Below are 72,089 nucleotides of genomic sequence, written 5' to 3'. Positions count from 1 at the left end.
TTTCTCTCTCCCTCTCCCCGTAGCCCCTCTCTCTCTGTCTGGAGCTGAATGACATCAACTCCACACCCTTGTCTCCCTCAGCCCCTGTGGATTTGATCATCTCATTATTGAAATACAGTGTCCTTTGTTCACATCTATGGCAGATATTAACATTTTTATTGGAAACCAAAGTAATTCACTTACTCTGTGAATTCTCCTCTGCTGTAACTGACAGAAGAGACCCTCTCGCCAAGTGCAGTCATTTTAGAGGCTTTATTACTTTCAAGAAGAAAAGGGTCCAGGTTAAAATGAGGTTAACAGATTTGCTGAAGGGCAGGATTCTATATACAAGAAAGTCTTTCCCTCGCTAACATAACCCCATGTTGAACTCTGTGATCTCACTCCACAGAACTGTCTGACAAGGCGTTCAACGCACTCACAGCAGCAAAACTCCAGATCTGAACTCCTGGTGCCTAAGAGCAACCATTCTTGGGACCAAATCAGAAAGTCCCCCACCGTATGTACAGTGTCCAGGGCAATAACAAGTATTGTACTTTTTTCAGCTGGATATTTTTTGAGCCTAGGAGTAATCAGGGAAACCACATTCTGGGTTCATTATTAAGATTAAAGGGGCCAATTGCAGCATATCTACTAGGATTCTGGAAGCAAACAAATCATTGCTTGACCTTCTAGGAGCCTCCACAGACTCCCCTTGGAGGCTTCCCAGCCCTATTGGTCTGAATTAAATTGAGGCAAAGGCACCCTCAATATTATCACTAATTTAAGGGATGTACGTTTGATGAAATGACCCTGGACATATGGGAGATGCCTGGATATTAGGCCTTTCTCAGGGATCTACATCTCACACCAGCTAAGGTAATTTGAAACACCTCAAGAAACCTTTCTTCTTGTCAATACCCTCCTAATCTAGCAAGAAGAGTGACCTGGAATTCAGAAGACCCAGCTTTTAATGTTGCCAAATCACTGCCTGGCTTTGAACTCTTCTGAAACTCAAGAGCTTCAATGGGGATATAGCGGGTAATAGGATGCCCAACGAATCTAGTTGAGTTTCACCATATGAACAAAATGGGGACAGCCCCTTACAGCCATATCATTTTCCAGTCCTCTCCCCAAAGTCCTATTCGGGGTCCATAAATCTCTTAAAGGCCAGATCAGCTCAGAGACCCCTCACCATGATTCCATCAGGCATACCTATGCACCCCAGGGGGCACAAGCAAGGACTTCTGAGCCTCACCATATGGAAAAGGGGAACTGAGCCTGGCCAAGTTCTCAACAGATGCCTAAAAGCCATCTGGTGTTGGTGGCCAGGAGGAATTTATGGAGAGAGAGAGAGAGAGAAGGTAGGTCATGATCAGAATAGTCTCTTCTTTCTCTTGTCTTTCCTCTACTCCTGCAGACAAATTTAAACCACCATCCTGGTCTTTGAAATTACAAAGTTAAGACATCCCAGGTAATTTCTTTTAAATCTGGGCTCTTGAACTTAAATAAGGTGAATGTACATATAGCTTTTCTATAAGATGATGAGGTTATTCTAAAAATAAACATGAGCTAGAAGATGTGAGGGATCCAGGAAAAAGATTAGACTTTTTCCTAAAGGAAATCTCCCAGACATGGAGACAATGGAGGCATCAGTATCAGAGTTCAAGCTTCAGAGAGGCTTTAGTTCTGGAATGAGACCTAATCCTAACGGAAGTGTAGGCTGTGAGGCAAAGCTGCTTCTCTGGCAGCCTAGAGTAACTGTGGCTATTTTATGTGTTTGCTGGTTAATAAACATATCAGAAGAAACTACATCTCTTGTTCTAGTTCCTTTCATCGACAGAAGCGTCAATGGGGCAGTCTAATGGAAATGGTCTCCAGAGCCCTCATTCTCACAAAGTAGATTCTACTCTTTATCTCTCCCACCACATACCTTTTCCTATTAACCCCCTCAAACCCTATTGTGTTCTTTAGAGTTTACCAATCTCCAGCATATCTCCAACTGTCCCAATGAAAAAATAAGTAAATAAAAATAGGAGAAATCATTAACTTTTCCTCAATCTCATGTTCCCAAATACAATCAGTCATCAGATCCTGATGATCTGAATGCCAAAACATATCTTGATTTCACATCCACTTCTCTTCAGGTATGCTTGTATCTATTTTCGATCATTCCTGACTTTGTTTTTTTTTTTAATCTAGACTGCTGTGGTGTGTAAACTGCACTGTTACATTTTGTATCACTGAGATAGAAAAAAAAGATACCAGTTAACCGAACACACGCTGCTGATGGTAAGGTGAACCCAGGCTTCAGAGATAATAATATATGAAAAATGTATGTTTTAAAATTAATATAATACTGTACTTTCCAACCTCTTAATGGCTCTCTCTGTATCTACTCCTGCCCTCCGCCATTTGATTCACATTCCAACTAGAATGTTTTTTCAATAATAGTATCATGGCAATGTCTCCCTGTTTACGACACTTCAAACTGTTTCCCACACATTCACGATAAAGTCCAGCAGCATTGGTGTAACATCCAAGGCTCTGCTGGTTTCTCCAGCTCTTGAAATTCTTCTCTTCCTCTGAGTTCCAGCAATGCAGCACTCCTTCCAAATTCTGAAAACAAAGAAATGCAGTTCTGTCCAAACTTCAGATCTTTGTATATGCTTTTCCCTCTGCTGCAACGATCTTCTCACTCTTTAAACCTCCACTCAAACTTCGGGTCTCAGCTAGCTCACATGTCATTTTCTCCCAAAGCTTCTCCTGATTTTCAGAACACGCCTAGGTGTCTCCCGTGTGTCCCCGGAACACCCTGTGCTTAACACACATTGCACCCCATCAGACGGCCTCTGTGTTAGTTTGTCTCTCCCTCCAGACCACAGAGTCCTTGAGACCAGAGACCGGGTCTTGGACACTAGCACATCCCCCAAGTTTCTCACATGGTCCCTGACATCTAAATGTTTGTATAAAATTGACAGCGCATGAGGAACCCATGAGACGTTGCCAGCCAAACAAGTACACCAGCCATAGGATTTTTCTTAAAAGAATTCACAGTGGGCTAGCTATCTACCACCTGAACCAAACACCAAATCTCCATCACAAGGTTCTCGCCAATGGATTCAATATGTTGTGAATTATAGTCCTCTCCCAGCAAGAGTTAGAGGCTGTGGTGTCTGTAGGGAGACCAGCTTCAAGTTGCAAGGATAGAATAGAATAGATAGATAGAATGAATACGATTAGGAAGCCAGTTTAAAAACAAAACAGTTACAAAGAAAAGCCATGCGGGGCTAGTCTAGAAATACCTAGCTGCGTGTGGCAGGTACAGCTCATTGCTGGCGCTCAGAAGAGTGAGACACCAGGGAAAACTGGAACAGTCATATCATTCCCTGAGGGAACTAAACTTGAGCAAACTCTAGAACAGAGGATAGAATTTAGGCTGATCACTTTTAGGAGGAACTAATCGTGAGCTACAGAAAAGAGGTCCATCTGTCGTGTTTTCAGTTTACTCTGTCTTGGTGGCTAAAAACAAACTTTTTCAGAAGGATTAGAATCATAGTCTTTGAATAATGGATGAACACAATTTGAACACAATTTGAATTCGAAATCCATTCTTACATTTTCTAGTCGTCCCATTCTTCCCTCTCCTCATGCCACCACTGATTACCCTGTTCTTCCTGAATAATGTGGTAATTCACCTTAGGGAAAAAATTATATATATACAAAACCCTGAGGAAGTCTAAGGCTATTACGCTGAAAACGGGGAATTTCTGCAACGGTCCACAGAGTTATATCTGAGCCTGGAATTTCCCTGTTTCAGCCAGTGTTTGCAATCCATCAATTTTTCAACAAAAAGTCACATTGACCTGCAGCTGAAGAGGAGTCACTCTGCACCACTTAGTCGAAATGATAAGCATGTCCTTAGTTACAGGATGTTTGAATGGTTGGCCAAGGTTTTGCTGGGATGACAGCCTATGGGTCTGAGTGGAGCTGCAATTTCCCCCAAAGAGCTTTTAAAGAATGCTTCCGTCTCTTGTCCCGCCCCCTCTGAATTTTCTTCAGTTAAATGATATGTGATTCTTTTCTTATATTACTTTGTCAAACACATCACTCACTCTAAAGTATTTACCGTAAAGTCAGAACTCAAGGTGGCCCACGACTGCTCTTGAACCTGAGACAGTGAGTAGATATCAGCTATGAGATCATGGCCAGAAACAAGTATAGCAGGGAAAAAAGATTCAGAGACTTTTTCTGTCCTGGTGGCTAAAATTGCATCTTTGTGGTTAGATCTCTGTTATATATCATTTCTCCAAACGGCCATGTTCAACAGAAATTCCAATCCTCTGGTCCTTACCTTGAACCTCATAATTACCAATAACTACAAATCCTTTAATATTTCTAATTTCCCACATTCTGTTTTTTGATAGTCCTATTTTATTTTTACCTCATATCCTCTAGAACTTCAGTTCCAACACTCTCATGGCACCATCTAGATAACCAATTTACTAATTATCCTCTTTACACTGTCCCTTTGACATTGCTCCTTCCCTTACCCAACTTAAATTCCATGACCAATCATTATGATCACTTCTTGGCATGCACTGCCTGAGAAATCTTTTACCTTTTTTTCCAAATAGGTCTGTTGGTGATAAATTCCTTTCAACATTTGTCTGTCTGAAAATGTCTTTATTTCACCTTTATTTTCCAAGGATCTTTTTGCTGGATATAGAACTCCAGGTGGAACAATGTTTACTTTTGAAACTCTGAAGATGTTTTCCTAGTGTCCAGTCACTTACATTATTTCTGATGGGAAATATATAGCAATTCCTTATTTTTCTTCTATGCCATATGGGGTTTTTGCCTTATGAGTACTTCAAGGATATTATCTTCATCACTGATTTTCATCAAGTTGATACTGGTATACTAGTATGGTTCTGTTTGTGTTACACTCTTTTTAGTTCACTGAGTATATTGAGTCTGTCAATTTATAATTTTCATCACATTTAGAAAACCTTAAACCTTGGGCACATGGGTGGCTTATTCAGTTAAGCATCTGACTTCAGCTTTAAGTCATGATCTTGGGGTCTGGATCAAGCCCCATGTCAGTCTCCATGCTCAACAGAGTCTGCCTCTCCTTCTACCTCTCATTCTCCCTCTGTCCCTCCCTCTACTCATTCTCTCTCTCTCTCTCAGATAAATAAATAAGATCTTTAAAAAGAAAACTTTATACTTTGTTTAGTCAAATATTTTTATGCTTCCCTCTCTCTCCTCTCCTTCTGGGATTCATTGACTTGTATTTTAGACTGCTTTGTATTATCAATGAGGCCCATGTTCATTTTTTTTCCCAAACACTTTGCTCCCTAAGCTTCACATTGGATAATGTATAATGTATATTGTTATGTCATCAGGTTCACCGATTTTTCTTTCCTGCAGTGTTCATCTCTTTTAATCCTATCTAGAGATTTTGTCCTTTATGACACTATATTTTTCAGCTCTATAATTTTCATTTGGGTTTCTTTTTCTATCTCATTGTGTTCATATTTTCTTTAAAAGCCTGTCTATCGTCTTTGCCTATCTGCCTTTATCTTTATTTCTTCTTCTGTATGATAGTGGTAATGACAATACCACAATGGATAGGTGTGAGATTTGGATGAAATAATACACATAAAGAGCTTCTAGATATTATTCAAGTTTAATTCCCTCAAAGAATCCTGTGATTTCCAGTTTTCCCTGGTGCTTCGCTCTTCTGAGTGCCAGCAATGAGCTGTACCTGCCACACGCAGCTAGGTATTTCTAGACTAGCCCCGCATGGCTTTTCTTTGTAACTGTTTTGTTTTTAAACTGGCTTCCTAATCGTATTCATTCTATCTATCTATTCTATTCTATCCTTGCAACTTGAAGCTGGTCTCCCTACAGACACCACAGCCTCTAACTCTTGCTGGGAGAGGACTATAATTCACAACATATTGAATCCATTGGCGAGAACCTTGTGATGGAGATTTGGTGTTTGGTTCAGGTGGTAGATAGCTAGCCCACTGTGAATTCTTTTAAGAAAAATCCTATGGCTGGTGTACTTGTTTGGCTGGCAACGTCTCATGGGTTCCTCATGCGCTGTCAATTTTATACAAACATTTAGATGTCAGGGACCATGTGAGAAACTTGGGGGATGTGCTAGTGTCCAAGACCCGGTCTCTGGTCTCAAGGACTCTGTGGTCTGGAGGGAGAGACAAACTAACACAGAGGCCGTCTGATGGGGTGCAATGTGTGTTAAGCACAGGGTGTTCCGGGGACACACGGGAGACACCTAGGCGTGTTCTGAAAATCAGGAGAAGCTTTGGGAGGAAATGACATGTGAGCTAGCTGAGACCCGAAGTTTGAGTGGAGGTTTAAAGAGTGAGAAGATCGTTGCAGCAGAGGGAAGAGCATATACAAAGATCTGAAGTTTGGACAGAACTGCGTTTCTTTGTTTTCAGAATTTGGAAGGAGTGTCGCATGGCTGGAACTCAGAGGAAGAGAAGAATTTCAAGAGCTGGAGAAACCAGCAGAGCCTTGGATGTTACACCAATGCTGCTGGACTTTATCGTGAATGTGTGGGAAACAGTTTGAAGTACTGTCAACAAGGAAGACAAAAATGTAGCCAAAAAATCGAGCATCTTTGTCTCATCTTTCTGGTACCTAGAACAGTGTCTAGAACAAAGTTTGCTCATAATGAAAGTGTTGAATGAATAAACAAAAGAATGAATGTATTTATATGTCAATAACAAACATGGAAACTTCCATTATCATTGCCAAGACAAAGGCGATTTTAAGCGTATGGCATATCAGCTCTATTGTTGTACAATTTTTATTCCATTCTCCTTCAATCTTCCCAGAGGTTTCAGTTCATTTACCACCATTTGGCTCACACTGATCTGTTCAAAACATTCTCTTATCCACATTTTTTAAAACATGTACTCCTTCTGTCTTGGAACAAAACCAAAAATTAAACGACCAGTTGGTAATATTAGAGATGGTTTCATCATTATCCATAGACATAGATGTATTTTGTCTTAATTGCCAATATAATTGTCTTCACAGACTCCTGTGGAGCCCTCTGCAGACTGCTCAAAGTATAATCTACTTAGAAGTTCTTAACAGAGTGCCTTCATCTGGGGTCTTAAGGAAATAATACATTTCTAAGAACACCAGTACCTTATTTTGAGTGTGTATCACTTCTTATCGCTTGTCACCTTAACATGTATGCTTTGAGTAGAGGGAGTTCGCTGACCACGGGTTCGTCTTTCTCATCCTTGTGTTATTAATCCCCATTATAATTCAGGGTGTATTGCAGATGCCCCGTGCATGTTTGTTAAATGAATATTAAACTATCAAAATTCATTTGCTGAGGGCCCTCTGAGGGAGGAATCTCATTCAGGAGGCAGGACACACCTGTAAAAAAAAATACGAACTTGCAAAGCCTGGAGATAAGGGGTCTATCCCAGAGCGCTTACACCGTCCCAGTTAGCTGTACTGTGCGGGGCCCCAGGATACAGGGACATTTTTAGGAAGAAAGGTAAAATAGCAGAAATGGGTTTTCCACTTATGTATACCTTGAATATGCTAAAGAAAAGAATATATTGCAATGTAGAATTAAGGGGAAAAAAGAATCATCTAAAAATGTGTTTTACTTTTTCCCATTTCTTACCTAAGGCAGTTTCCTAAAATTTGTTAACCACACAACAGAAGAGGTCCGTGAACCAAATGCTAAGGCATTCATTACTATTTAGCTGAACTCTAAAAAGCATTATTATGAGCATATTTACAGTGTTTTTCAAAGAAAGGTGGCTGTTAAACTCCATCTTTCTTTTTTGTTGTTTTATCATAAAAACTTTCAACAGCATCATCTCAAGAAAGAACTAGGGACAAGGATTCAGAAGACTTGAATTCTAGGCACAGTTCTACCTTTAAATAGCTATGTGATTTGGGTTATGTCACTTTACTAAGGGTTTCGGTTTCCTAGCTTTAAAATAAAGGCATGTTCTGAGATAATTACTGAGTTTCTTCCAGGGACTAAATTCCACAACAGCCATTCTAGAGGTCCACAATTTACAACTGTAAAGCAAGTCACAAATAGAATTCTTTAAGAGTCAAACTCCAGGTGAAAGACCTCTCCATTCATTATGTCTTTAAGGATTCTGTTCCTTCTCCGTGTAATCAAAAGTGAGAGCAGCCTGAGGGATATACAAGAACAATGCATCATCACTGCTATGATTAAATGGAGAAAGCTCCAGAGCTGACTGGCTGCTGTATAAATCACAAATTAAAACTTTGTTGTGGACGACATTTGTGTACATCCCAGACTATCACAAAAATGTCACAGGAATAATAAAGGATATGAACACCCAGATTAAGGCCCTACAAGATCCTTCTCTCTCTCTCAGTAAATGGTTAAGTTCCTAATTTGAAGGAGGACTATGGCCGAATCTCCTTTTCGGGCTTCTCATTCTTATTGCCTTATTAATCTTAATATGTTGCTTTGTTCACTGTTTCTCTACTTGGTGCCGAGACTCCATTGCTACAATGACTACACCACAGCAGACGATCCTTTTCGCGCGTGAGGATGCCTCTTCACTGTCAGCGCTGGATTCAGCTGCCTCCACCTTTCGTAACTCCCTAATACATTCCTACCCTGATCAATATTGACCCCAGTAGGTAGGGACAGCTCTGCGCCCCTATTCAGCACGAAGAATTTATAGAAGATGAGACCTTCCACCTTCAACCCCCTTAAAGATTTCAGGGTCAAGATTGTTCAGGGGGAAATGAAGGAGCAGGAGGCTGGCTGAGGAGAAAGCAAAAGCTGGCGCTTTGCACCCCACTTAGTGCAAGAAAAGGACAAATGGATATAAGATTCTATCCATGATAAAGAAAAAGGGGGGAATGAAAGACACACCCCCCCCCCCGTCGTTAACTAATTAACTGCTCTTTTGTTGTGTAAGAGTACCCCTCTTCCCCTTGCAATGAAAAGACCCTTCCCCCAGGGTTGAATTCAATGTAACTGCTCTTTTGCCTTTCTGTAACCGCTTGGCTTTTAGGGCATGACACTTGTCTCCTGTTTGAACAAGATACCTTCTCCTAATAGCCGAGGCATGGTCACGCAGGCAAGGGGGCTGCATGGTCACGTAGGTCACGTAGACAGGGGGCTGCATAGTCACGTAGACAGGATGTCTTTCTGCTGAGTAATAAGGTCAAACTTCCCCTCTTTGTTTCCCCTTCCCGCCTTTCTCTTCGCGCGAGGGGGTCTTCCAAAGCCAATCCCCTAACACCAAGTATGCCTTTTTTCAAATGTTCAAATTGTCAGCCAATCGGCCCCGTCCCATCCGGGACTTGTTTGTACCTGTCTATAAAAATCCTGCACCACCCCAGCCTGGTGTGCTCAGCTAGCAGGAGCTGCTGACCACCCGCAGGCGCCCGCGCTACAATAAAGAACCTCTTGCTGTTTGCATCCTGTGGCAGTGTTGAATTCTTGGGTAAGGGGATCCGCAGGTCTTTCACATTCATAGTCCAAGAATAGTCTTCTCCCATAGGATGTTCCTGGTGATTACTGATCAGCTCACACAGAAAAAGAGACATGTCTATTCTAGGTCACACTGGCTGTATCTGTCAGTTCCTGGCTGCAAGCAAGAGAAGGAAACTCAGCTATATCTAAACAAAGAGGTCAGGAGGATATTGGCAGCTCCTGAGACCAAGCTTGGAGAGCAGGCAGAAACCCAAAGAGGCCTTGAGGTTGTATAGCTTAAGCAACAAAGGACTCTTGTCCTACCACGGAAAAAATCTGGTCCTCAGGCCCCACCTGTGACCCCTCTCACTCCACAAACTTTTCTTCCTACCTTGACTCACTCACAGAAACACTGTAGGAGCAAGGGTCTCCTTACTCCCAGCTAAAGCAGGAATTTGGTGCTTCAGATTAGAGGCCAGAGTGAGAATCTGAAGTCAGGCAACACCCACCCTTCCCAGACCAGGCACAGTAGAAAAGTCCGTGAAAGGGACATGTGTGCCTAATAAGTGTGTGTTGGGGGCAGGGGGAAAAGAGTAAGTGCCCAACAGTAAAAAAGGAAAAAGAACAAAGAAAACAAAAAAAGCAGATCTCCATATATTGTTCAAAATATTAATAAGAGAAAGCAAATTATATATGCATATTTGTTGCTTAGTGGATTAAGTGGAAAATAATAATCACAGATTAAAAGCCATTGTAAATATTTTAATATAACCTAAAATTTTTTTACCTTTTAATTCCATAGGTAAACATGAATAAATTTTTTCAGTAAAAATTCAAATGTTCCTTAAATATATAGAGTAAAAATTTCAAACATTTTACACCCCCCAATCTAGCTTTTTCCTAAAGGTAACTCTCACCTTCCATTTGTTGTTAAATTTTCTGGAACTTCTTCTACTCATTTACAGAGCTATATAAAGGAAAAGATAACATATGCATATATACATTTATACACGTGCACGAAGGTGAAATAATATATTGCATATGTAGGTATGCAATGTGTTATTTTCTACTTAAAATATGTAGTGAAGACCTTTTCAGATAAATCCCCATAGACCTACCTTACTCTTAACTGTTGTTTAGCATTACATTGTCTGTTATTCAGCATATTCAATTACTCCAGTACTGGTTGATATTTAAATTCATTCCAAACTGTTAATTCAAATGGGAGCAAAGCACTAAACCCTTGTTTTAAAGCACTTAGCAGAGTGAGTGAGTGTGTGTGTGTGTGTGTGTGTGTGTATACTTTCCTTCTCTTTAAAATGAAGCATTATATGGGGCACAGGATGAAATAATACTGTATTTATCCAAGTAAAGTCAACATTTGTCTCCTGCAGGAAGGAGGGAAAAACGATTCATATTGAAATCTGCTCATAGCTTGAACCAGTTGGATGATTTTAGCTGTAAGTAACAGAGATCCAACAACAACAAAAAAGTGGATAAAGCAATTAGGGTGCTTGTTGCCTCACAGCAAGAAACTCAGAGGTAGAAGGTTTTAGGAACTGAGGGATATCAACAGGGTTCCATCTTTCTCACCTCCTTCCTTGGCACGTTGACTCTTTTTTCTGCCATGGGAATAACAGATCTGCAGCAGTTCTACGGTTTTCATCCTCGTGCAACATTTAAATCCATTTAAAAAGCACAACCCACTTTTATTCTTTTTTTTAAGAGTAAGGAAACATTTCCCGAAAGCCCCTAAATAAACTGTCATTTGTATTTAATTTGCCAAGACTGTATCGTATGTTCACACTCGCAGGCAACACAGCAAAGGGAATAGAATGACCCCAACTGGCTTAGACTAGAAAACATGGGCCACCCCAGCCCTTTGCAGCGGAAAAAGAGCTTGTGAAACATGGCTACCCCATACCTGAAAGAACGCTGGGTTTCATTAGCAAGAAAAGAGTTGAGGTAGAGAAGATGACTGTCTGTATGCCAACAACGATGCCCCCGCCACAAGCTTCCCTAGAAAAATTCACGACGCACAAGTGAGGGTCTTTGGAAAGCCTAAGTCATTAGTAGGCCAAGTAAGTAACGTCTCCTGTCCTGAGCATCAGGGCTGCAGAGTTCATGGGACAGTGAGGAGGTGGGAACTCAAAGACCCACTTCAAACAAATGCTCCAGACCAGGGAGCAGAAGTTCTGGCTTTGCCCGTCCCACACTTCCTCATTCCCTCCGCATCTCTCCCACTGCAAAACAACTGTGAGATAGAATCCTGGAGGGTGAAAACAGATGTTTTCTCTGAAATAGCAGCTTAGCAGTTAGGCCTAAGGGAAATATGTGTCTGTATATATGCGATGTGTGCGCATACGTCTATGGTCACGTATGTGGGTGTGTTTTTCTAAAATCACTGTATTGTTCAAGATTTTATTTATTTATTTATTTAGAAGGAGAGAGAGCATGTGCATGTGTGAGCAGGGGGAGGGGCAAAGGGAGAGGGAGAGAGAGAATCTCCAGCGAACAGTGTGGGGCAGGGAGCCCAGCCAGAGCTAGATCTCACGACTCTGAGATCTTGGCCCAAGCCAAAAATCAAGAGTCCAGTGCTTAACCAACTGAGCAACCCAGGTCCCCTGAGGCTTTTATATTAAAAGTTAAATGAGTGGTAGGATTAAGGGGGACACTTGAATGAATACTGGGTGTTGCACGTAAGTGATGAGTCACTAAATCCTACACCTGACAATAGTAGTATGTCAACTGTATGTTAGCTAACTAGAATAAAAATAAAAATTTGGACGGGGAAAAAAAAAAAGAAAAATAATAAAACATTCAGAAAATAGAGGCAAACAAGAAGGAAAAATTTTTGATTACCCAAAATTTTTCAGCCAGAAAGAACTACCGTTGATATAGGATTATACCATTTTATAGTTAAAATTCTTTCTCACGTCAATGTTTGTTTATCCCATCAAGGAAAATTAATTCAAAAACACAGATTTTTCTATTGCCACAGATTCACTTCTCAGTATCATTCCTAAAATGCATCGATAAAAACGTTGGAAGTGTCTGCTTTTGCGAAACTTGTGCACAAATTTCATCACAATGTGATGGAAGCAACCAAGCAAAATAAAACGAAACACAAATGATTCCTCCGTAAATAGCAGTTCTGGCAACACTACTCTAGCACTGTGCTAGCAGGTTATTATGAAATGCACGATAATATAAGTTCTGACTCACCAAATTTTATCACCCAATCTATAAGGATCTGAGCCTTTCCCAAAGCAGCTGTATCTCTAACCCAGATGTTCTACTGGCGTTCTTTCTTCCTGGGCCTCTCCAGTATTGACTGGCACCGTCTCTCTACCCGATTTTTGTGCCAGCCCACTACCAACCAGCAACAACGCAACATTAAACAGGAATGATACCCGGCAGCACTGTTGGAAAATGGAAATGAGAGTCTTCATTAATTTAGAAAATCCAGGACTGCGTATGAACATTTTCTGCAATAATTTCTCTCCCTGATTAAGTCAATAACTAAACCAGTACTCACAGCCATATTATCCAGACCATTTGCTTTGATCGTTTCCTCTGGTTAAAAGCAAGCATTTGTTTTTTCACTCTCAGGCTCTCGAAAGTAAAGAGACAAGTTTAGATCAAAACGAGTAATGCTCAGTCCTCACGGAAATCCAGAAGACAATTCCCCATGTTTCAGCAGAGTGGCCCTGAGCCGGCACATACATGCTAATAGGCTTTTGGAAAGACAACAGATAATGCTGCAGAAAGAGGCTTTGGCCAAGATACAACATAGATGTAGTGCCACTGTATATGCTGTGCTGACTGCTGGCATCTGTTCATGGACCTTATCCTTGCCAAAGCTATACCATGAGAGTATTTATAATAAGGACATATAGACATGGTGCCCTGAAGTCAAAATATTTTATCTCCTAATAAACACAATCTCAATTTTGACAATTTAAAAAAGAGAGATTGAGATTTGGGGGTAGAGTTAGGAAAACTCACTTTACCAAAGTTCAAATAGTGAAGTACTTTTTTAAATTCTCTCTACTGGGGTGCCTGGGTGGCTCAGTTAGTTAAGAGTCTGCCTTCGGCTCAGGTCATGATCTCAGGGTCCTGGGATCAAGTCCTGAATCAGGTGCCCTGCTCTGCAGGGAGTCTGCTTCTCCCTCTCCCTTTGCCTCTCTCCCTCACTCGTGTTCTCACTCATGTTCTCCCTCATTCTCTCTCTCTCTCTCAAATAAATAAAATCTTTAAAAATAAAAATTAAAAAATTTCCCTATACCACAATCTACTGCCACAGTATTAAGACTAATAAATGGCAATAAAGTCTAGTGTTGCTGACCATAAAAGAAGCTTCTAAATTACAGTTTGAATAATAATTACACACATGTGTTTATGTATATGGAGCTGCCCCTAGTGTCAGATTTGATATCTAATATTATGGGGTTGCCTATAATTCATGCTTCACAACAAGACAGGTCTTTTTATGTCAGAAACCAAATGCAAGATGGCCTCTTCTTAATGTCCACATGCCCCTTGGCACCTAAATTTAAATTGTGTATTATTCTTGTGTGGTTCAAAATCTGATTATTTTTTGATAGAAATTTAATGTAAATGGCACCTGGGTATATTTAGAGTGGCCTCTAGCTAGAGTCCAACTATCATAGACAATATGCTGGCATTTGCTTGGAGAAGATATAATTTTCAAAAGGCAGGGGTCAGCTGTAGCAGGTCACGAAGAACTGTTCACGAAGTCACTGATTCCTGGAAGATAAAACTAGTGTCTTAACACCCTGGAAGTTTTCCCAGACCTCTTGGCTACAGCAGATAAAGTCCAGTTTATGCCCTTGCTCAGATGTATTTCTTTGCTGATCATGGAAAATGGGAGCAAGGGAGCATAGTGCTTTGTATTTGATTTTGCAGGGGCCAGAACAACTCTCTATCCACTCAGTCGGTCATCCAACAAATATTCAGTGGGCATTTACTATGTACCCAGCATTGTATAAGAAGCTAGAGATAATGATGGTGAGGCAAAACAAATATTCTCATATGTTCATGAAGCATAAAGTTTAATGGATAAGATTAACATTAAGCAAATAATTGTACAAATAAATATGAAATTGTCACTATGATAAATGCTGCCCATGAAAAGGGTGTAATATTATCAGGGCACAGAGGAAGGATATTTGGCACAGCTAAGGAAGTAAGGGAAATCGTCTCTGGAAAAGAAACAATTGAGATAAAGTCTGAAAAGTAAGTGAAAATTATTAAGTGAAGAAGGAGGGAGATCATTCCCTACATGAGGAAAAACTGTGAGGCAACCCCAGACAGAAGGAGCACACATGCTTAGAGGACTGGTGGACCAGGATGGCTAAAGCAGAGAGAAGGAAGACAGGCTCTTGCAAGATGAGCCTCAAGAGGGAGAAAGAGGTAGGAAGGCACAAGACCTTGTTTACCAGATTAAGGGCTCATATTATTAGCCAGTAGACAAAATCAGGGCAAACATAACTTTGGAAGGAGGTAATGGATGCTTATCAAAGGGATTAAAGTAAACACAGTGACTTCTTAGTATCATGTTCAAGAAACAACACTGGAGTCTGAAGAAGACACCAAAGGAATACAACAGTCCATACCCAGAACCCAGAAGCAGCCCAGCTAAGATAAGGGAATCTGTCCCATGTTGTAGGAGAACCTCTTCACATGATACAATGATTTACTAGAGGAAAAGGTCATGCAAAATGACAAGAGGGAATGGAATCTGGGAAAAATTTCATGGGAAAAGACTGACGGTCAATAGAATTTCTGCAAGTACAAATGAAGGGTTGTGGGATTGGTATTCTTGACAAAAGCATCAATGTGAACAAAAACCGAATTCCCAAAGTGGCCGATGCTGGCTATCTTCAGAGGAAACAGTAGAAAATTCAGTTAAGTTGTGATACAGGTCATGTATGGAGATGGTGCAACGCGGTGATGTCTTACATTTAAATAATGCTCTACACCTTTATTAAACTCTCTGATTTACAATCTATAAATCTCCAAAACTAAATACTATGAGAGAGATAGGGAAGCTTTAGCAATTATTCCCATTTCATTTAAATCTAGAGAGGGTAAATAATTTGTCCAAGAACATACAATTAGCAAATGATTGCCCAGGATTAAAACACAGATCACTCAAGTTTCTACTCATTTAGGATTCACAAATTTCAGTCATTTTGAATCCATCTTTATTTTTTGCCACATTTGCATATCGCTTTACTGTTATATACTTAACTGTTTCTTTCAATTAACTTCACTTTTTCCTTAAAAAAAATTTTTTTAAGGAAACCTTATGTCACTCCGCAAAATAGAAAACCAGTATCATTTGGCACAAATGTAATGGTAAACATAAACGCTTTTAAGAACAGAACAATTCTAGATACTATAGTCTTTAAAAGAGCCTGAGAGGGGCACCTGAGCAGCTCAGTCGGTTAAGGGTTTGCCTTTGGCTCAGGCCATGATCTCAGAGTCCTGGGATCAAACCCCAAGTCAGGCTCCCTACTCGGCGGGAGTCTGGTTCTCCCTCTGCCCCTCTACCTTGTTTGTACTCTTTCTCTCTCAAATAAATAGATAAAATCTTTAAAAATAAAATAAAAGAGCCTGAAACATCAACATTTCTTTGTTAAGAAGAGAGATTAGCAAGTATTACAAAGGTGTTAAGAAAACATGCTGGTGAGGATATGGAGAAATGGAAACATTTCAAATGCTCCTGGTGGGTGGGAGTATAAATTGGGACAACCACTTTGGGGAGCAATTAGTCAATGTTTATATACTTTATAAATATATGTACATGTATATGTGTGTGTGTGTATATATGTGTATGTATATGTGCGTGTGTGTGTGTGTATATATCAAACATATATACTGCAAACAGTATATATTTATATTTACTTATTTATACACATTATTTTGAGTACAGAAATTCTACTTCTAGATATATGCCCTAGAGCAGGGATCAGTAAACTCTTCTCTGTAACGGTCCAGAGGGTAAATATTTTAAACGTTGCAGGCCATACATTCTCTGGAAGAACAATTCATCCCTGCTGTGGTAATGCAAAAAACAGTAATTGATAATATATAAACAAATGAGAATGGCTGAACTCCAACAAAACCTTATTTATAGACACTAAAATTTGATTTTCTTGTAGTTTTAAGAACTGAATCATTTTTAAAGCTTTTTTAAAATTATGAAATGTCAAACACATGAAGAAAAATGTAAAAATATTAATATGAATACACATGCCCACACCCAGATTTTTAATACTTACTGGGTTGGTTTTGCCAAAGGATAAATCTCTAGAAGAAGGTGGTGAATCTGTGGTACAAAAAATAAAAAATAAAAAATAAAACACTGAGAGTATTTTGTGTGGAAGTTTTCAATATTCAGTGTTTTTAGAAATGTCATTGACTTTTGGTACACATATGAAATATGTAAATAACTTTTATAATAAAATAGCTGGGAGGTTTAAAGAAAATAGGCAAACAGGGCTCCTTGAAAAGTTAGTGCTATACAATAAATGAGTATAAGTATTACTAAAAGGCAGTGACATTTTGAAATGTTCACATACTCAGTGTTAGTTGTTGAATATTTATGGAAATGACTGCCTTGTCTTTTGTCAAAACAAAACAGAATTTCCTTTTTCTCCTTTTATCTCCTCTACCACAATAGCAGGACTCCAGTTTTCGATGAAATTTCATTCATATTTTAATCATTTGGAAGTATCAACAGCTGAAACTTTTTTAAAATATTAAATGTTGTTTGTTTGTACTTGATACATAATGATGTATGTCCAAGATGACAGTAAAAATATGTCTCACAAATATCAAGGGCTTACAATATGCCAACAGTGTGTTCAGTGTTTTACAAATATAATCTCATGTAATCCTTATTTAACCCTGTTACGTACACTTACTACTGTCTCTGTTTTTCACGTGGGGACGTGGAAAGAGCTCAATGTGACGGTAATGTAGATGGGCCCAAAAGGTGAAGTTAGGATGTGGGGTGGCTTGGAGTTTGAGATGAGTCCTCTTTAGCCCAGCGGGAGTCCCTGTCTTTTGTCACTCTGTGAGTACGCTGTCTCAAAAAATGAAAAACATCTGTAAGTCAAATTCTGTCATACGAAGCAGGGAAACATCAAATTTTCTCTTAACATTTCTCAAACTAAATCGGCCCTTACTAGATTTTTGAAACCCTTTGGGTCATAAACACTCCATTGTAATATGTTTTATTGTAATAAGATCTAAGTATTTGCCACAATTCAATTTTACAGCTCTAACTGCACACTTGGAATGTTCACATGTTAAATTATACTAAGCAGGAGGGCTAAGACAATTTAGTATACTCCTGACTGCCATGCACTTGCTAGAACTTAAGGAGATTCTCTTTAAGAAAACACTGTCTCTGAATGCACATCTCAGGAGACCTAGGATTCCCCCAGTAAGGAGGACGCTGTTTCTGATGGTCGCAGAACGCTTCAGCAACTGACCAGTGTCTGGCCATGTGCTCTTGCTTGCCCAGCCCAGAAAGCGCTAGCAGTCTCTGTGAGAGGTCAGGCTGTCACTATTATGTTACTAACAGGTAAATAGGTGTCAGGCTGAGTCAGCACAATTCCACAGGTTTTTTGTTGTTGTTGTTGTTGTTGTTTTTTAAAGATTTTATTTATTTGACAGATTGAGAGAGAGAGAGAGAGAGATCACAAGTAGGCAGAGAGGCAGGCAGGGTCGGAGAGGGAAGCAAGCTCCCCGCTGAGCAGAGAGACTGATGCGGGGCTCCATCCCAGGACCCTGAGATCATGACCTGAAGGCAGAGGCTTAACCCACTGAGCCACCCAGGCGCCCCAATTCCACAGGTTTTAGACCGACAAGTCCTGAACTTGGCTTGCTATCCTAGCTTCTCACTTGAGATACCTGGTCAATGATCTAGTAAGAACAAATGGTCCACTGTGTAGTCAACTATTTTGTGGTATTACAACCCTAAAATTGCAGCAGCTTACAACAACATTTACTCTTTTACATAAAGGAGGCAGTTCAGCGCAGAAGTGTTGAGGACATAAGGAGCCAGGTAGGATTATGTAGGTGGAGCTGGGTCCACCAGCCCAGCTCTGTGGGTCCACTCCTCTGGGAATCCAGACTGAGGAAGCAGCCAGACATAGGGCGTGGTGCTCTTACAGTGAAGGGCAGACAGTCAAGGGGAAATTGAATCACACAAGCTCATTTAAAGCCTCTGCTCAGACATGACTTAACTAATATCCCATGTACACCACCAACTAAAGCAAGTCACAATACCGCGGTCAAAGTTAAGGGGGAAAGGAAGTATACTTCACCTATAAGGAAGATACTGAGAAAATTGTGGCAATGAGCATTCAAAAATTCTTTAGTGGGAGGAAGGTAACAATTGGGAACAATAGTTCAATTTACCATAGTAGGAAAAACATCAAAGAAGGTGTGGAGATAGATATATATATATGATATCTACATGGCACACATGGAATGTTCACATATATAGATATATATGCCATACAGACACAATATAGACACATACATATATTTACATTCACCTATACAATTTATAAAAATTATAGTATCTAATTTTTACTAGGAGAAAAATCAATTTTTCTAAAATTATATCCATTACCTTTATAATATTTTGGGGAAAATCTCAAAGCCCCTTCATCTTACATTTCCACATGGAGGGACTTCAGCATTTCTCAACCTCCTCACTCACTCCTTCTAGGACTGGCAATAACAGGAGCATTTAGAAGTGTCTGGGAATTCACGATGCAGGTTGTCTGGGCTCTCTCCTGCTTAGTAGGAGAGTACGCTCTGATGTATCCTCTTTCATGAGGAAAGAGGTCTGACCTGCCCAGTTGTGCCAGTGACTAGATGGATGGATTTTATTCAGAAGGAATCTAGCAAGCCTACTGTGACCCCATACCTAGTTATATCTTCTGCCCAACTGTTATTAGTAATTCAAGATCCATCCATCTGACTTCTATGTTCATTTTTCAGTTGGTTCCACCTTAAGCAGGGAAGGAGAGTGTTCTTTATTGATCGCCCTCCAAACTCTAGTAATAATAAGAGCAATAATAATAATATAAATATTTATTAAGTACCTACAGCTTAAATATAGGACCTCATCTAATTATCACGATAAGCCTAAAATTGTGAAGTTTACTTTATAGTTGAAGAAACCCAGCCTCAAAAGAGCTATGTGATCCTGCCAAGGTCACCTAGCTAATAAATAGATCGACTGAGTTGCAATAGCAGCTTTTTTGGAAGCCAACACAGATGAGCTCTGTCCCAGCCCAGACTGCTTCCACACATTGTAAAGGTGGAGGAGGAGAGCAGGGGAGACATGAGAAGGCAGAACTTCTGTCAGGTAGTTTTATGTTCTTGGTTTATCTTTCAGCAAATTGTACTCTTAATAATTTAGATATGTTTTAATGTAGAGCTTTATCATCTTGCAAATTTCAGTAATTTACTAAGATAGCTTGGATTTTGTTTGAAGACAAGAGTAAGATAGGGTTTAATTTAAATTAGTGCAAATTTTTATAAATATATCTCTATTTTGATATGAAGGTATTACTAGTCCAGAGAGGAATAATGACCCCTCTGTGAATTTTTGTCCAAGACCTGGACCTTACCATGTTTTCTGCCATGCTTAAGTTCTTCCGTGACTGACTGTTTTCAAATTGTGATAATTAGAGGTGTGACTTCTATCTATATAATTATACAACTCGTGGATTTAGCCAGCATTAGGGTAGAATAATTTTCACCAGTGACAGATAGTGGGATTTTTATTCTTTATCTGATAGTTTGATATTTACCTGGTCCTTTAGAAAGGATATTTATGTAACTTTTTAGGCTTCCTGGTTTTAATTTTGATGACAATATGATATCATGTCTCTTTTTCTTTAAACCCTGAGATTAATAAAACGTATTCCTAGAGACTTCCCATTCACATAAGTGCTATTATCTCAAAATCTTGATATAGGGAAACACCACAGACCTCAATTCCTTCTGCCCTTTTCTCTGTGTTACTTGTCAAACCGTTATTGGAAATGAGCCTCTGACCTTTTTTTCTCCCACACAATTTCTAATAAAGATGCTGCCACACGGCCGTATCCTAGTAACTAGGTTTTACACTGAGAAAGACGATTAAGAAAGAGTCCAAGATAGGGCTGGTTTCGAACATCAGCAAAGGTAATTTGCTAGTCTTGCTCTCTTTTTCAATTTCCTTAATTTAGATGAGTAACTCATCTAAGCTTAATGTTCTTTCTGATAAAAATACTGTCCTATGGACCCAGATTAGCATATTTGCTTTTGATTACCTTGCAGAACTATTTGCTCTCTTTTCTAAAAAGTTCAATAATTCATATAAGGCTCAGAGGAATAAAATCACTATGTGTGGCTGAAAAACTCCCAACTCCCCTGCTGGGGTTAAATGGCAGGCTTCAAAGAATTTTTTAAATAAATAATCAAGAAAGATTCTCCATCTTGCCTCTAACTACGGCGTAAGCAGTTCCTTATTCGTCGGACTTTGCAGAGACCGGGAGCAACAGAAGTTTCACTGGCAGGTAGCGCCCAGCACAAACGCCGGGTCTTCCACCGAGGGCCGACCGGAAGTGCTCTCCAGCAGGCCTTGGTGGGACTGGAGTCCTCCACTTACAATGCGGGGGCTTGCTTTTATACTCCTGAAGTCCCAGCGTACAAAATGTACTCTTTCCAAGCAGATGTGAGCAGAAGAGAGGCAAGAATGTGCAGGCGGGGCGCCTGGGTGGCTCAGTGGGTTCAGCCTCTGCCTTCAGCTCAGGTCGTGATCTCAGGGTCCTGGGATCAAGCCCCACATCGGGCTCTCTGCTCAGCAGGGAGCCTGCCTCCACCCCCCCCACCCCACCCCCCCACCCCCACCCCCCCGCCTGCCTCTCTGCCTACTTGTGATCTCTGTCAAATAAGTAAATAAATCTTTAAGGGGAAAAAAAAAAAAAAAGATTGTTGCAGGCACCCTAGAGAAGAGCCCTCTGTTCTTTGAACTGTAGGCTGGGCACAAGAGAAGTGCGGTAGGAGAGCCCTGGATGGGTGGGTCGCTGTGTTAGGAGATGGCACTTTCTGCTTCCCAGGTCACAGAGGAAGCCAAGCACCTCAACCCAGCCTGAGCCTAGTATGCCTCTCTCCCTTGGGATCAGGAAAGCCATATTCAGGCAGAATGCCGGTAGCTTTTGGTTGTGAACACAAAAGCAGGTTTCTTGAAACCACTCTTCTCTCCTGTCTGCTGCGCTTACCTAAACTTGGACCCTTCATGATGGCGACTCACTGGGCTGGCAGGTCTGCGGGTCCGATCCCACGTGCAGCTGGATTCACTCATCATGAGAATCACACTTCTCCAGGAGAGTCTTCACTGTAATGAGTCTAAAGAAATTTCTCAGAAATGTTAAGTCCTACCTAGAGGCTTACTTTTCAGTGCTTTGGTGGTGCTTGTTCTTCCTCTCAGTGAAATCAGCTTATCCCGCACCAAGGGGACCATGGATGCCGCATTGGTCAGTATTTTAGCTACAGTGGGGTTCCTTACCTAAATGGTTCAGACATCTGCTTCTGTTCTTTCTTCCTTTACTGCAAAAGAGCTCCATATGTCTTGTTTTAGCACAGTATGCTTGCCGCCACAGCAGATTAAACAATGCCAATTGAGAACCATATGGCAAAATATGAAAATCCAAATCAAATTTATATCCCTGTAATGCAAGATTTATTGAATTTTAGTTTCTCACACCCCATCATTATGGGATATCTGCATTCCACCTGTAGTGTGAGTTGTTTCATATTTTTCACTAAGTTGACCCACATTTGTACTCCTGAAAATTAACTTCAAAGGAAGCTACCATAAGTGTAATATGTAAATCATCATAAATGAAAAGTAAATATAGGGGCACCTGCGTGGCTCAGAGGGTTAAGCCTCTGCTTCAGCTCAGGTCATGATCTCAGGGTACTGAGATTGAGCCCTAGATCAGTCTCTCTGCTCAGCAGGGAACCTGTTTCCCCCACCCCTGCCTGTCTCTCTGCCTATTTGTGATCTCTCGCTCTCTCTCTAATAAATAAATAAATACAATCTTTTTAAAAAGTAAATATAAAATAAATATATGATCATTAGAATTTGGAAATTTTCATGCCCCCTGAAAGTCATCTTGCAAACCAACAGTGGTTGCATACCATATTTTGAAAACTTCTGGTGTGCAGACTTAAAATTTACACATTTTTCTAGTAGACAGTAATGCATTTAATTATTTACAAAAATCAGGTATAAACATCCTTATTTTTAGAGATGAGAAACAGGCACATGTTCAAAAAAAAAAAAAGAAAGAAAAAATATATATATAGAGAGAGAGAGTTTTCATGCTGAAAGAGACACTGACATTGATTTTATTTGAGGCCCATTTTTTCTAATTTTTCACAGTAGATGTGTGACTTGCCCAGGATCATTTGTGGTCCAAGAGCCTGAAATTCCAAGGTTCAGGTCTTTTAGAACAGTGCCTCTTTTAATTGTTTCCATGCATACAGTAAAAATAATCCTTCTTGTGACTGTCCACATTTTGGTTGCACTAAAAATGTGTCAAAATTATATATGCGAATTGATGATTGAACAATGAAAAATAATTCCTCAAAACATAAAAATTTTATTTGGTAAGGCAGGTGTTACTTTTCTTTCCATTCGGCAGATTAAAAAAATCATGCATTTAAATAATGTGTCCCAAGTCAAACATGTTTCTATAAAACTAGAAACAAAAAAAAGTTAAAATTTTTATAAGACTCAAGTGGGATTTTAAGATAACGCTTTATAAATTACATTAGAAGACAGCACCATTTTGAAATTCCTCCTAGTAAAAAATATATTAAATTATATAAACAATTTAATTGGAATAAAATGCCTTAATGATTTCTTCATGAAATTAATGAAGAGGTAAATTGTAATCATCCAAAGCAAATAGTGAACCTAAAATTTCAGATAAGACAACACTCAGTTTACTAATCAAAAGGAATAAAAAGGTATTACGTAGATGTTCAACAAAAATATCCAAAAGATAAGAAAAAAAAAAAGACTGGCATGATTACTATGCCATTAAACATCACATTAATTCATGCTACAAATAAATAGGTTTTTAACAAATGACTGTGGCCTCCACGCTAATTTAATTTACTTCTAAATATAAATGTAATATGGGAATTTACAATCTCTAAGTGAGAGAGAAGAAGAGCAAATCAATATTGCTCCCGCACGCCCTCTTCCACCCTCCTTTTGCTTACTCCGACTTTGCATTTCCATTCCCCAGAGGTCATCACTGTTGAGCTGCTTTTTACACTCTTACTGAAAATTTTGTTGAATATTCATATTCTTTGTTTTTAGCCAAATAGGATCTGAAAATATTTAGAGCCGCACTACTCTAAGACACTTTTTCTTGAACCCAGATATCTTTCCATGTCATCCTTTACCAATCTTTTATATTCTCTTAATGGTAGCAAGTGTTCTGTTGAAGGTGTGTGCAACCATGTATATCAGGGGTTGACAAATACTTTTTCTGCAAAGGGCCATATTTCAGGCTTTGTGAGCTATATGATCTTTCTCACAGGTACTCAGCTCTGCCATATACAATATATAATTGATGGGCATGGCTGTGTCCTAATAAAACTACAGAAACAGGCTGCAGACTGGATTTGGCCCAAAGGTCATAGTTTACTGAATCTTGACTTATATCATCCGTCATGTAATGCTAGAAACAATTATTTCTTGTTTGTTGCCCATGAAGACAAGTGCTGTTATGGAACTCTACAATGCACATACATTTGTTTAGTCAGGGTAAAAAGGATCCACTACCGAGTATTTAAATATTGCCTTAAAAGCAAGAAGACAATCTCGTATATTCTGGCTTCTTTCCATCAACTCTATGGAGTCTACCCATGGGCAAATGGATATTTTCTGTCTGGGCCCATTTATTTTCTGGGTCTGGCCCCCTACCCACCCTTACAGTGGTGAAGTGAAAAATGCAGAGGCTCAGATCTATTATTGCATCTATTCTCCACCTCCCCTGTCTTGTGTTATCTAGAGATTAGTGACAGGGCTCTGCCCTTTTGGGAGAGAATTGTTTTAACTCAAAGGATACATGTAAATAGAAACACCTAGAGAAAAACCAAATGGAGAGTAATGAAATGCCTGTCTTTTTCTCTTTTTTTTTCTTTTTCCTTTTTGTCTTTTTGCTTTCTTTCTTTCTTTTTCTTTTCCTGAGACTCTTTTTGGCTAGTTGAGCTTATCAGCAGAATAGTACCAGACAACAGGAAGTTTCCAGGATCAGCTTTTAGCATTTAATTAAAGACCTCAAGGATACTTTCTATTAGCTGCTTCAAAGGATAGAAAAGTTACTACTCTCAACTGTGGGTAATTTGGAAAAACATCAGAACATCAGATCAAGTGTTATCACAGAGGATAGTGGACACAATTTCTTCCTCTTCCTTGAGTTAAATGCTTATACACTGTCTGGCAAAACACGGAGTTAAGCAGGAGCCTCTGTTCCTGCCCCTTTACAAATGTCTCACAATCAGTCCATGCAGATATAAGAATTTTAACTCCTTTTTCTTTTCTTTTCTTTTTTTTTTTTTTTTTTTTTTTTTGTTTAAGGACTTTATTTATCTATTTGACAGAGACAGCAAGAGAGAGGAAGAGCGAGTGGGCACAAGCAGGGGGAGCAACAGAGGGGGAGGGAGAAGTTGGCTCTCCACTGAACAAGGAGCCCAGTGCGGGGTTTGATCCCAGGACCCTGGGACCATGACCTGAGCCAAAGGTAGACGCTTATCAACTGAGCCCCCCAGGTGCTCCTCCTTTTTCTTTCTTTATCACTGAAGTGCCTATTTGAAATATTATTACCGGTGACAATATCTTCATTTCCTTTCTTAACTTGTGCTTAAAAAAATAAAGTTGGGGGCACCTGAGTGGTTCAGTGGGTTAAGCCTCTGCCTTCCACTTGGGTCATGGTCTTGGGGTCCTGCAATTAAGCCCCGCATTGGGCTCTCTGCTCAGCAGGCAGATTGTTGGCCCTCTCTCTCTGCCTGCCTCTCTGCCTGCTTGTGATCTCTCTCTGTGTCATATACATAAATTTAAAAAAAATCTTTAAAAAAATTAAAAAAAAAAAAAAAAAGCTGAGGCAGATGTCCAAGATGGCAGCACAGGAAGATGCTGAACCCGCCTCCTATCATGTACACACCAAATCTATAGCTACTTATGCATCATTGCCATCTGAAAACTAGAAGAACTGCTCTGCAAAACAAAAGATAAAAGGAGCACATTGATTCAGGTAGCAGAGGCAGAGACTTAACCTCACAAAAATAAAACCTGTTCCTGTTCCCCGAGCATCAACACCCAATAGGGAGGGGTCTCACCAGGCAGGCATTTCTCCTGGAGGAGCAAGAGTTGGTGCCCCATATCGGACACTTTGGCCCCTGAAATCTGCACTAGAGAACCAAACCCTCAGAACATGTGGGTTGGAAACCCAACGGAGCAAATGTCCAGGGGTCCGAAAGTACTATTGGAAACTGAGATTTCCCTCCTAGAGGGATCTGTGTTGTCTCACTGGCCCTAAGACCCAATGAGAAAACAGCAGTTTGAAAAGTACCTAGATTATAGATAAGGGAGACTCATTTGCTGATCTGGGAGCATTGACTGGAGGGGCAGGGAATAACTGAGATACTCCCAGGAGATGGAGGCACTAGCAGCCACCACCATTGCCCTTTCCACATAGCCTGCTAGCACCCAGGAGGGTACTGAGCTCAGATGCAGCACCATCTTGCTGCCTTGCTGGGACAGGCAGGCATGAGCTGTCCCAATACTTGTTAAGGCCAGAGAGTGCAGGTGGTTGCAGTTTGCTCCCAGCCTGCATCTGGGACTGGCAAGTGCAAGCAGTCGTGGCATTCTCCAGCTCCCAGCCTAAACCCAGCGTGCATGCATAGACATTACTCGCCCACTTTGTTGTTAAAATTGTTAAATTTTAAATTGTTAAAGCCCAGTAGGCATGAGCAGTCAAGACAATTTCCCATCGCCTTTGTGAGGCCCACAAACATAGCCCACCCATTACACTCTCAAGCTGCCCTGTTAAAGCCAGCGAGCACATCCAATCCACACAAGGGACACCTGATTACCTGGCAGCCAAGTGACCTGGTGTTCTAGAGCTCCATGGGTCTCTAATAATCAGAAAGACAGTTCCTGGCAGGCCAGTAGCCCGAGGGCAACGCGCACAGCTAGCAGTCTGAAATGCAACTCCAAGTTCCTGTGAAAAACACCCTATTTACTAGTCCGGAGCTTTAGCCTGGTTTCAGGTTTCCCAAACATCTAAAGGTTAAGGAGGAGCTTCCCAGAAAGTAAACAGGAAAACACCATCCTTGTGCACAACCTTGGTCTTCTTACAACTCAACAAGACTTCCCAGAGGATGCTTGTACATCCATTGGGAATTCCCCAGGAAAACCTCCAAATCTCCTGGGCTAGAGGCCAGCAGGGATTACACTTGGGCTCCCACAGGGGCTCCCACAGGACTATATATGTTTGTCTGCTTTGAAAGCTGTTCCCTGTGGGTCTGGTTTCCAATCAACCTGTAAGCAGGTGATAAGTGAGACTTTCCCGTTGGGTCACTGACATGTCTTGGCACACCCTCAACCATGAGGATATATCAAGAATAAATCAAGTGGTTTAGACAATCACAAAGGTTTAAGTGACAACCAAAAGGCTTGAACATGGTTGAATAACAAGGATCATCACCTACATAAGGCCACTAAGAGACAGAGAGGTAGCTATTTTGCCTAATGTGTAGGAAAAAACACAAGGAGTCAAGCAAAATGAGGCAACAGAAATATGTTGCAAATGAAAGAACAAGATAAAACATCGGAAAAGGAACTTAATTATACAGAGATAAGTAATCTACTTGATAAGGAATTCACAGTGATGATGTTAAAGATGCTCACTGAATACAGACAGACCAGATAAGGACACATTCAAAGAAAGAATATTATAAGCCAATATCCCTGGTGAACATAGATGCAAAAATCCTCAACAAAATATTAGCAAATCAAATACTGCAATACATCAAAAGGATCATATACCCATAATTAAGTGGGATTTATTCCAGGGATGCAAGGATAATTCAACATCACATATCAATCAACATGATATGCCACATAAACAAAGTGGAAGTTAAAAATTATACAATCATCTCAAAAGAATTTGACTAAATTAAACATCTATTTATCATAAAAGTTCTCAACAAAGTGAGTATAAAGGAAATGTACCTCAACATAACTAAGACCATAAATGACAAACCTACAACTAACATCATATTCAATGGTAAGGAACCGAAAGCTTTTCTTCTAAGATCAGAAAAAAGACTAGGATACTTACTATTCCCATACTATGTTTATTTAACATGGTACTGGGAAGTCCTAGCCATAAAAATTAGGCAAGAAAGAGAAACAAAAGGCATAAAAATCAGAAAAGAAGAAATAAAACAGCTATTATTTGCAGATGATATGATACTATACACACAGAAAACCCTAAAGACTCCACCAAAAACCATTCAGTAAAGTTGCAGGATACAAAAGTAGTATACAAAAATCTGCTACATTTCTATACATTAATAATAAACTATCAGGGAAAAAAATCAAGAAAATAATTCTATTTATAATTGGATCAAAAAGAATAAAATATCTAGGAATAAGTTTAACAAAGAAGGTAAAAGACCTATACATTGAAAACTATAAGACACTGATGAAAGAAATTGAAGATGATACAATTAAATGGAAAGATATTCAGTGCTCATGGATTCGAAGAATTAATATTGTTAAAATATCCATACTACCCAACACAATCGACAGATGCAATACAATCCCTATAAAAATTGCAATGACATTTTTCACAAATGAAAACAAGTAATTCTAAAATTTGTATGGAACTACAAAAGTCAAAACAATCTTGAGAAGAACGAATGAAGCCAGAAATATCATGCTCTTATCCCAAACTATACTATCAGCTATAGCCATCAAAACAGTATGGTATTGCTATAAAGACAGACACATAGATCAATGGAACAGAATAGAAGGTGAAGAAATCAACCCATACATAGATGATCAATTAATTTACGGCAAAGGAAGCAAGAATACACAATGAGGAAAGAAATGTCTCTTCAATAAATGGTGTTGAGAAACTTGGACAGCTATAAGCAAGAATGAAACTGGACTACTTTCTTCTATCATATGTAAAAACCAATTCAAAATGGATTAAAGACTTAAATGTATGACCTGAAACCATAAAATTCCTAGAAGAAAACAATAAGTTCCTTGATATCTTTCTTAGCATGCTTTTTTTAATTGAAATATAATTGACACACAAAGTTATGTTAATGTTTACAACACACTGATTCAACAATTCTATGTTACAAAATGCTCACCACTTTAAGTGTAGTCACCATCTGCCACCATACAATATTACGATATTATTGGCTGTATTCCCTATGCCATTATTTTTCCTCTCCATAAATTATTCATTTTATAACTGCTAAGTTTGAACCTTTTAATCTCCTTCATCTATGTCACTCATCCCTTCATCCACCTCCTGTCTGGCAACCACCAGTTTGTTTTCTATATTGAAGAGTTTGTTTGGGTTTTGATCATCTATTTTATTTTTTTAGATTTCACATATAGGTGAAATCATACTGTATTTGTCTCTGTCTGATTTATTTTGCTTAGCATAATACCCTCTAGGTCCATCCATGTGGCCATAAATGGCAAGATTTCATTCTTTTTTTAATGGTTTAATAATATTCCATTGAGTATATGTACCACAGAGGTAGGGATGGTGGGGGGCTGTTAAAATAGGTGAAGAGGATTAGAAATATAAACTTCCCATTTTAAAATAAATAAGCAATGAGGATATAATGTACAGCATGGAGAATATAGTCAATAATATTATATTAATCTTATCAGGTGAAAGATGATGACTGGACTTACTAGGGTGATCATTTCCCAATGTATGTAAACCTCAAATCAGTAGAGTATACAGCAAAACTAATATAATATTGTATGTCAATTATACCTCAGTAAATTAAATAAATACAAGAACAACCAAAAAATAGCAAAATAAAGTCCTGTGTGCATCATGGCATCAGACAATGAGGCTTAGGTTTTTGAATAAATATCTTTGTGTTTGAAATTTATTGAGTTTATGATTGACTGTCTTACCTTTAGACTCACCACCTGAACTAGGTCCCAAAATAACAAAGGAGATATAAACACCATGAAGAATTACTAATATGGCAGTTAAAATGAATCTGGGTTTGAAATTTAACTTGACTGAAATCAATTCAGGCTCATTAGACTCTGGCAATGTCATGGTTTGCGTGGCTGTCACTTCTGTCATGAGCTAGCTTATCTCAACCAATGGCATCTGGCATATCCTACCTGATAAAAAAGAAAAGGTTAGGGGCACCTGGGTGGCTCAGTGGGTTAAGCCTCTGCCTTCGACTCAGATCATGATCCCAGGGTCCTGGGATCAAGCCCTGCATCGGGCTCTCTGCTCAGCAGGGAGCCTGCTTCCCCCTCTCTCTCTCTCTGCCTGCCTCTCTGCCTACTTGCGATCTCTGTCTGTCAAATAAATAAATAAATAAATAAAATCTTTAAAAAAGAAAAGAAAAGGTTATAGCCCTTTCAGTGTTTGTCCTCTCTGAGCCCCTCCCACTTATCTGGGAAATGCCTTTCTTTTCTCTCTAGTGTCTCACCCCCTTTTCCACAGCAAGTCTATGAAACCCAAGGATATTTATTCAAATTAAGAGTGTCAGTCCTGATTATTAGTGATTCAGAGAAAAGACATCAAAGAATCTCATCGGTTCCCTGCAATGAATCCTTCTTAATCATGTTTGCTGCTAATGCTGCCCAAAATCATGGAATCTGGTATAACTTCAGTGATCCAGGTATGATCTGGTGGCACTTTCTCAGAAGAGCACAGAAAAAAGAAGTTTCTCTCTCCAGTATTATAATTACCTCAGGCCTCCCCACACAAAGCTATAGGAAATTGGAGAAAGTCTCTCTGGGAGATGACCCTTTTACGTTAAAACCTTGCAATTAGCATCCAAGAGAAATCAAGTAGAAAACCACCACCAAGGAAAAGATGGTAGGCCAGTTTGGATAGCCTAGAATAGGACACCCTACTGTGCTGGCACGGCTGACTTTGCTAGTGCCTCCTGCTCAGAACCTGTATGTGCTTATCCAGAAAACCACAAAACCACAAAGGGCTTTTTCAGTAAGTCCCCATGTTGACCCAAGAAACTCATTTTGGATATGGACTGGAAACATCTAGTTTGAAAATGGATACATAGACACACATACACACACACACACACACACACACCATTGTTTATTATGTGGAACTGTTCCACCCAAACTGCCACAAAGTAGCTGACCCCAACGTCACCTAGAACTGGCTGCAGGTGATGAAACCACCCCTTCTGGCTGCTTTCTACAGAATAGAAACCCATAATCAAGGTGTTTGACAATAGCTTATCACCCATCTTTCTTTGTGCCATATAAAATAGGAACAAGGAATTAAAAGTCCAGAACAGTCAGGGGTAGGATCCTTGCCTTACATCTATTTTACCAAAAGAAACTACTCAAATGGTCTTCCCCAAACAAAAAGGTTTTCTCCAGAGTATCCTCAGTTCCCTGCTCTCTAGAAACTTTTATGACAGCATCTCGAACTAAATACATACGTATTTTTGAAAGTTCCACATCTCTAGGGATTCCATTACACAATAAAGTTGTGCAGTTATATAGCTGTCTATCTGAGCAGACTAGCAGAGCAGAAACTAAAATTTCTGTTACTGAGTTGGTTTATCACTCTTTTTAGGTCAACAGTACACAATGAACAAACTCTAGGATATTTGTTTGTTTTGGAAATACTGAGAAAGTAAATATAAGCTTTCTGCTTTGTATGGAAAGTTTAGCTAATAGATTTCTAAATTTTCTTCTGACCAGTAACCTCAGCAGTGATCCAATCTATGCCCCTCCTGCTCATCCTCACCTTGAGTGACCTTAATAGTATCTCCTACAAGGTGTCTTCCAGTGAGAGCCTGGACCATTTTAAACAGTTATGTTCAAAAACTTCGCTTACCTGGAGCCCAGATATGTCTCTTTTTGATATCTACATCTGTCTTTGTCCTCAATTTTTGGGTTCATCCAAAATAAGTCTAATCTCACTCTCAGGCCATAGCCATTTGAATATTGACAGCCAGCTACTAGGTTCTTCATAAGCTTTCCTTCTCCGGGTCGAATATCTGATTGTTTCAACTAATCGTCTCATTATATGTTATAAAGGGACTTCATCATCTTTTTCTGCTCTTTTACCAGTGTTCAAAGATAAATGGAGGCATATTAAAAATTTTAAGGGCTTATTCAGGCAAAAATTAATTGGAATCAAGCAGCACAAAACCAGAAGTGAGTAGGAGCACTCTACCAGCAGGAGTCGGGGAAAAGACTTCTGTGGAGAGAGTACAGAAGCAAAGACAGGAAGGTATCTGATTGGTTATAGCTTAAAGCCTAGTTAGCTGTTTGTACCTGGTTGTCCTCAACCCTTGAGGCATTTATTGGCTTAGATTTTGGTTTGCTTACATAGGCCACCATGGCACTAGAGTTACATCAATTGAACGGCCTCCTTGTTTAATTAATTTAACACCAGACACACTTCAGGGGAGCACAAACATCCTTAGTTGCAGGAACACTGCATTAGGATATTCCATATAATTGATCATAATACTAATGCTGATGATAACAGCAAACAGTAATGTGTACCAACTACATGCAAGGACAGCTCTGAGTGATTTCCACGCCCTAACTCTCTTACTACCTCAATAATCCTAATGTAAGGCTGGGTTATCCATCTTCCCATGCTGTTTGCTATCAATATCCTAAATAGATATAGGATATATATATTCTGTATAGCTGTTTGCTATACAAACATTCTTGAAAACATAGTCCATCAAAAAAGTTGATGTAAGATGTGCAGAAATGCTGTGGACAATTGTCTCCCAAGAAATACCAAGAGGAAAACACCATGATCTTAACCTACTATCCATCTAAGAGGGAAACAAACTAGAATATAATTATAAAACACAATGAGAATTTCTATAATATGGGTAACACTAACAAGATGCAGAAATGTATAAAAGAAGACACCAATGACTGGTTGAGATTCTGAGCTCACTGAAGGTGGCAAACATGCTTTCTCATGATTGGTGTCTGTTAAGTTTTCTAGAATTTAATAAGTTCATAAGAACATTTGCAAAAATAGGAAGGAAGGCAGGGTAGGATACCTCATGACCATAAAATTTACCTGCATGAGAAGGACATGAACTATTTTGTGCAGTAAAAATTTGAGTTCTAATGATTTTAAACCTTGGCAGGATGATGATGGAAATATTTGCAAAACAGCCTTAAAAAGTCAAATGACCTAAAATTAAAAAAAAAAAAAAAAAGCCAAATGACCTTTTTATTTTTCTCATTTCTTTTATAGCAAATGACAAAGCCCAGGAACTGGAACACCTATACATCATGCTTGATATTCAGGTTAATATATTTAAATAGTTACTGCATTTCAGAAACATTTTCAGATGAGTAATTGTAAATATACACATGAAACATGCATTTACTCAATCTGCTGCTTTATCTAGAAGGTCCTTAAAGCTCATGTGCCTCTTTAGCACTGAATGTGTGGTTTTTGCTCTAAGCAATCTCGTTCTGTAAGTTTCAAGTTAAATCTATTGTTATATCATATTTTCTCCCATACTCTATGCTCCACAAAAGAGGTAGAATGTAGAGTAATATCTCTGACTCACTGAGTTTCAGTCTTGGACACTCCAGAAAACTATGAGTAAAGGTACTTCTGTCAGACTAGAGAAGGACCAGCTGTATTCATGATATATAGTAAGATATAAAAAATAAAAGATATGAAAGGACCACAGGGACAAAAATGAAAGTTCAAAATCCTCTCTACAACCTTTTGAACCCCAAGAATACTTTAAGATTCTATCTAGGAAAGAGAACTCAGAGACTGAGAAAGCCTATCTTCTAAATCATTCATTACTCTTTCCTTTTAAACACAGAGGGTTTGTGTTTCTTGTTATTGAACATATTTGACAGAGGACATTTAAAAAAAAAAAATCTTCTTCCTGTGTGGGCCAATAGCATCTACACACACCACTGAAGCTAGTCCACAGCCTTACCTCTTCTCTACTCTCTCCTCCGTATCTGTCTCATTCCCATCAATGACTAAGCTTCAACTTGATGAAGCAAACAGGGACCACTGGGCATGAGCCCAATTCAGCTGAACAAATGATTATTGTATGCCTACCACATGCATTAATATACTGACTACAGGCCTTCTCATCCCCATGGCTCCGTCCACCTAAACACTTATCCACATCCATACCCTCTTTACTCTCTGAGTCTGAGCTTACTTGAGACTAAGCCTTCAGACAGAACTCTTAATTATAACCTTCCCTCATTCTTCACATCCCTTGTTTATAACTCTGTCTGATTTTACTTTATAAACCTCTTACTTTTTATTGGCTGGGTTCAAAAGTGGGCAGAACTACAGATGAGACAAGAATGACAGAATATTGACAAATGTTGAAGCTGCGTGATGAGTTCAGGGAGGTTAATTCTACCACTTGCTCATTTTGTATATATTTGAAATTTTCCATTTTAAAAGGCTTAAAAAAGAGTTATGCCAAGCAGAAAGCAGAGAACTGTTTAGGTACTATAGAACTCTTTTCTCTTGCGTGACTCTGGTCATTTTTAATGTAAATAAACAAAATTTTTTCCATACCTGCACTGCTTCCTTATTGAGGCTGATGTTAATTCTGGGCATAAGAGAAAAATCTGAGAGGAAGCAGAGTATCTAAATCAACACATATCTATTTAGGCCTCACCCTTGTTAAAAATCCCTTGTTGGCTCTTTGAGGAAAAGTTCAAACTCTTTAAAATGGCATTCATGACTTCACAACTTCCCACCTTATCTCACTTATCTTCAGCTTTCTCTCCCTCAATATTTGCCCATATCATTCAGCATGAGCACATCAACTACTTCCATGTCAGTGAACTTGCCATGAACTCTTACACCTACTTAACCTTATATATACTACTCTCCTCTACCTGGAGAGACATCCTTTGCCCTCCAGGTCTCCCTTCATCACTGTGCCAAAATACAGCCGCACCTGGACTGCCTTGCCCATCTCACACTGGATCACCCCTCTTGGTTACTCGTAAGCTTCCCCCATACATTGCGAGCAGCTTGGTGGCCGCGTCTGTGCCTCATTTACCTTCCTCGTCTCAGCACCAGCCTCATGATTACAACTCAGTAGATGTTAAAATTTTTGCTGAATTAATGCATGAACAAATATAAACAAAATCCTAAAGGCATAGGCATATCATATAGAAATATATATGCTAAAGACAAAAGTGTATTGTGTAAAAACATAAATATATGTTACGTCTGATAAAATTAAGAAGCACCAGAAAGTTTCCTGGTGACTAATTTGAATACAAAAGAATCTCCTGGTGCTTAATAAGACACTATTTTAGGGGACATGGTGATGATTGAAGCAGACAATGTCCCCGAGCTCACATAGCTTTCATTCTATTTAAGGTATATAGATAATTAGCAACTACAGAATATAATGTCAGGTAGTGATAAGTGTTATGAAAAAAAAACTCAAGGCAAGATCAGGGTTGACAGGGGTGATAGATTACATAAGGAGGTGAGTATAAGCTTCTCTGGGGAGCTATTATTTGAATAGAAACCTGAATGAAGAGAAGTAACAAGCCAGATGATAATCAGGAGGAAAAGCAGTCACAATACAGGGCCCCAAAATCAAAAAGGCACAGAATTGGGAATTTCAGTAACTAAGAATCCTTGTGCCAAATCCTGAAATTCTACCTCCAGAAAGATATATCCTTTGGGGTCCTACAGGCTTTTCTTTCTTTACCATTTTTCTATTAATAAGCAAACATGGCTGGGAGCAGTGACATTTCAAGTGGGGATTAATTAACAACCTGCAGAGAATAAAACAAGCGTGGGAGGGTGAGGTGCATCGGAGAACAGGTCCCTGAAAGGGAGAACCAGCATGCAGCGAGCCATGCCCAGGTCGCTGTGGTACCTATACTGGCCCTAGAGAGAGACGATGGAATGATGAGATAACCTGCGAACAGGTGAGATGGGAAACAAGGTGATGTTGCTGTGTTCTGTCCTCCCAGTTGTGCACACCTCATCTCCTCTCCCCATTTTGTCCAATTAGAAAGCTTCCTCTAAACAACATCAGGTCAGTGACGAGAAGGACTGTCATCTCTGAGATGCTATCAGTCACTCTAAAGAAAATAGAAAAATCAATTTTGTTTGACTTTGAGCAAATGACCCTGCTCTGGCAAGGCAGAAAAATGTGGTCCTTGGGAGTCCAGGCAGCTGTTGAGTTCATAGCAATGACTTTGCCACAGATACTTCTTAGCAGTGGCAGCAACTCACAGGATGGCCAGGAATACAGGCTCCAGAGGCCAAAATCACTCACCCTGTGAAAGGAAAAACACTTTCAGACACTTGGAAAAATCAACAGAGTGGGAAGAACAAGATAAAGAAGATGAGGGCTCTAGCCAACAACAGGGACATCGGGACATCAGCTAGGAAAACGCATCGTGGACGGAAGGTAGTTTATCACGCCCACAGGTGCAATGGTCCAATTAAGGTTTGCACCCCTTCTGTGACCAGAAAGAGCCGTAACATCCAGAGTCCCACCACAAACAAAGCACTCGATAATGCCCAAAGTGTCTTCTGCCCATCCGATCTGACTTAATCCTGATGAGCACCCACTCGGGTTATCAGGCACAGTTCTTAGATAAGAAAACTGTGGCTCAAAGCCACATCCACAAGGGGTAGTGCAAAAGCAGGCACCTGGGTTACATCCTCTGGAATGTGATCACACAGACTGGAGAACTCTCCACTTTGCTACTCAGTTTGCAAACTATCCACCCCCCCCACCCCGCCCCGCCCCGCCCCTCCCCCCCCCCCCTGCACTAACTGGTTCACCCACAACCCCTGCTGTGTTTCTTTCCTGCCCGCCTGGCAGGACGTGCTGAGAACTAGAGCAGAAGCATCAGGCTGCCTGGTCCCTGAGACATGGGGTCTGTTATTTAACCTTGCTGCGTTTCTCCCTCCCGGTCTGCAAATGAGGATTTTGGTACTCGGAGTCCTTGAATTAATGCTGGTCCCATAGCGACAGCTCCACATACTTGGCTATTGGGATCATATTCTTTTCCCCATCGTTTTCACACGTCCTCATATGGTCATATGACTGGTTCTGCTTTGTCAAATCCTCCTCTTCTTGCCCCCCCTTTCTGCCCCAAACTGCCCCCTGCGAAATCATACAACCTCCCCCTTAGCAACAACCCACTCTCTTCTTCCTCCCTTTCTATTGAAAGACCCGCGGATCCCCTTACCCAAGAATCCAACACTGCCACTGGATGCAATCAGCAAGAGGTTCTTTATTGTTACGCAGGCGCCTGCGGGTGGTCAGCAGCTCCTGCTAGCTGAGCACACCCGGCTGGGGTGGTGCCGGGTTTTTATAGACAGGTACAAACAAGTTTTGGGTGGGGCGCAACTGATTGGTTGACAGTTAGAACTTTTGAAAAAGGCATACGTGGAGTTTGCTGATTGGCTTTGGGGACCCGCGCGCAAAGAGAGAGGCGGGAAGGGGGTACAAGCTGATTGGTTCTGAGGGCCCGCGCGCGGGAGGAGAGAGGCAGGGAGGGGGAACAAGAAGGGGGAAAGTAGGAATGCCATCATGGCGTCTTCTATTATTTCTATAAGCCAAGCAGTTACAGAAGGGCAAAAGAGCGATTAATAAGCAATTAATAACCTAATTAATAACCTGGTCCATACCTAAAAGCCAGCGGTTTACAGAAAAGCAAACAAGCGGTTAGTTATCCTATCTATCTTCTAGGGGAGGGGTCTTTCATTCCCCCCTTTTTCTTTATCATGGATAGAATCTTATATCCATTCGTCCTGTTCTTGCACTAAGTGGGGTGCAAGGGGCCAGCTTTTGCTTTCTCCTCAGCCAGCCTCCTGCTCCTTTATTTCCCCCTGAACAATCTTGACCCTGAAATCTTTAAGGGGGTTGAAGGTGGAAGGTCTCATCTTCTATAAATTCTTCGTGCTGAATAGGGGCGTAGAGCTGTCCCTACCTGCTCCGGTCAATATTGATCAGGGTAGGAACATAAGGGAGTTACAAAGGTGGAGGCAGCCGAATCCAGCGCTGACAGCGAAGAGGCGTCCTCACGCGCGAAAAGGATCGTCTGCTGTGGTGTAGTCATTGTAGCAATGGAGTCTCGGCACCAAGTAGAGAAACATGGAACAAAGCAACATATTAAGATTAATAAGGCGATAAGAATAAGAAGCCCGAAAAGGAGATTCGGCCATAGTCCTCCTTCAAATTAGGAACTTAACCATTTACTGAGAGAGAGAGAGGGATCTTGTAGAGCCTTAATCTGGGCATTTATATCCTTTATTATTCCTGTGACATTTTTGCGATAGTCTGGGATGTACACGCAACATTCTGTTTTGATGATTGCACATGTGCCACCCTGGGCTGCTGTCAGGACATCTAAAGCCATCCTATTTTGTAGGACTGCCTTGCGTATTTGTGAGACTTTGGTATTAAGGAGGGAGATGCCATTTAGTGGATCATTGAGTGCCTTTGTAGTATATTTATTAAGGGCTTCTACATGCCACATGACATCCTCTAGTCCCGCAGATGTCATTCATATTTTAACAGGGGCATCTTAAATCTGGCCAGATAGAGTAAGCAAGATCAATAACCTTTTTTGCTCTATAGAGAAAGAAGTACAGTGGTCAGGTTCAGGCATACAGGTAACTAGGTTTAAAGTTTGACAAATTTTAAGTATTAATTCTGGCATATCTAAAAGTATAGTTCAATACTTAATTAGTTGGTTTCTATTATCCATTGGTGGCCTTTGCCTTCTAAGACAAATCTGGACCTGATGTGACATCATTACAGTCAAGGACTGTCCCATAGTGAGCTTTGAGGCTCTTTTATAGGAGGGCTGTTCTATGCTTAGCTAAAGCATCTGTTTGCAATTGCACCTCAACAGAGGTGGCCTCTAGGATAAATATGACAAAGGGATGAAACCAAGAAGACGACCTTTGAGTGGTCCAGCCTTAACAATATCCTGATTACAGAGGATCACTGGCAAGTGAGAAAACTTGTCAAGAGATAAGGGGAGTCCCCCATGGATCATCCAATCCACTCATAAAGAAAGTGGGGTCATCCATTATCTCCACAAGTCCATAGTTAATCCTATGGAGTGCGATAGGTTGGCTTTTAGGCAATTTCATTATTCCAGTTGTTTAATCATGTGCTGTGGGGTCTGCTAATATCCCCACAAAACAGTAAGTCCGACTAAAGAAGCTATTGTGCAACTTCTCTGAAGTTTACCTCAAATTGTTTAGCTTAGGTAAACAAACATTTAAAGACAATCAAATCTAGAATTTAACATCCATAAAGGTGTGTTACTAAAACAATTTTTCTCTCTAAAATAACCCTCATTTACTGAGATAGCCAAATCAGGACTAATTCACTTGTTAAACAAGTCCAGTTTTAACAAACTTGGCCCATTATTTACATAAGCTCAGCAAGAACAGTTGAGTGTGATCATATAGATCTTTTAGAATCTGCTTTGCTGGAACTTTGTATAAGGAATCTCTAGGTTGAACTTTTAGTAGCCTCTCCAGGCCAGAAGCCAAGCCCTGTACTTGCCATGAGGCATGCCTGCAATACCTTTGGGCGAATTCCTCTTCCCGAGACTGCACCTACCAAGGAGTGACATTCTTTACTCACCTGGTGGGGCTGCTGGGAACTCTGTAAGCAAGGTATCAGGCCAACAGTCCCAAGGGGCTTTATGGCTCCAGGTTTCATAAAGTCAACCTTAGTTCCTTAAAGCTGTCTGGTCATATCTGAGTCTTTTCAAATATGACATCCCAGTCAAAGCCTTGGTAAAATAACCCGCGTTTCCAATTCTTTCCTGTTAAAGGAGAACAGATTCTTATTGAACTTATGCAAATGACTGATTGCCATGGAAGAAAGAATACTTACTAAGACCTTTTGGTTTCAGAGGGTTCAGATAGAGAGAAAAGGTGAATGCTTTGAGCACTTTTACAAATGAGCACTTTTACATCTCTATAAGTTACAGATAACTAGGAGGGAGTATCCCTAGTCTATAAGAGCAAACAGTAGAGAGAACCAGCAATGTTTAAAGTAAGACAAAACATTAAGAGACACAACACTATAATCTTTTAGTTCATTTAGTCCCATGTTACTAATTCTGGTGAATGCGGCTTTAGTCCGTTTTGGAAATTCTTATCCATTTCAGTTTTAGGATTTTCAAGTATATCAAATATCTGTATTTGTCCTGAAAGTCCTTTATAGGAATCTCCTTGAAGATAAAACTCATTTTACCAGAGAATTAAAACAATTATAAATGACAAAAACTCAGAATGGATATGGTTAGAGCTAAAGAGACACAGGAGTTTACAATTTAGCTGCAAGGAAATCAGGTTACTTCTGTGACACATAACATTTCCATAATTACAATATCAAGCGATGATCTCTCAAAACATTAAAACTTTAGGAAGTGCGTAGAATCTCTAGAATAGTTATAGCATTTTCCCAAATGTAACCCAAGGTTTATCATTGGTTCAGTAGTACTTCATGAGCAACTTCACATACCAAGGAAAAGCCTGAGTTAAAGAGATTTACAATTTAAATCTTGTCAACATTTGCTAGAATCTTATGAAGTTTTAAAGCACATGCCTAAATATAATTAGGGATGTTAAACACCTGATAAACAAAACATAGAAACTGGTTTTTCTGGGCAGGCAAAGAGAAAACCATTTACATTTTCTTAACAGATCAATTGATCTAAGAAAACATTGTCCTTTTGAACAGAGACAATTTCAGTCTTGTACCAATGTACCTTTAAAACCCACTCATTTCAATCTTAATCCATTCTTGACCATAGCTAAAATTCCTTTTCTGAAGATTTCCCTTCACAAACCTTCTACAACTTTCCTTTGCATTCAGGTTTTGTCCCAAGCCATTTCCTTCTAAACAACCATCTCATTTAGGACAAAATTACCTTCCTTTACCTTCAACAAAATGTATTCCCATTCTTTCTTACATATCTCCTACTTTCCCACATACAGAGTTTCCCTTTATTTCCATCAGTCTTAGTTACACTAAGCAGAACTTTGTATTCTTAGAAACACCTTTAGTTATTAACCAATTGTGAACTGTTACAACAGAATTCTTCAGGTGGCAATTTATGAATCAGTTAAGTGGCAAATAAGTTTACCAGCAGATTTAAATACTCTTAGTTTCTTTGCAGTAAGTAAAAAAGCACAAACCTACATCCAGTAATTAATGACTTAGCATTTTATCCTGTTTGGTTAAGACCTAGATATCCACAATTTAATTCCATTTGTCATCCAAGCAAAACTTTAAAACTTTCAGGTTACCAAAGACTTTGAAAGCTACTTCAGCAATTACCCATTAGAAATTTGAGACAGACAATTAACCATCAGTTTAGTCATTTCTTTGCTAACAAATTTTAACAAGTAACACAAGCTTATTTGACCTTCAGTAAACTTTGATAGAATAAAGCTTCACATTTACTGCTGTTAACTTCAAAGATGCATCTATCTTAATTAAACCAACAAACTTAACTTAGTTCCAATACTGATTTGCGTTCCACCTGGGCCCACTCCGCTTTGAATGTTTACCTGAGACATGTGTGGGAAGATCTGGAGTGGGTGTTAGGTCCAGGGGGTTCTCTTCTTGCTCCTTGACAGTGAAGAGAGAAGGAGCTGTGGTGCATGATCTAGAGGCTAGTCATGCAGGTTGCACGCGCGTTGGTACAGAAACAGAAGGGGAAAACAGAGGAAACAAAGTGCTGCCAGGAGGCAGAGAAAAGATTCCCGGTTTCAGAGCTCATAAGCCCCAACAGAGGAGCAGACGCCATGCTTTCCCACCAGCAAGGGGGGAGGGGTTAGGCAGTCCAAGTCAGGCCAGAGAACACAAGGAAACTTCCCCGAAACAAAGAGTTTCGGCAGCTGCTTGGGAATATTCCTTATAGTCTCTGTCTCGAGTTAGACCAACCCCAGTTGGCTCCAGTAATAGCCATTTACATGGGAAGTGAGTGAGGGAGAAGCCCCCCACATCTATTAGGAGAAACAGAGAGAAATAAAGCCAGAGTCCCCTTAAAAAGAATGTAACCTTCATGACCAGTACAAGGAACATATATCCACATTTAAAGACATAACATGGAGACATACATGAAGACATACATTGTTGGCCTCCATTCGGAGTCAAAGAAAACACCAAGGACAATAAGCAAGACACACAAAACAATTAACAAGAAGGACGCTGCGCGATTTCGGTACAAAACCGAAAGTACAAATTCAACCGGCCCAGGGGAACCACGAGGTCTCCCTGTGGCGGACAGAACCAGCCCAGGGGAACCACGAGGCTCCTCCGTGGCGGACAGAACCAGCCCAGGGGAACCACGAGGCTCCTCCGTGGCGGACAGAACCAGCCCAGGGGAACCAAGAGGCTCCTCCGTGGCGGACAGAACCAGCCCAGGGGAACCAAGAGGCTCCTCCGTGGCGGACAGAACCAGCCCAGGGGAACCAAGAGGCTCCTCTGTGGCGGACAGAGAAATGTACTTGTGGGGCCCCGAAAAAGCGGCCCCCCTTGATCCCTGGGGCGTCCCCCAGGGTGGCAGGGGAGAAGTCCGAGTTCGTCAACTCCTTCTCAAGCTGCCTACAGAATACAAAGCAACAACGCGCGCTGTCGTACAGTCCTATACTACCGAAGCATAGGCAAAACAGAGGCCTACAAACGAGAACACGAGACTGGATACAAACGAGAACATGAGACAGGAGACAAGAATGCTGGCCAGCTTACCTCCCGGTGGGAGTCAGTTGGATCCGTGGGCAGGAGTCCGATGATCTCGGTGGGACCTCCAAATGAAAGACCCGCGGATCCCCTTACCCAAGAATCCAACACTGCCACTGGATGCAATCAGCAAGAGGTTCTTTATTGTTACGCAGGCGCCTGCGGGTGGTCAGCAGCTCCTGCTAGCTGAGCACACCCGGCTGGGGTGGTGCCGGGTTTTTATAGACAGGTACAAACAAGTTTTGGGTGGGGCGCAACTGATTGGTTGACAGTTAGAACTTTTGAAAAAGGCATACGTGGAGTTTGCTGATTGGCTTTGGGGACCCACGCGCAAAGAGAGAGGCGGGAAGGGGGTACAAGCTGATTGGTTCTGAGGGCCCGCGCGCGGGAGGAGAGAGGCAGGGAGGGGGAACAAGAAGGGGGAAAGTAGGAATGCCATCATGGCGTCTTCTATTATTTCTATAAGCCAAGCAGTTACAGAAGGGCAAAAGAGCGATTAATAAGCAATTAATAACCTAATTAATAACCTGGTCCATACCTAAAAGCCAGCGGTTTACAGAAAAGCAAACAAGCGGTTAGTTATCCTATCTATCTTCTAGGGGAGGGGTCTTTCACTATCACTCTGTGTTCTGTCTGCCGCTGCCCTGGCTGACAGGGCCCAGGGCAGGGCCAGCCTTGCCACCCCAGACACTTCCTGGAGATAGAGTTCAAAAACACATCCTGTGCGAGACGGTTGCCAGCCAGGGAAAAAGACGGCTTGCTGAGGGTTTACAGAAGACAGAGAACACAGAGACTTATAGCAGGTGCCACTTCTGGACTGGCTTAGGAATAATAATGAGCTCAGTCTTAGGCACCCATTCTTATATGACTGCTTGGAAGCAGAAGAAAGCTGTGCCAGCTACTGTTTAGGCTAATTAAAAGCATGTTCACCTGCCTCATCCGTCTCCCTCCACTCCTTCCTGCTCACCCAGGCCAGATGATGTCGTTTTCCTTTGATACAGGCCCTGTCTTCTCAGAGCTCATCTGCCAGCGCACAATCTCTCCCTCTCTCCTTCTGTATCTCTCTCACCCTTTCTCCCTCCCTTCCCATCCGTGTCCTTCTCCCTCTCTCCCCCCCTCCCCTCCTCATTCTCCCTCCTCCCTCTCTTCCTCCCTCCTTCCTTCCCTCTGGCTCTCCCCCTCACTCCCCTGTCCTCCCTCATCTTCTGACTGTCCCCAGGTCCTGGGCATTCCCTCTAGAAGAACAATCTCTTCGGTGACCCAGACTATAGAAGGTGAAGAATCGGTCATGTCCAAATTGACTTGGAAAATGTTTTTATGCAAGTACCCTTTAAAAAAACAATCCACTCCTTCCTAAAAATATAAAAAATAAAAATCTAAAAAGTAAAACAGGGGTGCCTGGGTTGCTCAGTGGGTTAAAGCCTCTGCCTTCAGCTCAGGTCATGGGATCAAGGCCCACATCATGCTCTCTGCTCTGCAGGGAGCCTGCTTCTTCCCCTCTCTCCCTGCCTGCCTCTCTGCCTATTTGTGATGTGATCTCTCTCTGTCAAATAAATAAATAAAATCTTTTTTAAAATAAAAAGTAAAACAATCCATATATTTCATTCTGTCCGTTTGTCTGCCTCTCTCTGTCTCTCTCCCCTTCTCTCTCTCTCTCTCTCTCTCTCTATATATATATATATATATATATAATTACATAGTTAAATAGTTATATATGTATTATAAGGGCTTTCATAGTACACATCTGTGAAATTACTCCCCCTCCAGGGAGAGTCACTCAGCACTCTCTGTATCTTAGTGAATGAATTATTGCAAAAAAACAAAGTGGTAAGTCTGGGAAGGAAAAAGGAGAGGAAAGACCGAGCACAGCTGACAATCAGTCCTCCTGCTACATCAGTGTGGCGTCATGCCCGTTAGCACACCCTCGAGTCGTGGAACTGTGTTCCTTGATGGTATATAGCAGCAAACAGTATACTTCTAAAACTGAAAATATGACTGTGATCACAGCAGAAAGAAATCTCAAGGGCTGAGCCCCATGTCTTTCATACCCAGACACTCTGGAGTCCAGTACAGTGACTTCTACCCTGAGAAAGCTCAACAGAATACTTACTAAGGGTGGTGATTCTTAGTTGTATAAATATTCTTGACGATGACAGCATGCACAGGGATTTCAAGCCCAAACGGTCACTGGTGCCAGGAATCACTGCACACAAGTGAAATGGGCCAGGGGACAACTGTGGCAAGCCGGGATGCTGACCCCCCCCAAGGGGCAGGGTCACTGCTCTGCACCCGCTGATGGCTGCTGTGCAGGAACACAAGTCTAAAGATGCCCGATACTTTGGTTTTTCAAAAGAAGCAGGAAAGAGCCTATAACTGTTGACAACGAATTCAACTTTAAAAAAAAGAAGAAGAAGAAGAATCCAGAGGCAGAGCAAACTAAACATATCTGGAGGCCCTCACCTTGCTACCTCTTACCATAAAAGGTCCAGGCGCTTGGTTTGACACAGGACAACGTTATTTATCATCTGGCTACTTCTATTTCTCTATCATAAAGCAGGGATAATTATAAAACCTTCCTAATAAGATTGTTCCTACATGGTAAGCATTTGGACTACATGGCACACAGTAAGCATTATTATTCAAAATAATATTTTCCACACCTGTACCGGGATTGATGTGAATGAAACATGCCATGCTACGCAAGTCCTAGGTCCCAGGTTTGATTGTGTCATTGCAATAAAGAACATCACCAGTTGGAAAAGAGCCATCCTCTCACTTTCACAGTTCATAGCTATAGAGACAGAGTCAGAAAGGAGTCAATCTGTTGTCCAAGTTCACAAAGTCATCAACGGACACAGGAGGCATCTTGTCACCTTGGCCATGGGTATCCCATTCACTGGGATGACCTCTGCTGTTAACTTATGGTCATACATTTTCCTTGTGGTTCTCCATGCTTTTCCTGTGTCAGAAAGGCAAGATTAAGGCAGTGAACGACCTCAACCCATAAGAAGTCTTTAGTGGTGGGCAGACTATCCATTGGTATTCAGTTTATCTTTCGAGCTAATTTGCAGAGTTTCACCAGAGGAATCCCGCTCAGCATCACTTAAGGACACATTTTCAAATTGGATCTGGCAAAGTAAACATCCTTGAAAAATAGGAATCCATACTCCAGAGGCCATTCTAAAACATGGGTATTCAAACATAATAGCTCTTTAGTTCTCAGAGTGTGGTCCTGGGGCAGCCACATCAGCATTACCTAAGATCTTATTAGAGACACAGAATCTGGGGCCTCACCAAGACCTACTGAAATGGAATCTTAATTCCCAGGAGATCTCTGGGAACACTAAAGTATGAGCAATACTGCTAACTGAGTTATCCCCATAATTTCCTGAGTTTGTGTGTGATCAAGGGAAAGAATAGGAAGAAAGGTTCACTTTCAAAATTATAGGTAAGATTTTTACTATTTGATAACCCACTGAAGGTACAAAAAAAAAAAAAATGTCAAAAACCAGTCCTCATCATCTGTTCAATGCTAGACTTCTAAAGATTCAAAAAACTCCAAAGAAACGTAGAAGTTTATCCTAGACTTGAGCCCAAGTTGCTTTAAGGGGAGCTTCTGGCTGGGGTATTGACATAGCCTCCCTGCTGAGACCTGTTGCTTGGACCTTTCCCACCAAGGAAAGAAAGCGAGTGCATCACTTTGTTAGAGCGGCAACAAAATCAGAGCGAGGTACAAAGTCCGATTTGTCAGGAAATATCTGACCATTGACAGCCTCACTCATTTCCAAGGGATGACAGAAGCAGGTAGGTCATCTCTTGCTTTTACAAAAATGAGGAGAGGAAAGAATGAAGGGAAAAAAGATGAGAAAGAGAGACAGATGCAGGAAAGAAGAAAGGAACTGAAATCATTGTCAGGATGTTTACTTGCTTCCCACACTTCTGTCTTCTCTTCTAGCAATCGAAAAGCGAAGGCTTCTATGAGATTTCCCCGGCTACCCATCAGCAAGAGAGGCGCCCTGCCAATGAACCTCTGGGTGGTAGGCGAGAAGAGACACAGAGCTTTATGAACTGGAAACCCACTTCACATAGAGGAAAATCCATGAAGCTTCCTCCTCCTCCTTGTTTAGACCCTGGGAAGGCAGGTTCTATTCATTTAGTGTGGTATCCACCTCCTGCCTCATGATTAGACAAGGAAGGGATTATTATTGTTGGTCCGTTCCCTGACGATTCCCTACACTGTCCTGACGGCACCGCTGCTTATCACTGGACACTCTAATAGGCAGCAGAGCACATGACCAGCCATCAGCACAGCCCAGCGGCTCTCACTGTAGGGAAAGTGCCAAAATCCACTCTCTAGGACAAAGAGCTTATAAAATCAGGTTGCTGTGTTTTAAACATTATCTTAAATTTTCTCTTTTGTAGAAAATTTTTGAAAAATAGCACTTGTGTGTACACATACTCCTTACTTGAAGAAATCTCCCAGAGAAGAATTTGTAAAACTGTAAGTTCAGTGGCACCTGGGTGGCTCAGTTGGTTAAGTATCTGCCTTCAGCTCGGGTCATGAGCCTGGAGTCCTGGGATTGAGCCCTGTGTCGGGCTCCCTGCTCAGCAGGAAGCCTGCTTCTCCCTCTCCCTCTGCCACTTGCCCTGCTTGTGCTCTTTCTCTCTGTCAAATAAATGAAATCTTAAAAACAAACAAACAAACTCTAAGCTTACTAGTATCTCATCCAGGGGTGGTATAGTGGACCGCTGCATGTTTGTTGAATTGTTCATTAGCTGTCACCGCAGTCAATAAACAAATATTTTACAATGTATTCTACGAGTGAGGCACCCTGATAGATCACCTAAACCAAGTTGCTCATAATCCTTCTGGGAAGAGAGAGTGAATGAGTCATGTTAATTCCATGTTGTTACATGATCAGTATAGGAGAGCCTCTGTGTAAAACTAGTTCTCTGTGGAACACATACAAATAAAAAACTAAAAATATAACACGTTCTAGTTGAGGATCATTTTTCTTTTAATAATTGAGCCTTCAGGCACATTTCCACAGAAGGCCTTGTCCCTGTACCAGAAGTCATTTAAACTGAAGAAAAGATTTTGTCAGCTCAACGGAGCCCAACATGCAGGAAAGCCAAGACTGGCTGAGAGAGAGCAGAATGTCAACGTCTGCAGAGAACCTTGTTGGGCATGAACCATAATTATATCCATCATTTTTTTTTAAAGCAACTCTTAAATGATTTCCCACCTGAGCATGAGGAAAGGGACCTTATTCCTAGATCCCAGAGCAGGAAGCACAAGAAACAAGAGGTCCCTCGGTTCTCCCCCTGATGGTGCTCCCTCTCTCAGCTCCCATGGGTTCTCTTTGACACAGATCCCTGTTTTAGCTCTAAATGCCTCCCATCATGCCCAGCCCATAATAAAGGTTCATAATTATTTTTAAATTAAAATAAAATGAATGTTTTGCCAAGGAAATCAAGATTAAGTAGAAGGCAAGGCTGTACCTTCAACATCGCATAGACTTTGCCTTGCTGCTTTTGCTGGCCAAGACCCGAGCTAGGTGTGGACATCACTGAAGAATGAAATACATGCTACCTCTGCTCTGGCTTGGAACCCAGGAAAGAGCCGTACATGTAAAGCTGAGAGGCCAAAACCTTCTAACAGGAATGACTGTGCAAAGAGATAACATTATTATCAAATGTACTTATTTATTTATTTCTTTGAAAGAGAGAAAGCGCACGTGAGTAGGAAGAGCAGGGGGAGAGGGAGAAGCAGACTCCCTGCTGAGCACGGAGCCAGATTCAGGCCTCCAGCCCAGCACCCTGGAACCATGACCTGAGCCAAAGGCAGACGCTGAATTCACCCACTGAGCCCCCCAAGTACATTTGATACTTCTTAAACACTTCTAGCAAGCGGCACTTCCTTGATGGTTTGGGAGGAGCCTGGAAAAAAAGCTGCTCTCAGTCATTACTCTAAAATGTCACAGCATTCCTTTCTAAGTGGAGCCTATGTCAACTACTCTGCAAATGATGGGAGTGCCAGGATCAGATTTCCAGGTAAACTCTGAAACTGCAATGAAACAAGGAGCCCTGAGCTTTGTTTCCCTGGTATCACTGGCAGCAGTCCAGCACCTGGCAGGTAGAGCTGATTGAGCAAGTTGACCATTGATGAACAAATTAGAAAACATTTTCCTAACTCTCAAATGTATAAATAATTCTTAAATGCCTAGATAGGAAAATAATAGTGGGAAATGACTCAAAGAAATGGAAAGACATTCCATACTCATGGATTGGAAGAACTAATATTCTAAAAATGTCTATACTACCCAATGCAATCTACACATTTAATGCAATTTAATACATTTTGCTTGCCCTGCACCTCTAAACACTGCTGTATATTCTATTACACACATATGTAATGGAATACTACTCAGCCATCAAAAGAATGAAATCTTGTCATTTGCAACAACACAGATAGAGCTAGAGACTATAAAGCTAAGCAAAATAAGTCTGTCAGATAAAGATAGATACCATATGATTTCACTCATATGGGGAATTTAAGAAACAAAGCAAACAAGCAAAGGAAAAAGAGAGAAAGAGAGAGACAAACCAAGAAACAGACTCCTAAATACAGAGAACACACTGATGGTTACCAGAGGGGAGGTGGGTGGGGGATGGGTGAAATAGTCAATGGGAATTAAGGAGGGCGCTTATCGTGAGGCACTGGGTGATGTATGGAATTGTTGGGCTACTGTATGGTGCACCTAAAACAAATGTAACACTATATGCTAGCTATGCTGGAATTTAAAAACCTAAAAAGCTAAAGATAAGTAAGCAGCAAAACTAGATTATATCTGAGTATGGTTTAAAGAAAGATTGTTTCAAATATGTTGACCAAGTAGAAAAGCTAGAAATCCTTTTTATGTAAATAAATTTTAGTAGCCTTGTCCCCAAAGAAAGTGTCTACTAAATGTTTTTTTTTTGTCTTGTTTGGAACTGTACAATGTTCTTTGACTATAATAAATAGGACCCTTCCCCCCCAAAGAAAATAATACAGGGGAAAGGTACAATTTAATATAGGCATCAAAAAACTTTTAGTACAAAAGATTTGTGTGAAGAAAAATACTGAGTTAAAAAATTGGAGGAACACATCCAAAAACAAAGTTGTCACAAAAATCAAAGTAAAGCTTTTAGAAGCATGCTTGGTCTATAGCAGCATGACATGTATTTGAGATCATGGTGATAATGATGTTGACAACAATGATGATGCTTTCATTTCCTTACAGAGAAGTACTTTTCTAGCAACCTTCAGTGACATAAAGAGATAACATGTTTCCTTTTGGTGGGAGGCCAGTGTGTAGATACATAATTGAACTCAATTCTTCCCCTCCTCCCGTGTCCATGCTGTACTTACTTATTTGGCCAATGGAATGGGATGTTGGAAGTGTCAACGGGCCAGCTCCATGTCTAGATCTTAAGAAGCCTTGCATGTTTTGCTTGCCTTCTTGCACTACTCACACTGCCACAGCAAGGACATGTGCTGGGAGTCTGCTGAGTCAAAGAGTTGAAGAGATACACGCAGCAGACCAGAAGATCTGGAGCACAAGCTGAGTGCCTTGGGTATTCATTGTTATGTGCCCTTGAAGTTTAATAGCTGTTTGTTATACAGCAATCGTTAGCTCTAGTCCATGTCATCCTGAAATTAATAGAAATAAGCCACGAACATAATCTATGATAAAACCTTGACCATAAGTGCAAGCAAGTTATGTTCAGCCAAAGGGTTGTGTGTATGTGTGTGTATGTATAAATTTATGGAATTGTTATTTTTATAAGTGAAAACTGTTTAGAAACAGCAATTCTATATGGTTCAACCCAAATATTCTGTAGTATGTGCATTGCAATCATTATTTGAAATACATTCATTTACCACCTATTAATAAGAGTTCCCTAAAATTAAATAAGGAAAAGGTTTTCAAAGTGCTTGGCTCATAGTTGAAACTCAATACATATTCATTGAAAAGGTTATTGAATAAGGACCAAAAAAATCAAGCAACTCCTTATCTCTACACCCTATTGGAAAAAATTCTCTAAGTGTTTCATTCATTATTTATTCACATTTTAGCAATAATCAATTTTATGTATGATTTTTAACTGTTCAGTTCTTATAACCAAACTGCTGTGGATAAAGGAAAATGGGTCAGTATTTTATAGATCTTGAGCAAGATACCCTCAGTAGCAGGTAAACTCCTATAGGAGTTCTGTTTCCAGTGCGTACTAAGAATTTACTCCTAGCTATATCTAACTCAAGTATAAATATATTGAATATTGAGAGGAAAGCCTTTCTCCTTCTTCAGAAAATAGGTCGAAGAATACATGTCAACCTTCTATATTGTCAGGATGTGGAATGAACCTAAGCATCAATTTACTTTTATCAAACATACTTGCACCTTGTAGAGATGCCCCAAATCAAGACTTCACTACAGCGGCCAACAACCCGGTGAATAGAGAACTTCAGATTTCCGTTCCTGTCAATATCTGGGATTAGTGCTACTGTTCCATTCTCTAGAGCCAATCTAGGCCTCACAAATAAACTGAAGAAAAGCATCTCCTTCCACTTCTCTGAACCATTTGTGCCATGCTTTCTTCGCATTGTTTCCTCATTCAAACACATGTCTGCGTGTTTACCAAATCTTCGTGTCCCATCATGCTGTTTAGCTTAAGCATCTCATCATGTCATTTAGCTTAAATGGATCGTCTGAGGCTGAAATAAGTTGCTTACAAACACAGGCTGGCTCTTCCATTTTTAGTTGCCATGAAGAGGCTTTACTATTGTGAAATGAGCAACTGTTGTCATGCTGCTTTCTCTCACTGAGTATAAAGTACATCCATTTTAGTAACCATGGTTATTACCAAAATTGTATCCGTTTGAATTATATGCATGTCTCCTTTTTCAAGGAAAAGGACTGACGAGCATTCACTCCCATGCCTGAATTTCATTTTTAACCCAACAGTGCCTCTTCTAAAAATAGATATTGATATACATTTCATCATCTGCCACTTGCTTTCTCACCTGAAATCTAAAAAAAAATTGGGCTCAAGACTCTGTGTTCTGGTCAGGATTAACAACTGGAAACACACACAAACACACACACACACACACACACACACATACATTTATTTCACTCTTGCTGCCATGGTAACCGACTACTTTTCTCCAAGCTCCTAGGTATCTAGGTAGTCCTCACACATGCTCACCAACTTCCTGGGAAGTAAGTAGAAAAGAGTGGCAGGTTAGAACATACCTTTGAGATAAATAAGGTGCCATTCTCCCCAAATCAAGATATGTGACTGCTCCTCCCCTTTGCCCCCTGTCCCTCAATGCAGAAGTCAAGGATCCTTAACCAAACTGGCTACAAGCCAGCAATGGCTGGACAAGCTACTGTACTGTGTGATCCAGAAGCCAACGCGGCAACGACGTCAGTCCAGGCTGCGGGGAAAATCACAAGGAAGCAAAATACAGCAGATGAGCAAAGACGTAAAAAATAAAAATAAAAAACAAAAAAAAATTTTTAAAGCTCTATTTTATTCCAAATAAAGAATTAAGAGACCCCTTTTACTATTTGGCTACACCAGTTTCTGAATCTAGACACTAACACTAGTATCTGTATCCAGCTGATTGAAGGGGTACCTTCCTTCTTAGGATTTTTAAGTGCAATGCCTTAAATATCTAGAATCATTTATCAATTTTAAACCCTTTTACAAACCTGATCTTACCTGATCCTTGCAACAACTCTCCATAGAAGTTTCTGTGAATGGAACCAAGTAAAGAACCTGAGGAATCAACATTAAATATTTTCCAAGATCAACTTCTTACCTCTCAAAGGAGTGTTTTTAAACTTTGCCAGCATTTACCAAAATTGATTCTGTAGAAAAACAATCATGTAAGATCCTCAATGAAAAGGGTATTGCACAACATATAGTCATATTGTATGTAAAGTTTGCAGAAATCCTGAAAATAAACTCCTTAAATGGTTTAACTCAAAATTTCCTTAACTTGTGTTAAAAGAAACAAACAAACAAACAAAACCCATTTGTTGCTTAAAACCTTTAAACATCTCCTGAAATTGCTTCATAGGTCATATTTTGGAACTTTTTGAGCGCCTCAAGGACCAAGACTATATCTTATTTAATAGTGTGTTTGGGTGAAATCATGGGTTGAACTGTATGTCCTCTCCTAAATCCATATACAGAAGCCCTAACCCCCACGTGCCCCCCACCCCCATACCTCAGAATGTGACCTTATTTGGAAAGAGAGTCTTTGCAGATATAATTAGTTAAGATGAGACCTCATCTTAACTGGAGTAGAGTGGGCCCCTAACCCAATGGTGTCCTTAGGAAAAGGAAAAAGATAGACATGAGCACACACACACAAGGAGAATACCATATGAAGATGGAGGTGGAAATCAGGGTGACGTAGCAGAAGTCAAAGAACACCAAACATGGACAAGAAAAGAAACATAGAACTGATTCTCCTTCACAGCTCTCAGAAGGAATCAACACTGCTGACCGCTGGATTTCAGACTTCTAGCCTCCAGAACTGGGACATGGTAGATTTCTATTTTTTTAAGCCTCCCGGTGGGTAGTACTTAGTTACAGCAGCACTGGGAAACCAATAGTGGTGGCAAGTACAGAGTATGGTCATTTATTTCACAACTTCACCAAATACTTACTGTCTCTATTCAGGACTATGGGCATGGGGGAGGATAATGTGGCCCATCCTCATAGAGATGACATTCTAGTGAGGGAGACAGAAAACAAACAAATAAATAAACAAACAAATAAATGTAAAATAGTATTTGTCTCCATTTGTGAGAAGAAATGAGGGTCAGAGGGACCTCCCCAAATAAAGTGTCTTTTATCCATGAGCACAGCAGGGAATTCCAGAAGGCCCATTCCCCTTAGGATACAACCATGTGTTCTGCCAGGGCTCAAAAGCACCATCTCCAAATTGCATGTAGCTAAGTAACATGAAATGCTCTTTTCTGGTTCTTGCTGACCAAAAAAATATAAGATCTTGGCAGAATGTAAATAGGGGATTTGAAGTTAGGGAACCTGGGCTGTGTTTCTGATTTGCTTTCTGTGAAATCCTGGATACATTAATTTACATATCTGAGTCTCAGTTTTCTTATTTGCAAAATAATACCTACTCCATAGGAGTATTGTGAAGAATGACTGGTGTTAAAGAAAAACAGTTGCTATTTATTTACTTCCTCTGAATCTTTAGCTGGCCTCATCCCGTAGGTTCTAGACTTTTCTCAGATAAACCTGTAGTTTTTGTTTTGTTTTGTTTTTGTGTTTCCTGGTTGGTTTTTGTTTGATTTCTGGTTTGGGCTTTTGTTTTTATTTGTCTCTAGATGCCTAATATATCTACTCACAGGTTCTGGTCTTGCAACCATATTTGGATGTGAAGGCAGGAAGTTGTTGTTCTTTATGTTTCATGAAATGTCTACTAGTACCTCTATGTTCCCACACCTCCACACCTCCCCCATCACAAACACATAGAGGGATAACTGGGGCTAACACGTTTTTTCCCTTGAGAGTGACTCACTGTAAGGCTGACAGGGCTGTCTAAGTAATACGGGCCTCCACACATATATAGACACCCAATACCATCTGCTTTTCCCAAATGCTGCTGTTCCCAAATATAGTATGCCTCGCTGCTCACTCGTGCCCAGAAACCTCTCAGTACACTCTCCACTCGGTGGCTATTCATTTGTCTATGGATGGACACTTGGGTTGCTCCCCTATCTCGGCTAGACTATAAAAGTTATTTGAGTCCTTGAAGTGAAGTTTTGTCAAAATTCTTGTCAAGGAATATTAGTGATATTTTTCAACACTTAGAACAGTTTTAATCTACAAGTCGTAAAAGATATTGTAAAACCCGCTTAAAAGTAATTGCTGAAATTTCCTAGATTTTTATTTAGAGTCATAACATTTTCAGTTAAAGTCAAGCACTTCAGAAAAATTAATTTTCATATTATTACTTTAATAAATCAAAACTTTATTTTAAAATCCATTGTAACCCCTAAATAATCTCTTGTGGGTTTAAACTGCCATCCAGGACACCAGAAGAACCTGAATGTTTTATCATTTGTCATGACTCCTTTATGCCTGTGGACATTTTCAGTTTCCCTACCTACTACCAATTCTGATTATAGTAAATAGAATTTATATGAGACCCACGGAGTCAGCCCAGAAGCCATAGTGGGGAATTGCTACATTCACATTTGTTTGGCTGTAGGGGTATGGGAAGGTAGGGCATACAGACTTATAATGGACTCTGGAGTCAGAGGGCCTGGATTTGAAACCTGCTCCATCACATACTATCATCTGAGACTTCTGGCAAGTTGTTTAACTGCTCTGTATCCAGTTTCATCACCTCTTTAAGTTCCATATTTAATTCATAATGTGTTTGTGAGGTTTACATCCTGCCACAGACTTGATGTACTTTCCTCAGCACCTGACACATGATTAAGGTTCAGTAAATGTTGGCTGTTGTTTGCTGCTATTTATTATTATTATTATCATTAGCAAAAAAGAAAGGATATGGATTTCAATTTCACTTGGTTTAAATGATTGTCAAAATTTACCATGAAGACAATTTGGGAGACTTCTAAATATACCTTTCTATATTTTAATTGCTATGACTTTCCAGGATCTCCAGGGCTGATGATTTAGCCTGAGGAAAACACCTGGTTTAAAAAGAAATGAAAAGAAAAAAGCATTTGGCACCAATCTCTGGTTTCAGGTTTAAACCCTAAGGCCGTGCCCTGTAGATTCTCTGGTTTCAACTACTTGGGATATTAGCAATTAGCAGACTAAAGTCTTGCTGTTTTTTGACATTTGTTTGAAGAACAAAAACAGCTTTAATGGTTTGCTGGGATCGCACAGGAGCCTCTCTCTTGAGCCACTTGGCGCTTGAATGTGAAGACTAATATGGGGAATGAGAAGTATTTCTAATTGTTGCTTCCGCCAGCATAAAGGCAATTACTTTTTTAGCCCTTGCTATGGACCAGCGCTGTTCTTCATACACTGACTCTTTTAAGTATTGTTAGGAGATACTGCTTTAGAGACACTAACTTTATTCACTTGTTAGTATTTTTACCCTCCACCAGTATTTTGAAACAAGTGTTTCAAAAAATATCTAGGCTAAATAAAATCCCACAGAGCAAACATCTCCTAGGCCGATAAGAATAAGAGGGCACAAAATGGTCAGCCTGGTGATTACTAGAGGTCAGCTATAGCTAGTAAAGAGTATGAAGCAGAGAAACAGACCCCACTTTTATCAATAAATTGCAAGACACCAAAGTGGTCACCAGGACTCAGATCCAGTCTGCCCCAGGGAAGCTGAACTCAGACGTGCCCCTTTGTTCAGAGGAGCCATTTTTCACTTATTCTTCCCTCTGCCCTCCAGAGAAAGAGACAACCCAGGGGAATTTTTGTGTCAGGAAATGAAAAATGCTCTGAATTTTCCTAAAGATTGAAGGCATTTATTTAACTAACCTGTGGTTAACATATATATGGTCAATCAGGGTTAGGGAGAAAGTGAGGTCTCTCAAATCCTACACAAAGAGCTGTAAACTGTCACAGGCTCGGTGCCCCCCTGGTGGAGTATGATGAAAGTCATCTTCCTTTTCCTCCCGTCTCCTAAAAAAAGTGCCTAAGATCCTATTAGCTCATGTTATATATCCATTTCTTCCCTGGCTTCATCTGGTCTTTTTTTTTTTCCTTTCTTTATTTTTTTTTATTTTTTTTTTTGAGAGCTAGAGAAAGAAAATGTGTATACTCATGTCTGGTGGTGGTATTGGGGGTGGGGGTGGGGAACCCAGGACAAGGTTGGAGAGGGTTGGGGGAGGGGCAGAGGGAGAGAGAGAATCTTAAGCAGACGACATGCCCAGCACAAAGCCCAGTGGGAGACTTGATCTCATGAGCCTGAGACCATCATCCAAGCTCAAATCAAGAGCTGGACATTTAACTGAATGAGCCACGCATGTGCCTGTGGCCAAAACATTTTTCCTCTTAAGTTCACATTTATTTTATCTTTCTGTAATTTTGTAAACAAACAATTCTTTCTGGGAAAAAAAATGTATTATTAATAAACAAGGCTGATGGTCACCCTACGGGACACCACCTCAGCTGCCAGGGGTGTTTACAGCTAGCATCCATTCTTTCTGATCCAATCTGCCAATGACTGGGTCATATCAGTAATTAAATATTTTTCACATAAAATCTACCTGTGCTTTTAAAACCTGTTGTTTTTTAGGGTTCTCAAAGACTAAAGGCTGCAAATAAACTCACCCCAAAATTGAAAATACGTATCTAACTATATTCATATATATTGTACAAAGTATCTGTGGGTTTTTTAAAGATTTATTTATTTATTTTAGAGAGAAAGATAGAGAAAGAGTGCACAAGGGCTGGGGGAGGAGGAGCAAAGGGAAAGGGAGAGAGAGAGAATCCCAAGCAGACTTCCTGCTGAGCACAGAACCCAACAAGGGGCTCAATCTTATGACCCTGAGATCATGACCTGAGTGGAAATCAAGAGTCAGATGCTTAACTGACTAAGCCTCCCAGGAGTCCCCAAAGTACCTGTGGCTTCTGCTAACAGTCATGATGTTATGCACTCGACTCATCACTGTCATCTCCAAAACTTCTATAATCCCTCAAAGTCAGAATTGCTCAAAAATAGGAAGATTCTGCATCTCTGATATAACTACACCTCATGATTCCAAGTCCCATCCAGGATCCATAGATGTAATTTTCCCATGTCTTTTAGAAGAGATCTTCTCACTATTTATACCTACAGGATTACAGTACTGGCCTGGTCACTGTCAATTTGCAGAAAACAAAAATTATTTTCAAAAGAAAGTTTAAGAAAAAGAGATTTGGGTGCTTATAAAATCACTGGTAGAGCTAGAAGAACAGGCTCCAAGTTGGCCTTTGGGGAATGGATCCCATAAAAACACTTCAGAACTAATCTGCCAAGGGAATCACTTCTTTTGCCACAATCAGCAAATAAGGCAATCAGGAAACTGCCACTAAAAATTTTGACTTTAGGAACACATATATTTTTATGCATTTTCATGTAAGAATATCTTGCATTTTCTTCATTTAACTTGACTCTGAAAGCAGCAGAAAGGAGAGAGTTTTGCACTGGAAGATCTGTTGCACCTTTCTATCTTATAGGATACATAAAACACACTGTCTTGGTTCTGCTCCAAGTCCTACCTCTCAACACCTACAAAGCTGGTGACTGGACACAAGAACTCCACTGTGGAAAAACCCAGGGTCTCCACCCGTTTTCTAGAAGAAACAAGGGAAAGGGAAAAAAGTAGAAATGTGGTCTCTCGTTTCATGCAAGGGCATTTCATTGGCCAGATCTAATCACATCTGGACCCTTATCAGAGGAGTCCAGGACAGAAAATTTTTAGCTTTCTAGTATAGTTTTACCAAGCCGAAAAGCATATTAGAAGAGCATTTTTCAAATTCTATGTTGCAAATTACTTGTGGATGATAAATCAGTTTATTTAATAGCTGTGAAGTCAATTTAATTTTAATGAAATGGAATAGATAGAATATACCCTATATAGTAAAGAAGGATTGTTTTGCAATGCCTTTTACTTCAGGGTGTGTGTGTGTGTGTGTGTGTGTGTGCGTGTGTGTGTGTGTGTGTGTGTATCGGGTTATAATGTAAAAATGATCGTATGGTCCGTAGGTCTAAGACCAAAAAAGTTTGATATTCACTGCACTACAAGGAAGGCAGAACAAATTTTTTGAACACTAATCACAATATTCAACATAAACTCTATGAGGATGAATTAATATCTAAACTAATTGTGTTAATTTTCTATGGCTACTCTAACAAATTACCACAAATGCAATGGCTTAAAACAAATTCATTATGTTGTAGTTCTGTAGTTAAGAAGTCCAGAAGGGGTTTCACTGGGCTAAAATCAAATGTTAACATGGCTGCATCCGTTTCTGGAGGCTCTACGGGGGATCCCATTTCCTCCCCTTTTCCAGTTTCTAGGGCTGCCCACATTTCTTAGCTCATGGGCCTCTTCTTCCATCTTCAAAGCCAGCAACGCCAGGCCAGCTTTATCACGGTGCCCCGTCTCTGGTTGTCTTCTGCCTCCATCATCACATTTTAGGGACCCCTGCGATTACATTAGGTCCCCCTAGCTAATCCACGGAAACCTTCCTACTTTAAGGGCAGACAATGAGCAACCTTAATTCCATCTTCAACCTAAATTCCCCTTTGCCATGTAGCCAAACATATTCGCAGGTACCAGGGATTATGACATAGACAACTTGAGGGGGAGGGAACATTATTGCTTGTACCACAGTAACCCACTAAATTAAGGAACATGAGAATGACTATGTATCCTATAAGATAGAAAGGTGCAACAGATCTTCCAGTGCAAAACTCTCTCCTTTCTGCTGCTTTCAGAGTCAAGTTAGATGAAGAAAATGCAAGATATTCTTACATGACAATGCATAAAAATATATCTATAATTTCATTAGTCATTTAGGATGTCTTCTGTCTGTTCCTTACTATGCGTAATATGGAAAATAGCTAGTTACCTTTGGTCCCTCCCCCACTTCTCCTCAGCATTAAATTTGAAATATCATTTTACTTCACCTTAAAACCAACAAGTCTTTTAGCAAGATGACACTATACTTTATATATGTACCCTGTTCCTCTCCCACCATTTTCTAGCGTTTGTGCCATATCAACATTATCAGAGCATCACTGTCCTATGATATTGTTTCCCTTAATGTCATCACTTAGTCTCAGTTATATAGTAAATGTATATTGGATACTCACAGACCAATACGGAGTCTGTACTCCCCAATCCCTTCAGTTGTCTGAGATTTCTCAGGAACGATGTTGGAAACAATAACTGCTGAGTTCTTACTCATTCATAAGAGTATCTACAGCATTCATGCTTGACAGTTCATTTGGCAGAATATAAAACTCTTGGCTTACACATTTCTTTCCTTGAGTATAGTAAATGTTACTATTTTGCCATAAACTGTTGCTGCAAAAAACAAGCGAAAAAAACCTATTGTTTTAATTATGGCTTTCCCCCCCACACCCAACAAGTGACCTCAACATCTTGTCTAAAAACTCAAAAAGTTTTGTTCTTATTCTTATTAGTCCAGTAGTTTTAAATTAGTGTATGTCTCAGTGTTAGCTATTCTGGGACAATTTTCCCATAAACATAGTGTTATTTTGAGACTCCTTTAATTTCAAGAAACTATTCTTGAAATGTAATTTTTAGTATTTTTGTCACTTTTTTTTTTTGCTTTGTTTTGGGGGAACTTACATATACTGCATTTATTGTCAACATTAAATAGATCTGTAACTTTCTCTGAAGTCTTTTTATTTTTGTTTTCCAAATGTTTATTCTTTTTCATCATCTATTCGCTATTATCTGTAACTTCTTCAAATGCACTCTTTAATTCTAGAATGACATTTTTCTTTTTTTTTTTCTAATTAGTTTTTTCATTTGGTCAATTTCCTTTTCAAATCTTTCTTTTATCTAATGCTTTTGTCTCTGAGTTTTCTATTTCTAATTTATGCTGTTCTTTTATAGTCTTAAAAATATTTTAATTTCTTTCAGATTGTTTTCAAAAGAGTAATTTTTTTTACATGATTGCCCATAAAAATGTGGCTCTGCTTAGTACTCCCTTTTTCTTATAATGAATCTGCACAAGATGTGACTAAAGTCGTTTGCTGCTGCTCATGTTCAGGTGAGACAGATTTGCCTGTCCTTTTAGATGTCCCCAAGTGCCGAATCAGGGAGTATTAGGGTGACTTCCTTATTTTAGAGCTTCCTTTTATGTCGTTATTAAGAAATACTAACAAATATGGTTTCATGGCGATTCACAAACCTGTACCCCTGGGGCCAATAATACATTATATGTTTATTTAAAAAATTAAAAAATTTAAAAAAAAAACAAATATGGTTTCATACTGGCCTCTTCTTTGTCTCTTTCCCCCACTTCATCTGGACTCTCTTCCTTCTCCTAGAACTCTGGTCCTGCTCCATTTGCTTTCCATTCTCAGTAGTGTGTTCTCAGGCAAAGTCTTTTTCCAGAAAGAACACATTGGTCTGTTAATTTTAAGTTTGTAGGACCCAGAACTCTCTAGCACTGTCTAGACATCTCACAGCTCTCTCTCCCTCATAGGAGCCATGGCACTTGCAAAACCCCCCTCCCGATATTTGCTATCATCAGAGGAACCTGTTGAGCTTCCCGCACTAAAACAGGAACATGCTCCTTTCTGACCTCTCTGGCTCTCTCTTTGCCTGACCCCGCTGTCTCCCACAGAGTTGCTTACATAGCATAGTTCGTGTTGCTATTATTGGTTTGCTCTTTGTATTTAGGAGTTCATGGAGTAGCTCATTCTTCATTTTTTTAGAAGTTTCCATATTTTTTGTTGTTGGTAGTGGTAACATTTTATAATCTACCTTTTTTTTTTTTTTTTTTTTTTTTTTTTTTGCCAGTTTCTGAGGGGAAATTTAGAGAGATTCAAAAGCTATGTCATCACTATCTTGTCTTCTCTCTTGTTATTTAAATTGCACATGAAGGACTCAAAAATTCCCTTTTCCTTCACTGGTATCTTTTATAAGACCTCAGGTTCCACATATCAAAACATATCTCAGAACCACAATGAGATACATTCTTCCACCACTATGTTGACTATTATTGTTTTTAAAAAGAAAGAAACAAAGACAAAGTGTTGATATCTGAGATCTATAATGAACCCTTCAAACTCAACACACACAAAACAGATAATCATGTCAAAAAATGCGCAGAAGACATGAACAGACACTTCTCCAATAAAGACATACAAATGGCTAACAGACAATTGAAAAAATGTTTATCATCATTAGCCATCAGGGATATTCAAATCAAAACCACATTGACATACCATCTTATACCAGTTAGAATGGCCAAAATTAACAAGACAGGAAACAACAAGCATTGGAGAGGATGTGGAGAAAGGGGAACCTTCTTACACTGTTGGTAGGAATGCAAGTTGGTGCAGCCACTTTGGAAAACCATGTGGAGCTTCCTTAAGAAATTAAATATAGAGCTACCCTATGGCCCTGCAATTATACTACTGGGTATTTACCCCAAAGACAGAGATGTAGTGAAAAGAAGGGCCACCTGTACCCCAATGTTCATAGCAGCAATGGCCACGGTCACCAAACTGTGGAAAGAACCAAGATGCCCTTCAACAGACAAATGGATAAGGAAGATGTGGTCCATATACACAATGGAGTATTATGCCTCCATCAGAAAGGATGAATCCCCAACTTTTGTAACAACATGGGCAGGACTGGAAGAGATTGTGCTGAGTGAAATAAGCCAAGCAGAGAGAGTCAATTATCATATGGTTTTGCTTATTTGTGGAGCATATAAGGAATAACATGGAGGACATGGGGAGATGGAGAGGAGAGGTGAGTTGGGGGAAATTGGAGGGGGAGACAAACCATGAGAGACTGTGGACTCTGAGAAATAAACAGAGGGTTTTGGAGGGGATGGGGTGGGAGGTTGGGTGAGCCTGATGGTGGGTATTGTGGAGGGCACATATTGCATGGAGCACTGGGTGTGGTGCATAAACAATGAATTCTGGAACACTGAAAAGAAATTTTAAAAATAAATAAAAATTTTAAAAAAGAAAGAAAGAAAAACAGAAAATAATAAGAATTGGCAAAGATGTGGAGAAATTAGAATCCTGGGGCATTACCGGAGGGAAAGTAAAATGCTGTAGCAACTATGGAAAATGGTATGGCAGTTACTCAAAAAATTGAAAAAAGAATTACCATGTGATCCATAAATTTCACTTCTGAGGATTGAAAGCATCTTGTAAGATACTTGTAAACCCATGTTCATAGCCGTATTAGTCACAATAGCCTAAAAGTCAAAGCAAGCGAAGTGTCCTTAATGAATAGACAAAACATGGTATATACATACAGTGGAAGAATATTCAGCCTTAAAAAGGAAGGAACTTCTAACCCGTGCTACAACACAGAGGAACCTTAAGAACATTATGCTACATGTAATAAACCAGTCCCCAAAAGACAAATATTGTTTAATGCCATGTATATGAGATACCTGCCTTGAGTTGTCAAATTCATAGAGAAAGTAGAATGGTTATTGACAGGGGTTGGAGGAGGAAGGAATGAGGGGTCATTTCATGGGAATAGGGTTTTAGTTTTGCAAGATGAAAACAGGTTTGCAGATTGGTTGTACAACAATGTGAATGTACTTACACCAGTACTTACTACTATACTTTACAGTTAGATTAAGATGGCACATTTTATGTTCTATGTATTTTACAATTTTTAAAAAATCATTTGTTTAATTTTTTAATATTCCAGATCTGGTATGTCCTCCCCTCTCTCAGTGAGATGCACGTACATCTACCTAGTGGCTCAAGGCAAGGAGGGGTCTAGGAGTCATTCTCAACCCGCCCACTTTACACCCAACCCATCATCCTATCCTGTTATTCCAGATAGCTCGGTGAATCTACTCACTTCTCTTCATGCCCAGTGCTTTATCTTCCGTCTCCAGCCTGTATTGTCTTCCTCCCACCAATGTATGTAATAGTCCAATCATCATACTTCTGCCAGAGTGTTCTAAAACAGAGAATGTGTACTTCCTGGAAGTCCAAACTCCTTAAAGAGGCTTACGGATAGGGACACATAATCTCATCACTGGTCATCTCACCATTCCATCCATCCCTTACTTTCATTATGGCCCAGTCATAGCACAGACCTTGAGGCTGGACTAGGCTCCAGTGAATCAGGCGCTCTTGGTTTTGAGAGATGTTCATATAGCCCAAGGCCATTGCTCTTCTGCCCTCTTATGCTACTCAGCCATAATCTTCATTAAATGGTTTTTGATTTGTGCTGCAAAGTCTTCAGCCATGATTCTCCAAGCCTAGCAAGTACATTAATATCAAGAAAGAAGCTATAATGGAGTTTTAACAATATAATTCCTCCAGGAAAAAAAAAAAAAACAGAACGTATTTCAGTCCCTGAAATGTTCATCTTTTTATAAAATGCAGAAATGAAAAGATAATTTGATCTTCCAGACATTCCAATCACAATTTCCATAATCTGTTCTCTTGTGCTCTCTATTGGTCTTACTTCCTCTTCATGTATTAGTAATAAATAGTAATAATAATAATTCCCTCCCTCATGTTCAACTCCACATTACTCTAAGAAGTTTTCTTTTGCAACTTCATCTTATTTCCTTAGGTCTTAATATTTTTTCCTCTCTTATCGTCTTCCATTAATCTCTAAGTCCTCTCCTTAATGCAGCTCCTCAAGGTTAATGTGCTTCACCAAGCAAAGGAATTGGGCTTGTCGGTCTTTCTTGTCCTCTTGTTCTTGGTTGAGGTGTTATACTTTGTTTTTTGAGAAAAGAAATAAAGACAAAAAAAACCATTCCAAATAAATTAGGGAACTTCTTACAATTGCTGAGCAAACAGAAGCTCCTAAAGTCAATGATAAAGTCCCAAACTCAGTGGATTTACATATAGTTTTCTTTGTTCCAAATAGCACTCTCATGGGAACCGACAGTTTCTATTCAAATCTTTAATGTTTCTTTCCCTAATCCCCATTCTTAGAAACTCCAACCAAGCTCGAAACTTCAACCCTAAATTTCATCCTGCCAATTCACAACACTTCATCACTGGGCCTGACATTGCACCCAAGATCCAGTATTTCCAACCACAGTTAAGATGTTTCTATATGCGGTTCCTGTCATTTCCAAAATCACAGAATTTCTAAATTGTATTCCTCCCCATCTAACACCCCTACTTTTTGTTTATAAAGTTACCAAATACCCAAGTTCAAGTTATCCTACTAAACACCTACGATTTTTCTCTATGATATGTGCTAGGAACAGAGAAAATGGAGTATAATCCTCACCCTGAACACGTTCTCAGTCCAGCCAGGAAGAGTGACAACCTGGAGGTGGGGCCCAGAGTCTGGAAATGGTCACACAGAAGGATTCCCTCCCTTAATCCCTGATAGTCAACTTTTTACCAAGTGTTACTCTATTATAATCTAATGTTTGTAAAATTCATCACTGACATCAGTCTTTTTTCCAAATTGAAATCTTGAAGGTGTATTTCCCATATTCTTCAGTAGTGAATCTGAACCGAGTACAACCTATGCTGCTTTGGTTTTGCGTCAGCTTCACTTCTCCTCTCCACAGGGCTACCAGGTCATCACCTCCTGTCTTGGGTACTCCAGCATACTCCTTTCAAATTGCTTCCCCTTCTTCCAAACCATCCAGGGCATCAGACTATACTTCCTACAGTCCTACATTTCCAAAGCTATTCCCTGATTCAGGAACCTTCTGTGGGCTTGTTCCGGTCACAGCAGGGAGTCTTCAAGGCCAACCAAGGCCCCACCCTGGCTTGCGGATTGATTTCCAACTAGTCTCCAAAACCCTACTCAGGAGTGACAGCCAAGGCTCATTTCCAAATGCGCACCTTTAATGAGCACCCCTACCCTGCCAACAAATCTCCTCAAATTCTGCCTGGATTTTAAGGACAAGCCCAGGTTCTACTACTTTTCTGACAACTGTGACCAAACCTAACTGTTCTTTCTCTGATTGCACCCAGAGCTCTACTCCAGATTCCCCAAATCACCCAAGGCTCTGGTTAGAAATGGTTTTGTCTCCTGTATTGTAAAGATAAAAAAAAGCCTAACAGCAATCCTTTGTCTTTTTCGTCATATAAACTCTTTTAGCAAATTTTGGGTTTCTAAATCGGGTAAAAAGGAAGGAGAAATGGCCCAGTCTTAAAAGGACAAACATTTTTTAACTTGAGGTATTTGCAATGATATTAGGCACCTCCCAGGTTACAAATGGAATGGAGAACACACTGCCTGACCATACCAGCCCCCAGAAAAAAGATTACAGTAATAATTTTAGTCTTCCCTTCCCATGAAAGGACCTCCTGATAAAACAAAAAGTGTTCAGAGCTAAAGATCTGTATTCTGGTGCCAGTTCTAATAGGAGTCCAACATCAGAAGTTACTTCACACTGTGCCTCACTTTGTTTGCCTGAAAAATAATGAAATTGAAAGAGAGGATTCTCTGAGGTTCCTCCTCATTCTCACATTTTTATGTACATGGCACAGTATACATGCTGATTAATTAACCAGTGATCAATAAAAAAGTCCTAAGTTGTTACTTCTTCTTGGGATAATTTTATTTTAGCAGACCTGACACTTTGAGCAAAATAAATGACTCTATAATATTTTCTCTGGCTCTTCTGGAGAAAGAATTTGGGAGAGGAAAAAAGAATGCATGCTGAACCCAATAGCCAGTTTCTTCTTCATAAAGCTGACATGTCTGCCCATGATGATTACCAATTGTTATTATCAATAGCATGACTATCAGGTAATGTAAGTCACATACATAGTCCTATAAGAGCAATAATTCAAACATTTTCATTTCAAAGCATCCATTGGTCCAACTATAACTCAAAGTTGTTTCTGGTCCAACAAATGACACTATTGGTTGAGTAAAGATGTTTTTGTGATTCTTCTTCAAAAACTGTTTGAGAGCTTCCTGCCGTAGTCATGGAGGTTGTAAGAACTCACTAATTACTGGCCCAAGGACCAGGAGGTCAAAAACATTTTTTTAAAAAATCTGACTAAAAATGTCACAGCAATTTTGCTTTCTCTAGATAGCAGAAAAGGCCAATGGAAGCAGGTGTTTGAACTCTGAATAACAAGCTTCCAGAGAAGCAGTAACCCAAGGACTGAGTAATGCCTCCTAAAAAAATGAAAGACTCAATGACCCACAGGGGAGAACATCCCAGCCTGAAGGTAAAGGGCAAGATGTTACATATTTTACTGGAGTGGCAGGTACAGCTACTACAGAGAAAAGCCATCTTGTTGAATCAGATCTTTCTTTATCATCCCTTATGTTACAGGGGTGAGATCATGAGCATAAAACAAAGGAAATTGTGAGAGAATATTTTCAATCAAGAAGCACTCAGTGAAGCATGTAATTAAGTGGAAAACTGTCAGTGATTGCTTATTGTATCTGCACAGGACAGGACATTGGTTTAATGGCTTTATATAAATGGGAAAAGACAACTTGGTAATTGACTTAGTACAACAGTAGACAATGTAGAAAAGATACTTCTGGAGACAATAAGGTATTGAGTACAATCTCAGGGGTGCTAAACGTTTAGGAATACTGAACACTGAAAAATGTATAGAATTGATCAGATACTATTCTTTAACCAATATGTATTTTAAAACCTCAATGATTTTCCAGAGTTTATAAAATTGGCTGACCTGATCATAAACAACTAAGTTCCTCTCTTCCATTGGCACCAACAAGCCATTTTTTTTTCTTCATTCTAGAAGAGTTTGAATAAAACTTCTCTGAACAGTCTTGCAAACCAGATGTAATGTATTAAAGGAGAACAGGAAATTGGGAAAGACCGTAAACCTCAGGCAAGTGCTTGTATTCATTCTTTCTTCATAAACCATATAAATGCCTCTTTGCCCTAGAAATTAAACCACTGTAACATCAAAAGACAGCGTAAAACTTTTAAGAAGGTCAGAAATTCCGTTGCCTCTACATCTACCTATAAATAGGTCATTGACTACATATTGGAAATATTTCAAAATGTAAACGAGCTTGTTGTGGTATGAGGAATTGAAAGCTATGGCTGCTCTATAATGTCCAAACTAAAGAGAAGGGGGAAAAAATGAGGTGACATCAAAACTCAGATCCTGAAAGTAATGATATCATGATGAGGTCATGCTAAAACTTCCCATTCCGACCTAAGAAGCAATAACCAAGTAGTAAAGAAGAATTTGGGAGAAAGAGTAGTGACAGACGAGAGTGACAGGTATGAGAGCTATGGAGCACGGGATCCCTGTCCTATCTCCCTCCCCCTTCTTCAAGACTTCAATTCCTTGTTCTTTTGCCCTATGCCCAAAATTAACTGCTGTTAGTTGCATTGAGAATAGACTCTTAGAATACAGACTGCTAGTGAAGGGAAGATGATTGGGAGGGCCTACTGCTTCACAATATGAATCCATTGTGTAGTAAACAAAAGTAGAGAACTAACCAACCAAACAAAAACAGAAAACATCACGTAATAGGAAATAACTGTTAAGTTACTCTTCACCCCTTAATTTCACCACCTCAGTTTTTCCTGTACTTTTATTTTTTATTGAGTATAATTGACACACAGTGTTATATTAGTTTCAGCTGTACAACATAGTGATTCAACTTCTGTACGCCATGCTGCGCTCACCAGAAGTGCACCTACCATCTGTCACCATAAAACCCCATTACAGTATCATTGACTGTATTCCCTCTACTGTGCCTTTTATTCCCATGACTTATTCATTCTGTAACTAGAGCTTCTCTTGTATCTCCACAGTGGGATGAAGGGAATTGGTATTCATTTGACAAATGTTTATTATTATTAGAAATACCTTGGCTATTACAGAGATGAAACCTGGACTCCCCTAAAAGGATTTGTACTTTAATTCTAAAAATTCAGACTCTCCTTCCTAAGAAACTATGTCTTCTGGCTTCCACATCACCCTCTTATTCTTCACTCACTTGTCTAAGCACATCATTTTTGTATCCATTCTAGTGCTTCTCCACTAGCTTTTTCAAACTTCTTATATTACAGGCTATCCTTGTAAGGGGGATATGCCTTCTTCAAAAATTTCAACTACCATGGGGTTTTTGCAGTTTACTTACCAATCTAGTATACCAGAACCCAAGTATTTATTAAATTCCATTTCCTTATTTCCACTGCATTCTGGACCATCTCTTCTTGATAATCCCAAGTCATCTCCCCCTCAAAATGTCTGAAAAGAAACTATATTCCTGTTTCCTGTATTCTTTTCCCTTTTTCTACTCTCTTAGTTTTATTTCTTCCATGGCAAACCCCAAGACAAGAATTCCAGCGCAAATAGTTTGCTTGGAAGGTGATCCGGAAGAGACTGTTCAAGAATTAGAGTAGTGAGGGACGCCTGGGTGGCTCAGTTGGTTGAGCAGCTGCCTTTGGCTCAGGTCATGATCCGAGGGTCCTGGGATCGAGTCCCACATCGGGCTCCTTGCTCAGCAAGGGAGCCTGCTTCTCCCTCTGCCTCTGCCTGACTCTTTGTCTGCCTGTGCTCTCTCGCTCTCTCTCCCTCTATCTCTGGCAAATAAATAAATAAAAATCTTTAAAAAAAAAAAAAAGAAAGAAAGAAAAAGAAAGAATTAGAGTAGTGAGACCAGAAAGGGAAGGCAGTAAAAAGGTTTAGTTGTCAAACAAGTTGCCGCTGTGGGAACCCAGGGTTGTTTACCACCAGGGAAGTCTGGAAATAGGATAGGAACCTCAGAGTAAGCCCATCTATGGCACAAGTGTGCCAAGGTATTTACACAGAATTTCTGTCAAACAGTGGGTAAGTAAAGGTTGTCACTAGGACATAATTTTCCAATGTTTCCCGTCTCCCTGGCCCTTGTCACCAGAGAAAGCCCTCAAGCTTTGGAAACCCTCTTCAGCTGGAAGGTTGTGTGCTATGGTTATGAGAGAGCACAAGCAAGTTCTGCTGACTCTTTGTTCTCCATCTTGGCCAATGGCACTACACCACCAGTGACCCTAGCTGGAAACTTTATAATCAGCTATGATTTCTCCCTCCTCTTCACCCCCTACACTCACTCAGAAACCAAGTCTTATTGATTTTACTCCCATCTTAGTGTTAACTTTGTTTCCCTTCCTCAATCCTTATTCTATTGTCTTACTTCAGTGCATCAATGCCTCTTCTAAAATATTGTCATGAATGGATCCCATCTGGTCTTTTGTTCTCCAAGCCCTTCCTTTGAGCTGCAAGCAGAATCTCCCATCCTTTACAGTACCCCTAGAGGGATAATAAGAGTAATAACAGCCAACACATACTAAATGCTCTCTCTGTGCCAGGCACTGGACTAACTATGTTACATGCATTATCTCACTTGATCCTCAAAACAAACTTGCAAGGTAATGCTTTATATTCCCATTCTATAGATGAGGTCACTGAGGCGTAGAGAAGCGAATAAAGTCAGAGCTGATAAGATCAGAGAAGAGAAGGAGTCTGACTCCAGAACTCTGGTGCTTGACAACTATGCGATATCACCACTCCACCCAGTCATCTGTTTAAAATGCAAATCCAGTTATCTGTTATCACCTGCCCCAATTAAAAGCTCAAATCCATCAATGGTTTGCTAACACTCTAATGACTGAAGTCTTAACTTTTAAGCATTATATGATATCATGTCATACACTGGACTCTTGTTCCCTTTCTGGCTTATCTTTATTCACCTGGCCTCACATAATATTAGTTCATAAATTTAAACCGCAAAGAACAGGAAGCAGAGTGTTTGACTAAAACATGGGGTTGCTTTGAGGAGAGTCAGAGAAGATAAGCCATGTTCATATCACAGAGGGCTTCTATAAATCAAAGATCAAAGAAGCTATATATCTTTCCAAAAGGCATCCCCACGCCCCAGCCATCAACATTTCTGAAAATGTGGTCGGGACTTTCAGCTTCGCATGGTCAGGAATGGCCTGAGGCAGATAGGAGGCTGGCTGACCTACAAACCTGATGACTGAACCCTTAGCGTCACCAGTGGGTATTGTCTGGCTTCCTGCTGTTCACTTCACCCGCCTCCCTAAATACTACCCTTCTCTCCAGCCATTCCAACTGTTTCTTGTCCTACAAGATCGCTTCCTGCTGCCCACATTGTCCTTTTTCTGTTCGGAACTCAAAAAGGACTCAACGTCTGTCAATCAGCAACGCCCTGTATTCTTATGAGGTCTTTTCCTTTTCCCCTGAAGGTAGAGAGAGCCTGAGTACAGAAGGGGATAGATGGCATCTTCTATGTGCCTGAATGCCCTGCAGCACCCAGAATGTAAATGATTTGCAGCTGACAACTGAATGGATGAGTTAGATGGCCTCTGAAAATTCTTTCCAAGCCTGTGTTATTTTAAACCCGAATGTTCTCACAGTTTGAATGTATGGGAACATGTAGTAAATTACACGTATCACTGTTGAAAGAATATTAAATTCTGAAGGTCACCTCAGGTCTAATTAATAATAAGCAATAGGCTATATTTCACATATGAAAGTGACCCACTATCAGTAAAGCAAACATTACAAAAGTTAAATATTCACAGGGCTAGCCATTATCAAACTAAGTGGTGTTATGGGTGGTTAATATTGCACAGGACAATTCTGTTATCCTTTTAACAGAATACTAATCGCCCACCACACCCCTGCCAACTTCCCTGCTCTACTGTCCCTTTATGATTTTGCAGGATATAGACATGATGAGGCCCATTTCCCTGACAAGGGCTAAAAAATGACAGTAGGTAAATAAGAAAATTACATTTCAAAGAAGAATTTCTTTCCCAACATTGAAAGTATATGAAGATTGTTGTACTTTTGTTGTCTATTCACACTGTTAATCCGTTCATGTGGGGTGACTAAAACTTTCTCCCCTCAACAGAGAGATGGATATGAAATCATATTTTCAGCATGGAGTCACTATTTTACCATTGACGTGGGCAGAGAACAACGTTCAGTAGAGGCCATGTATTCCTGCTGTGAAATGTTATGCAGCACAGAAGTAGCAGAAGTGGAGATGGGCCTTCATTAAAACCATGATGCCAGCCAATGGCTGGAGATGGAAGGCAGCTTCCTACACAGGAGAGAACTTTAGGGATGAGTAGGAGGAAAAAGCTCTTGATGGCCAACTCACAGTAATACACTGCAGCATAATTAAATCAGCTCCAAGTTTCTTTGGTTTAAAATCAATTTTAGGGAAAATTCTGTTTCAGTGAAGATAACTCTAACCCCCTGGGATGTTTCTACTAACATAAAGTCCATTATCTAAGTACACACTTAGCAAACCAGACTAAGAGATTTTTTTTTAAAGTATGGTTCTTAGAAACAGGGCTTTACTTGTTTATTTTGGTTTATTTGTGGTAATAATACTCTGTTATTTCTAATTTTATATGCATTGCTAATGGAAAATTTATATACACTTGCAAGAGGTAATTTTTATATTTAATAATATGATTTAATAACAATAATCTTGGCCTCAAATTCCATATGATAATCATATTCCATATGATAATTTTTCAAGTATATGAAAAATTAAAGAGAAGGCGAGCATAAGAATGTCTTAAGTAGCTATCTTGTACGCTGGTATCAAACACGGACTGAAAAATTACTTTGAAAACCTAATGATAGTCACTAGTAGAATGATGTATACCTTCCAAATAACCAGAAAGATTAAAGTAAATAAATCATAGTTTCTATAGAAAATCATTTGGGAAAACTATTTAGAAATATTAAATGCTATATATTTAGAAATCAATTTCAGCCATGATCCAGCAACTTCATTTC

At 40.0% G+C, this 72,089-nt stretch overlaps 1 long non-coding RNA gene across 1 annotated transcript; it reads right to left on the bottom strand.

The window, feature by feature from the left end:
• Positions 1-16,510: 16,510 nt before the first annotated feature.
• On the bottom strand, positions 16,511-59,664 carry LOC131836492 (uncharacterized). The gene is made up of 10 exons (XR_009355641.1): positions 59,466-59,664; positions 53,308-53,372; positions 52,352-52,500; positions 51,880-52,064; positions 49,992-50,273; positions 45,331-45,539; positions 22,062-22,221; positions 21,775-21,901; positions 17,401-17,567; positions 16,511-16,808 (listed from the first exon to the last, which is right to left on the bottom strand). It is a non-coding gene; the product is annotated as an uncharacterized LOC131836492 (long non-coding RNA).
• Between the last annotated feature and the right edge of the window lie 12,425 nt (positions 59,665-72,089).

Source organism: Mustela lutreola, chromosome 7, assembly GCF_030435805.1.
Source record: "Mustela lutreola isolate mMusLut2 chromosome 7, mMusLut2.pri, whole genome shotgun sequence".
Taxonomy (NCBI): Eukaryota; Metazoa; Chordata; class Mammalia; order Carnivora; family Mustelidae; genus Mustela; species Mustela lutreola.
Note: the sequence above shows the minus strand (reverse complement) of the source record. Positions and strands in the feature narration are given on the sequence as shown.